General features: G+C 42.6%; 1 protein-coding gene across 1 annotated transcript; it reads left to right on the forward strand.

The window, feature by feature from the left end:
• Positions 1 to 10,047: 10,047 nt before the first annotated feature.
• Positions 10,048 to 38,248, forward strand: DPT (dermatopontin). The gene is made up of 4 exons (XM_068417428.1): positions 10,048 to 10,364; positions 20,133 to 20,258; positions 31,846 to 31,953; positions 36,850 to 38,248. The coding sequence occupies exons 1-4, from the start codon at positions 10,066 to 10,068 to the stop codon at positions 36,914 to 36,916; spliced, it is 600 nt and encodes a 199-aa protein (XP_068273529.1). The 5' UTR covers positions 10,048 to 10,065; the 3' UTR covers positions 36,917 to 38,248.
• The last annotated feature ends 33,841 nt before the right edge of the window (positions 38,249 to 72,089 follow it).

Here is a 72,089-nt window from a genome sequence, read left to right on the forward strand (position 1 = left end):
TTTCTAGTTAGCTTAAATCATGAGCTCCAGAACCAATGGGTGCTGACACTGCATTGCACTGCATGGACATAGCATTTACCCAGGCATTTAAGTAATGAGCAGAAAATTCTCTTAATCGTGTCATATTCCCTTGAAGGCAGTCACAAAATACAAGCACAAACTATTCCACTAGTGCCTGTCGTGCCTGCTTTCTAATGCCTCACCTTATCACAGAATCACACAGAATCAACCAGGTTGGAAGAGACCTCTGGGATCATCGAGTCCAACCGTTGCCCTGACACCACCATGGCAACTAGACCATGGCACTAAGTGCCATGTCCAGGCTTTTCTTAAACCCCTCCAGAGATGGGGACTCCACCACCTCCCTGGGCAGCCCCTTCCAACGGCTAATGACCCTTTCTGAAAAGAAATGCTTCCTAATGTCCAACCTGAACCTCCCCTGGCGAAGCTTGAGGCTGTGTCCTCTTGTCCTATCGCTAGTTGCCTGGGAGAAGAGGCCGACTCCCACTTCACTACAACCTCCCTTCAGGTAGTTGTAGACTGCACTAAGGTCACGTCTGAGCCTCCTCTTCTCCAGGCTAAACAATCCCAGCTCCCTCAGCCGTTCCTTGTAGGTCAGAGAACAACCCGAACACATAACTTTGTTTCCAAAGACTTTTTTACAGTTCTGCTGATTATTCTTCATTCTTTCCATGTCTATCTTTACATTTACTGGCAACTATTTTCTCTTCATTTCTCCATGCTGCCCTAATAAAGCTGTTGTATTTCTCAATGCAATAAAATAACCTAGAGCATAGCATAAAGAAAAGGATGCATTATTCTGTGGATATAGTTGACAAGCCATCAGAATTCGATGTGATTAGAAAAGCTAAATGCAGTAATAGCTATGTAGGCATTTTCCTTCTTCTTGGTGAACACAGTTACTGCTGGGATCTAGCACGGTGTCAGGCACACCGACAAAGTACAAGAGTGCTCTTACAAAAATGGCCTGCCACGTGGATGGGCACAAGGCATGATAAGCTGTGTGGTGCAAAGGCAAATCTGCATGTTTGAAAGCTGAGAGCAGGTTCAGGAACTTCATGACTTGAGCGTGTAAAGACCAGACACTGAAATCATGTTTCAGGGGCTCTAAGTCACACTTCCTGTGGTGATGAGGAGGAGCTGATCTGTCTCAGGCCCACAAAGAAGCTGAACTAAGAAATAGGCAATTTGCAGCAATAGTGATGGCTGTAATTGCTTGCAACAACAAGGGGAGGGGTGGGGGAAGCACATCAGATCAGAACTAATTATGGCAGTGTGGAACTACTGCAAAAAAGGGTCTGGTCTTATCCTAAAGGACAAGGGGTACCAGCTTTTATGAAATTGGGAGTAAAAAACCATGTACCTATACAGGAGGGTGCAGAATAGGTCAAGTAAATATATTTTTTGTTTTATGCAAATACTATCAGAATGGTATCTGAGCCTGGGCAGTGTCAAACCTGCCTGTCAAACACACTGAAATAGTTCATCACCCAGTTGAATTGCAGGATCTTTGTCACCTGACTGCGCTATTTGTTTGAACAGATAAAATGACTACAGAGACTGGCTGTCAGATATTGTTGCATCCTCCGTATTCCAATTTTTTATTTGAAACCCCAGGTATTTCCGGGGGGAAGGCAACCTTCCTTTGAGCTGTCACTGTGCTGTCACCTCCGCACAGCAGGCGAGCAGGAGCTGCTCCTAATTAGCCAAACAGAGTAACAACAAGGATGACCTCCAGCCACCCCCTGCTTACAAGATACTGAAGCAAGATTTGTAAATGCCCATGTAACAAGGGCCTTGACAACAGCAGTTGCCAGTCACACTTGGAGAAAGCCTACAATCCCTTTGCAAAGGTGAGGAACTGGTAGCATGAGGAGGCTGATCTGACCTAGCTTTCATCCACCTGGTTGAGGTATCCACAGCAGCAAAGATGGTGAGTCTTAGACAGCAGCATGAACCAACGGCCACGTAAATGGGCAGGGACCCAGGTGGTTTTGTACTCTGCAGTGCTCGCACAGGAGGAGGAGAAGTCCCAGGTAGAAGTGGAGGAGAAGAGAGACGTGCACAGAGCAGCAGGGTCTTTTCTGCGGCTGGGCAGACAGACTTCATTTGGCAAAGCCATGTTTATCACCCACCCACATGGACTTTGGGACTGTTGGCTTTAGTGCTCTCATTAGCAGCTTCACTTCTCATAGCCAGCAAAGAGGGGTGGCATGTGGGGAGGAAGGAGGGTGAAGCAGCCCTAGGAGCTGTGAGGGCACAAGGAGAACAAAGCAGGGTGAGATAAGGGAGCTGGATTGCAACAGCAGGATCATGGGATTGTCTCAGTGTGAATGCCAAGGAGCTACTTCTGGAGCAGGAAAATCTGTCCTGCAGTGACAGGGTTAATTTTAAATTGGCAGAGAGCTTCCCAGACTTTTTCACTTCCACCATCAAATCTCTGGGGCTGGCAGTTGCTAATTACAATAATGTGAGGTGACAGTCACATGAGAATGGTGGATGGCTGAGCGGGACTGAATCCAGAAGGTCAGATTGCAATGAATTATAGTGACAGGACACAGAAGCCCCTTCCCCAGATTTTCTCTTCCTCTCTCCCCCATTCTTCCCCTCACCATCTGAAGCACCACAAAAGCAAAAAAGTAAAGAAAAGATAAACAATTCTCATGACAAAAATGCCAATGGACAGAGGGCACAAGGAGCTGGGTTTCAATGGCTATGCTGTCACTCCAGCTATCCAAATTCACAAACCGTATGGCCAAAAGGGACCAACTAAGCATTACTTTTCATTTCCCACGTAACACGGGCTGCCAGACAGCACCCAGCTTTAGCGACTGTTAAAGCAAGATCACTCTGAGCTCTTAAGTTTTTATTTTGACACAAAGAAGCCCGCACAAATAAAGTACAAAACACCAGGAGCTCTTAGTGTTCCTACTCAGCATTCGCATTGCACTGGCCTGAATGATCAGGCATGAAAACTGAGACACTCCTAAATCACATTCTCACCCCTTCTCCCCCTTACCTAGCTCAGACAAAACTGTTTTTGGCTCAGTCTCATTCCCATGACCAGCAAGTGAATTACAGCTACTGCCATTCTCACATCAAAGATGGGTTCAGCCCTGACCTCAGACTTACCCCATGGGTCTGTGCAGAGTTATTATGAGTGATTAGTTCAGATTTTCCCCTCCAGCATTTCACAGCAACGTTATGATCTGTAGGTCACAGTCTATGCTAGAGAAAGCCATGTGAGAACTTTCTAATGATACCAAAGTTCTGTGAAGCAGAAACCTGCTCACCCTCCAGAAGCGCTGGTTTCCAATGACAAGGATCACTGCTGACTGACCTCTTAATGCTGTGCAGTCAGGCGGCCACAGTCACACCCCTGGAAAAGCCCAGATTAAGCCTCAGGTCAGTAGTCCATGGATTTTGAAAATGCTATAGCTGGCTGCTGTGGCCTTTTCTAAAAGGTTTCCCATAGATTAAACTGAAAGAAAATGTGACTGGAAACAAGCTTTGTGTGAGACTTACAAAGTAAACAAAATAGGACTTGCACCTTTTTCGTAACTGTTCTCAGATTATGAAGAATACCTCAAAAATACTTCGATTGCTTTTTCTAACTTCTTCTGCATTAGAATTTAACATTTTTCCTACCATTTTATCACAGCAGACTTTCTCAATGTTTCAAGAATCAGATAAAGCAACACATTTTGAGGCCAAACTTACAAGTTTAGAGAGGGAAAAGGTAATTTTTCAGAGATCTATTCAAAACTCCTTATGCATTAGGTTTAGTACCAATTTCACTCAAATGTCCAACAAGCCCACTGGAGAAGAAATCACTTTCTGAAGGAGTCATATAAAGTTTTAGAATATTTCTGCCTCTCATGATCTGGTGATGACTGCTGTTCCAAGAAAGCTCTTCAGCTATATCAAGTAGGAACCACCAACTTCTAGACATCACAGAGATTGCCAAGCTTGAATTTAGCCCAAATATTAAATATAAAGCCATTATATTACAAAAAGATGAGATCTTCAATTAAAAGGGAGATTCAGTTACTCAGCTTATGTATAAAAAAGTCCTGGTAAAATGCTGCATGTTAAATCTGTGAGGAGGTTCAGCACTCGGCCTGAAGCATTTGGCTCTCTCCTGAATCAATGCCACCTGAATTTCCTGTAGCCTTGAGGCTTTTTTCTTTTCTTTTGGCAGCTTCACCTTCAAACACCGCACCCTGCCTGACTAGGCATAATATGGGACTGTAGCTAAAGACCTGTTACAGATTGTAAGCATACATGCTAAAAGAAATAGTGATAACAACAACAGCTACAGCAATAAGACAAGACCTTTTTTAGCAAAGAGTCCAAGGAAAAAACACCTAGCTTTTAGTAGTGACATGTAATTGGAAAAATACCATGCCCTGTCGTGACATTTGAAACTGTAGTTGCAAACACTCATCAAATCAGCTTTTCCTCATTGTAACAATCCTGGAAGTGTCACTGTAATTGCAACAGCTCTGTAATTTGCAACAATTTTAGGGAATGAATTTATTAGAACAAATGGTAAGAGTTACTAGAACAGGGCAACTTTTACAGCCTGATGCGCAGAGTGGGGAGGACACTCTGACAAAAGCCTGTATTACTATGATTAAACCATGCAAGAGGTGAAAGAGCAGGAACCATCTAACTTCTTCACTACTAGTGGACCTGAACAAAAAATGCATCATTTTCTGTTCATAATCCATGCATGTCTTCTTACTATGTATACGTAACAGACAAGCTCAACAGTTCCTCATGCCCAGATTTGAGGAATGGCTGTATCAAAACTGGTTAAATATCCCCTAGTAAATCTATTTGAAATTATTTCTGGGAAGAGATCTGTGGAAGCCAGTAATGATGGCAATAGGCTCCTGGGTTATTTAACAGCAGAATATTCCATGTAGATATTCTAGGATGTCTGCACAAACCCTGCAGTTGATAAGGATGCCTCCCCTTTCACAATTTAGCTCTTTGGTTCTCTCTGACTTTTCCCTGCTCAAAGCTTTCTGTGAGCAGGGAAAGGTTTGCCACAAAGGTTTGTGACTGTCACTTTTGTACCCAGTTTTTGGGGGTAACCTGATCTAGGAATGGTGATCAATCTATGAAACAGTTGTTCACTGATTACTTGAAAACTACTCTTTCAAAATATTAGATTTCAGATTTGCAGATGGAAAAGATTTATCATGGCATCTAGCCGGTTCCCCAGACCAGGAAAATTTGTTTCAGTTGTTTCTTTACTAATGTTTCAGTGCAGCTTCCTTACCCTTTCCTCAGAGACTTTATGACTTTAAGTTTTGGAGTCTGATGCTGACAGTCTAGATGCTGAAGTTTAAAATCTCTTTCTAGCCCTGAGGTATTGGTGGACATTGGGCAGGTCACTGGACCTACCATGTAAAATAAGGGTTTTTTAACCTTTCCTACTTTTCAAGAAAGTGATTGAACTTAATCAAAGTACTTTGAGAACATCAAGTGACAGATGCTAGAAAAAAAATATCATTATCAGTAGGAAGCCTTGACAAATGAACTTCAGCCTTCACCATATACATTACTCTGAAAGAAGGTAATAACTTTGAGCTAAAAGGTTGACAAGGATAACCTTTGTCCTTTGTGAAGCAGAGCTTTCTAGCAGCTTCATCCTTCTCCACATTACCAAGGCTTCTATAACCTCATTTCAAAAACATAACAAAGGCACCCCAAATCCTCACACTTTTATAAAAACTGACAACACAGGAAGCTTATAAAAAAAATTATGCTGCAAAGACAGCATGGAATAGTAATCAGTAATTGAATTCAATTTACAGCTCCCACATCATGCAGCCTCCCTGACTCATCCAAGCAACTCTGCTTTATCAGAACTGCCAGCATCGCTCTGAGACAGTGCGTAATAAAATATGGAAAATGTGTTAAAAATGTGCAGCCTCACTGATGCAATGAGCTGACACGAAAAACACTTTATTCTCACTGTGAAATGCCATGATGTGGTTGCATTAGCTTTGAAGCAGACATATATTGCTGCTGCTTCTGTCAGTGCTTCTGCCATACCTATTTTGTGTACAGAGGACTTCAGGGCTCAGAGGATACGTGCTCAACCTCCTTCACCAGCACAAAGTTTCACTTCTGGCTGTAGTCCTGAGTAATATGGGATGGAATCACTCTTGTGCATCTCAAGGATGAAGTGCTGTGAGATTACCCCCTTATATGCTCCTTCTGCCCTCATAGCAGGGCAAAAAACTGGTTGCCCATGAGTCAGACCTTTGCAGACGCAGGAACTTCAGCAGCACAGCTACTCCAATAAAACCAGATGACTTTCATGCAACCCAGTTTTGTAGATACAGGTCCAGTTGTACCTGTCACTGATCAAGTCTGAACCCTCGCTGTTCTCATTGCAGGACTAGTGTCTCTGTGTTTGCCAAATAATAAAGAAAGCTTTTCTGTTCTTTCCCCTATTTTAGCACAGAGCTTGGGTGCTAAAATAAAACCCATTAACCTGGCTCCTGGTATTCATTTGAATAGTACTGCTGCACCTGTGAGTTTAGTTCAAGGCACTGCAATCTCTCTGCATTTCATTGCTGTAACATGGCATGGTAAGAGAATACTGCAGTATTTCTCCTAATGGCTTCAAAGCACTAATAATGCCTGCAGCACTAAGCAATGATGCATCTAGTACCTGCAGCAGGAGAGAAACACAGAATAATTCAGGCTGGAAGGGACATCTCTCCTAAGGCCTCTAGTCTAAACTGTGCTCAAAGCAGAACTAACTTCGAAGTTAGGCCAGGGAGGGGGGGTATCAAGAATAATCACTTTCATCTGCCATCATTGGGCAAGACAGAAATTAAATGCTTGTTTGTGTGGATTAAACGACGCATTTCTAAGAACTGATAGGGAATAAAATTACCAGCCAATGTAACAGATTCCACAGCAAGGAACTGATAATGAAAGGTTGGCAGCTCGTATTTACTACTTCACTGACACTTTCTGCTTTTCCAAAGATTGGATGTGCAAGGCACGCAGCTGACATTTTTAAAGTTAAATTAAAGGGTAAGTAATTTCAGAGAGGGACTGATTTTTAAATATCGTTGAGATTTCCCCTAGTGCAAACTCTAGCTGAAGCCAACCAAAGTCACCAAACTGCAGACCACTTTTCAGGTCTTCCAGCCACTGGATTTTAAACTGCTATGTTTGATTCACTGGCCAGAACAGGATAAGGCATAGTGGTTAACATGACAGTGAGTCAACGGAAACACAGCTAAAATTGCAACTCTCAGCACTGGCAACATCAGTGGAATTGTCTGGGTTGGAGCAACGGTGTGAAATGTTAACGAAACAAGTCGCATGTAGCCTCGGCTTTGCTCCGTGAGCCAAGCAGCTGTGAGCCGCAGAGCTGAATGAGCATTACTCAGAAACAAAATTCATGTATGCACACTATTCTCTTTTTTTAACCTCTACAGGAATTTTCAAACCACAGTTCCTCCCACTCACAAATACCACCCTTCTCCAAGGTGACTGAAAATGATCATGTCCCTCCTGTAAGAAATTCTGCTCTCTTCTGTTTTTATTCTTTATCAGAATGAAGAAAGAAATTTAATATTAAAAGTTCCCAGAAAGCACTGGATCCAGAAACAGAGAACTGTAGATTTTCAGGCAGTCCCTGGTCAGGACATGTCTGCACTGCCACGACTGCTACAGGGAGCTGTAGTTCCACATCTCTGGTGTTCACTGTCTTCCCTGCACAGCTTTTTCCCCCAGCCAAACCACTTCGTGGTCACAGCGCAGCATGGAAGTGCCATCCTAGCCACTAACTGGGATCAGGCAGGGTAGACTGTGTGTAGGAAGTGACAACAGACACCTCGAAGCTTCACCCGCACGTCAAAGGTAGGCAAAGGAAGCCTGTGCCCTACTCGTCATAGAGCCCTCCTCCCCCTTCTCATCCCCTCTTGCCCCTGATTTTGTGTGGGTTATGTGAGGACTTCTTTCCAAGGAATGGTGCTTATAAAGGGTTATGTGAGGTGAGGATCATATACATATGATAATGTGGTGCTTCCTGCTCAAACGTCTTCCAGAATGCCTCTCAGGCATATAACAGCAGTGTGCAGTGCTCCCAGATGTTGACTACGTGTCTAAGGAAGTGAGAGGAAAAAACATACACTATTGAGTTAGCTGAAAAACTCATATGAGATCGTGCAGTTCAGGTCTGCACTCTGGTGCCCATCAGATAACTATAGGTTTTTTAATCTTAAATTTCCTCTTTAGACTTTGGCTACCTGTGTCCCCTACTGTTACCTAAGATCTAGAGGAGGGCAGCTCCAAGGAAAGGGCTGTTCTATACTGTCTCCGTAGCTTCTTCCCCAGGTATGTGGGGCTGCTACAGCTGGAGGTGGGGCACTGAGCTAGATCAGCAGCTCTCAGCTGCCAGGTTCACATGGACCTGCACTGGCTGTGAGCAAGAACAACTGAGGTATTGCTGCACTGTGCTCCTGGCAAAGACCTCAACCCCCACTTGCAGTTTTGTCAAACAAGGCTCTGCTACAAAAAAAAGCTGTTAGCTAAAGGCACAAAAGCACTGGGCTGATGAAGCTGAAGGCAGCTTTTGAGATCTGGGGCTGGTTAGTAAAGGCACCCACCTCCTGAGATGCTTATGGTCCTGCAAAGCGATGACCAGGCATGATGGGCTTGGAGATCCCTAGAGAAGAGCAAGTCCACTGTTACCCATCACAGATCTTCTTTCTGATAATAGCAGCAACAGAATAAAAGCTCTTACGCATTTTTTTTTTTTCTGCATGGCGCAAATGGGAAAGAGGGGCAGTGAAAAGAGTGGAGGAGGAACCTGCAGCAAGAAACAGTCTCTGGATTCTTTGTGGTGATTTCCCTGGAAGAGACAGGATCTGAATCTGGAGCTGTTCCAAGGGTCACTCATTTCACTAGTAACACAGCATAGGCAACATATGCATATGTAGACTATGTTAGACTGACTTTGGACTGTCTTCCTTACTAAAACATGCTCAAGTCCCACAGTTTTCTACGGGCCAAGTACACAGTTAAGTAAAGCACACCGTTCCACGCTCTCCTGAATAGGGTGGTTTCCTTATGAAGAAATTATCTGAGAATGTGGCACATAAACACATTTCCAAGTGGCAAGCCAGGTTTTGAACTTGCAGCACAGCAGTTCCTCAGCAGTAGCCCCATGTTTCTAGCCCATGATAAATGCAAGGTAGCTTAAATGGCCTTGCTCAAAGGTTTCAATAGGCTATGGTGACGCATGAAGCTTATCTCACCATAACTTCCTTATGTGCTTTATCCTCACATTAAAACATCTGCTGAGTCCACACTTTTACAGTGCTCACACACAGTCGTAGCAAAATCAGTTCTGCACGGAAGAAGCCAATGCCCTGCTTCTCACGGTGGGCTGTTTCCATGCCAAGCCAGAATCTCAGTCATTCGGGCTCCACCTCCCCTCCAACCGAACCAAACCAAAAGGTCTAAAGGATTTTTTCACAACAGGAGCAGTGAATTCCTCCACTTTGCCCAATTCCCCTCTTTCTAGGGACTCGCAGAATCATGTCACACATATTTAGGGAAAAGAGAGTGGGGAGACACACACAGGATCGCATTTTGTTGCATGTTACTTATGATGGAAAATGGAAACTTCAAATAGAGCTTTATTTTCAAATAAAGTAGTTTTCACACGTAACTGCTGTCTTGAGGATAAAAGTGGGATGTCTGTGACAGTTGTACTACTACGTGTATCTTGCTCTATACAGTAGCTCTGCAGCAAGGGATTACAGATGGTTTGTGGTGGTGGGAAGACCCTGCTCTCAGAGCCTGCAGACTTACTGTACTTGCAGAATTCCACCTTAAAAGTAATTGGACGTGCCTGTAACTCAGAGAAGGTTTGCTAAGCAATGACACATTGCACTTGGATCTGGAAGCATAACATCTGGAAGCCAAATGTTAGAGGCGATATAAAAGGGCCAGCCCAACAAACCAGTGGGGCATTTCTAAGCCAGGAACATCCTCAGGATGGACCTTGTCCTTCTCTGTGTATTTCTGCCTCTGGTGACCGTGGCATGGGGCCAGTACGGTGACTATTACTATGGCCCCTATAACTACGGAGATAATGATGAATGGGCCAATGTGTATCGCCAGGGTTTCAACTTCCAGTGCCCACACGGGCAGGTGATTGTGGCTGTCAGGAGTGTTTTCAGCAAGAAGGAAGGCTCCGACAGACTGTGGAACTACGCCTGCATGCCGGCGGCCCAGAGCCTCGGTGAGCCGACAGAGTGCTGGTGGGAAGAGATCAACAGGGCAGGAACTGAATGGTAGGATACCCCAACCATCCCTGGAGGGCGCAGCCCTGATACCCCCCGTGCAATGCAAGGGTTAATAGTGCAGTCAGAGCAATGCAAACGCGTGTTAATGCCATCGTAACCAGCGGCTTCACTGCCCTGAACGACTGCCTGAGATTCATTAATCACGATGCATGCGTGTGAGGTGGTTAGTATCATATTTGCCTTCTCTGTAGCAATTTCTTGCTGCAAGGTCTCACCCTGCTTTAGAAATGCTGTCTTTTGGTCACTCACAACCTCAGCTGCAAAGTGGTTCGGTCTTGCTATTGTGGTTTCACAGATGAGGAAAACGAGGCATGAACCTTCAGTGAGGACAGGATAAAGTCTCTCTTTAAAGGCCACACATTGAATCAGTGACTAAACTGCAGAACAAATTTTAAAACTCCTCACTCCGACCTCCTGCTCTTATCACTAGAAAAAAAAAGTTCTTCTCTGTATTGCACTGGCTTTTCTCTTTGTGTTTTTGTTGCTAAGTTTTTGGCTTAGACCCAGTCAAAGGCTGTTTTCTATTCATGCTGGTATTACAGGAGCCAAAAATCCACACTAACGAGCAATGATAGTGGCATATATATGCATGATAATGATAGCAGAAGGTCATGTTAATTCCCTAATACAGTCATTTTTGGTTAACTAAATGTTACATTTTCCATCAACCTTAGAGGCAAAGGTGATCACGTTTTATGGCCACAATAATTTCTGGAAATATGTATGGTGTTTCATGTCTAGGCAGCACATACCCAGTATTTAATTATCTTCTGATTTTTTCATGAAATGTGAAACACAGTTTTGGAAAACTCTAAGTTTGAAATATTCTTTGGATAGAATGAAATGAATGCAATAATATTTTCAAATACTTTAAATGGTTTTGCTCCAGCAATTGCAACATGATTTTTGTAGATTTCACATTATAAAGGAACAGGTTAACAATGAAATGTGAAGCTTCTACTTTTTAAATGATTCAAAATTTTGTTCTGAATTATTCATACTCTTTCATTTACCACGTGATACATTCCTATGGCTGATGCAATTGCTAAGGAAAAAAGGTTGACCCTATACTTAATTTTGGAGTAAGAACTGAAAAGAAAGGGGGAGGGCTGCAAAACAGCAGAAAAAAGACACACTGATGACTTCTTCATTTTTCATACACTGATGCAATTTCTACTTATTGCATAGTAATTTTGAATTAGACTTTTCTGTTGTTCAAAATACAATTATTATTTTCTTTCTAAAAATCCCTGGCAGCAATTACTCAAGTACACTTCTCACAACCAGAATACTGTGTAAGTCTATACAGAACATTTTCTTCTGCTATCTAACCATGAAGCCACAGTCATCACCATGCTTCATATGCTTAGCATGACTACATCCACAGTGTATTATCTGACTCTCATTTCCTTCACCTCTTAAAAATATCTTCCCACTTTGTCCTCTTTCTTGCCTACATTTTTTCTTATTGACAACCCTATCTTTTCTCCAAATTCTTTTCTTTTCCAACCACTCTGTAATGTGTTTAACTCTCTTTCATTCTCTTTCCTAGCTTTTGGAGTTATTTTAGTTATTTCTTCCCTAGCTCACCTTTCCAGTCCAACTTTCTTACATCTATCTGTCTTCTCTCCATAGATCTCCTTCTTTCTTTATCTATTTTTGTGGGAGAGGGGAATACACCAAAGTGATTAAGGAATACATATCCCTTTGCAAAGGTGAACTGGTTCTCCTAATTACTTGGGCTATTTCCATACATCTTAGCTAGCTGCGCTTGCTTGTGTTCTGCAGTTTTCTGCACCCAGGACTGAGCTGGTTATGTCTACAGTCCTTCATGGAGAGAGGCTTCTTGTAAGCCAGCATGTCCCTCACTGTGCCCAGACGCTGCTGCCCAAGAAACCAGCAGGGTCATCCCAGACTGAAATGAAAGTGTGGGCGAGCAGGCAGAGAGCCTGGAGTGTCTGACTGCAGTCAAACCTCAAATTAATGTGACGGCACAGATGTAGCCTGTGGGGCCTTTGACAATCTCACATCTCTCTTGGCAGCCTTACATCTCATAGCTGCCTCTCTTTTCTCTCTCTCTTCCATGCCCATCTCAGTGCTATTTGGAGCCACCCCCAGTTCTGTAGAGATTCACTCAATAATCAAGTGGGACCACAAATATGAGTCACAATCTACCATTAGCTCCTGTTTGGCCACCTGTGTTTCCCTGCTGATCTCCTGACAAACCAACCTGTTGGTGAGCAATACATCATCCTCATGTCAGCTGACACAACACTCTGCTGGACTTACTGGTCCATTCCTCATCCTGGTAGGATGGATTGTAATACTCCTCCTTTGGCTCTGCCTCACAGGGTATTTTGTCTCACATCCAAGGAGATTCAATGGCTTGTACCACCAGTAACTACAGAGCTGCCTCGTTTTTCCTAAAATTTAACCTACGCTTCCTCTGCTGTAATTGAGACTTTTTATTCCTTGCTCTACCTTTTCTGAGGAACGAGAACAAGCACACTGCATCCTTTGTAAAATCTCTTTAACTTATTAATAGGTAGCAGCCATGCCTTTCCCTCACCCACGCTCCTTCACCCATGCTTTTCCTTACAGGCTGAGCATGTCTCTGTTCTTCTCGTTCTTCTTTGGAAGTTTTATATTCCAACACTCCTAAGCAAGTGCTGATCGGACATACAGCTCTCCTCTGAATTCCCCTGTCCCAGAAACTCTAAATCTGGCAGAAACACCAAAAAATGACCTCTGACAAATGACATCTGTGGCATGTCACAAATCACCATTCCTGACAGTTATGCAGCTGCACAACAGAGACAAACCCAAGAGAGGTTTATTTAGAAAAGACAACAAACCAAGAAAAGCTTTAGAAAGAAAATGAAGTGGGAATATAAAGGAGAGAGAAGAAAGAGTCTCCAACTCATTAATTTCTTTGACTGTTAGCACTGGGGGGGAAATGGCAGAAATGGATGTGGGGAGCATAGGGATGGGAGAGGTGGGGGGAACTGGAGGGCAGCAGGGAACCATTGGCAGAGTTAATTTAGGTAAGTTTGCTTCCACACTAACACTAGGTATTATATAGACTTCTAGGATTAAACCCGTAAGACTTTGCATCTTACATATATGAAAAAATATTCAAGAGAAAGAGGGCCATGCCACAGATACATGTTAGGCATCTAATCGCGATGTCTAATTTATGACCTCTGCCCCCTTCCAGAGTCAATGGAGAGAAACAGGTACTCTAAAAACTGCCCTCTGGGGCACCCCATCTCTCTCCAGAAGCAGACTCATGAAGACCAATCACCTCTGACAGTTGCCTAGAATTACCTACTGGCATTTCAGAATACATCTAACTATAAGTGCTTCACTTAATAAACGAATCCATGAAGTTAGGCATCTGTGTACACGCACTTCTGAAGAAAGCATGTTCTTTTACATTTTGTTGAATGGACACGGGAAACCTGTGAACGTGTTATAAGACTCATAGCAAAAATTTTGGCAAGAGATTGGATGAGATGATCAGTGATGCCTTCTCAGCTTCATTAATCAGTGTATATATTTAAAGTTAAGTATGTGTCCAAAGCCTTTGCTGAATCTGTCCCAACACCTCACTCCTGGCCCTACTGCCTCTGCAAAGGCTGTCTGCTAACCAAGACGCTATTCAATACTGGAAGCAGAATTTATTCCTGGATGATTTGGAAATACTCATGTCTGGAGCAGGGATAAGTCTTCAGGACATCCCCTGATTCTACACACTCCTAATCATTTATACGCTGTGACATCTCAAGGAATTGTGCCTTTTCAGACAGAATAAAGCTTATGGTTTTAGCTCCATTTGTACTGGAGGAAGTTTGACCGTGGGTAAATATTTTGCCACGTAAGAAAAGGTAAGATCTGAGTGATTGCAGGTGAGACTGTTCTTCACTGCTTTGCTGAATACTAGAGCTGTCTCTACAGACCAGTCTTTGAACAAGGTACTTAAGAAAAACTATTTTTCTTGCTTGAAATTACCAAAGGACAGGGATCAAACAAACAAACGAACAAAAGCTTGCAAGTGAAAGACAAGCAACTCTTCCTTCCAGGAGAAAATGTTTGTTTTACACCACGTAACACAGATGGAACTATGCCGTATCCCCAATATACTCCCAGTTACTCATAAGGCACAAAGCAGAAACATTTCCAGCCAAGTGGTATTTAATGCATGTTTATTGCCTCTTTTCCTTGTTTAGACTTCTGAGAAAGTGTTTGGATGGGACTTGGAAAAAACAGATATCTAGATTCTCCCTCGACACTCCCATTCTCACTCTCCTTTGCCCTCTCTTTAAGTGCATAAACACATGCACACAGATCCTTCAAGCAGGCACACAACCCTATTTCCTACAAACTGGGTGCAAAGACAGACCCATGAGCCAAGGAAGTATCTGCACGAGCCTCCTGTTCAGGCGCTGGCAGCCCACCCCGGTACATCTGCAAGGAAGTGTTTTTGTTCTCAGTCTCTGACCAATGCCAAGTCTGAAATCTGAGGCTGTATTACCCAAACCCGATAATCAAGCTGCCCTTTCAAAATGTTCCCATTTGTGCTATCTACACAAACAAGTTAATTTTCTTCAAAGCCCTAGGTTTATGTTAAAGGGATAGTGCTACAAGCTCTTAGCACAGCTGCAGTGGACTGAGTCCAGTGGGAGTGTCTGAGAAGAGGGGTGTTTCTGTAGATAGAGAGGCCTCGTCAGCATCTGTCAGGAAGCAATCAACAGGGTGATTAGGGCCTTGCCTTCCCTTTGGGTAAGGAGGAGAAAGTAAGTCATCAGTGACCCCTAAATGAAAGAAAAAGAGAGCTGAAGATGATAGTGAGGTTGCCTTTGGCATGTGGGAGTCACGACAACATGTCTCACCACCCCACAACAGATAGTGGAGACTCCTCACAGAAGTGGCCGTTGGAGACTGGCACAGCCTAATCAAACACGGAAACATCATTCCCTTCATCTGAGTGCCAGTGTTTCAAGTGCCCTGAGCCTGCCCTCAGCCACTTATCTCTCCCCACTCATCTGTAACAGACTGACCATTAAATTACCTTTCATCATGCAACTAACCAAACTACACAGAGGAGGACACTCCACAAAAATAACCCAGGAGAGCAGGACCGGGCCTCCCCTCCACAGCTGTACCAAAAGGAAATTAAGTTTTGGATACTGACAGTAACAGGTTTTGGTGAAACAACACTCCAGGAAAACAGTGTATCTAATGTCTTATTAAAAAACACCTCCCACACTCTAACTGTGGTCTTACTGCCTGCGGGAGGTTAGGCCATCTCTCTTGGTATGCACTCCATGGAGGACTGCAGATGAAAGCATTACTTCTGTTGGATCAGTTTGCCATGTCTGACATATGTCCACAATATATAGATCGATTCTGCTGTGACAGGCTCTAGAGAGACAGCTTTAAAGTAATTAATGATACAAGTTTTACAGGAGCCATCTGCTCTACGGTAAAACAGTAGGATTTTTTTGGAGTACATAGAAGGTTACCCTCTTATAAGGAACAAATTGCCCTTAATGCGGCATGACCCAGTGACTACTGAGCTGTGTGTTAGACTCTCCACGTTTCCACGCAGGAAACTTGGAGCACAGGTAGTGCTACCTGGTCAGTGCGGCAGGGGCTCAACGCAGGCTCTAACAGCACCACTTACTGCATCTTGACTTGGGCTTCCCTGAGTGGATTTGTAGTGAACAGGCTTCCTCTTCTGGTTGTTGTCCTCAGGACAACATGCTGCTCGGGCTAATTCCTGATGTATATGAGGGACAGAGGGCCTCTGAGAGAGGTTACAACACAGCACTAGCATTAGATTGGGCACAACACTCTGAGGCTTTGTCTAGCAAAGAGCAAAAATAAGCTGTAGGCATAATTATGAAGTGTCGCCACAGTTGGTGCCATTGCTCAAAACAATTATACTGTTGCAAGCAATATTTGTCTTCAGTCTGGCAGGCAACTGTTGAGTCAATGAAGTACACGCTTGGTCACTGAGGCTATATCAGTGTTTGCAACTAACATTGCACAATCTAAGTGGATCTGTAAGGTGAAACAGTGTGTGTGTGGACCGAAAATCCACATATGCACTTTGAGTGGGTTTTGTTTCAAACCAGCTCTAGTTTGGTCTCACAGATAAATGCTCACTGATCAATAAGGAAAGCAGTCCTGACCTGAACTAAACCGATAACATGGATGCACACTTTGGTTGCTTGCCATGACAGAACTCAGCTGTACAACACTCATTAACCAGATCAGAAGCACGTTCGGCAAAGGAGAGGCTTTCCACAGCAATTGCAGCAGGATGTGGAAAGTCTCAGCTAGCATATCCCTATTACTACATGAAACTCCACCTAAAATAAGGCTGTATAGTTTACTTACGTTCTAAGAAACACTGCAGTCATTTCCAACAGATGTAAATGAGGGAAGGGAAGGGCAACTTCCCGTTCAACAGCACCTGACCCTCACCACCACCAACCTTCCCACTCCTCCATCTACCAGCCAGCTCACCTCCTCTTCTCCCAGTACCGGATCCAAAAGGCAACTCTTCGGGCATCGCAACTTGAGCCAAATAGAAAAACAAAACAACTTATCCATTGCCAAGTTTAATCCCACACAATCCCAGATGGTTTCTCATGCTCTTCTGCATTCACCTAAGCAGTATCTTCCTCTCTTCTTAGCAATGTCAGGATTTCATGAGTGAGGAGAACCCAGTGACATTAATTCTGCATACTGAATTATCCTCTGTAACAAAAGTGCTACAGAGTGGGTCTAGTGAAAAAGGCAGGGTTTTTTACTTGGCCATAAATCAAAGATTTTATTCACTATACTGGTTTGCAGGATTTGCTGTGACAGGAATAGTGAATTCAACAGAGAAGAAAGAAATCCTCGCACATTAAGTGCTGTTTTCAGATTAATGCATAGAGCATCTGACTGAAAAGATGTGTGGGGAGGGCTTGTTTGTTTCCTTTGAAGAATTATTTTCTCCTTGTAGGAAAGAGGCCAACTGGGAAAAGGAAAGAGAAGAAAAGATTTTATACGAGCTCACAAATAAGCACTCCAATTTCTGAGAGCATCTCTTCACTTTTGGAGGAATATCTGGATTTGACTTGAAAATTAGGAAGAACAGGGAAAAAAATCTTGTGTTACCTCAAAGCTAAAGTACTTCAACTTCACTCTTATCTTTATTTTGCTGAACCAAATATTGAGCTTGAATAACAGATTGCAGGACTTTGTGTGCATGAGACAGAAGTAGAGAGGGAGAAGTGAACATGAGCTTAAAAGTATCATTCAAATTTTACTTTGAATGTTTTTAAAATAAAATGGCAATTTAATTATAAGATATGACTTATGTCCAGTTATACTCTCCATCTAAGAAATTTTTAAAGCAACTCCAAATAGTTTTTTTTTTAAACTAACTTTTCATGAGAAGATAGAATCAGAATCAAAAATAACCAAACCTTCCTAAGGTTTGGTGCCCAAATACATACACATGTAAATGTGAGAGTGTTATGTTAGATTTTTTTCAATCCACTATAGAGAGAAGGGTCCATCAGTGAAGTCTCTCTCAAGATGAATCTTTCCATCAAAACTGGAGTGTATTAGTATAGGTGTCAAGAAAATAAAAACTGTTGTAGGGGAAAGAAAGTGGGGAAGAGGGAAGGACTTCCCAGACTGAATATGAGCAGGTGGGGAGAGAAAAGAAGGAAAAACCTCCTGCAAAGACAAGTATGGGCAGGAATATCAGATGCTGATCGGTGGGGATGGGAAATTGCAAGGAAATTCTGAGCCCCTGAGAGGAAGTGCAAAAGAAAAGGAGGAACTAAATGCTCCCATTATTGCACCTACACAAAGAGGTAGAAAATCTCCCCGGGGGCACGAGGACTTGAGCAGTGGAAATGCATGTAACTGGGAAGGGGGAGAGACAGAAGATGAAGAGACACAGGTTTTGTTCTACTTTACACAGATTAATGCAGATAAGTGCTCATCTTACAACAGGTACAACCATTCCCTATATTTCTGTGTATCAACCTTTCTTCCATCAGGATAACACCAATCATCTGCAGCTATCCAATATGTTTACACAGAGCCTTAGCCATATGTTCCCATGGCCTATGTGCCAAAAAACAGAGCAACTTCCTATCAAAGTCCTGCTGAAATCCTCTGAGTGCAAGCCAAATTGTCTTACTTGATGTGATACCATAGCAACTCAGAGTCCCCACCACTGCTTAACTCTGAAGGTCTTCACAAGAGTCTCACAAAGCACAGCAAGTACATGTGGCCCCAGCAACGTGGGAGATGTGGGGATACAAACAAACGTAAATAATCTTGTCTGAACAACAGAACACAGTGGAAGGGGCATACAGAAGAGACCCCTGCTTCAAAGGAGGAAGCTGAAAGTTAGGCAGAGGAATTCATCCCTGCACTGGTCAAAATTGATTTGACCAGTTTTTCAGCTTTTGCATACGAACACTTGAGCCTCGAGTTTTGTGAGCACTAACACCTGTATGCACAAGTGAATGACTTTCCAAACACCAAACTCTGCTAGATGACGTGTTTTCCCTTCTGGGAACTCCAGGCTCAGTAAAATAAACTACGAGGTCATTGAATGAAACTAGGGGAAATTTTTGGTATTTGTTAATCGTAAAGTTAGTTCTGAACGTCTCTTTTGGATATATCAATGTATTTGTTTTTATGTTATTGCAAGTAAGGTTTGCTACAGCTCTAGGCTGACAGTTTTCCTTAATGAATGAAAAAGAAAGAAAAGGAAATAGAAGAAACTGAATTCCTGTAATTTTCTCCAATAGGGAAACAATGAGGCTGGGAGGGTGCTAGAGGGAATGAGCACTCAACAGCTGAGTTAATGAGGTGTCTGTTTTCACGCTCTCCTTGTCTTTAGTCTCCAAGAAGCAAGCTATTCAAACTGATTATCACTCGAATTACTTTGGGTATCAGTGTCCAGATGCCTGTAGGGTGTGCAGAAAGAAAAGCATATATCTCCATACTTAGAGACCATGTCTATTCTACTTGAAGGCAGTGATTTACGTGAATTCCCGAGTATACAGAAAGCATGAAGCAGCAGATTTTTCTTTTGAAAATCCCACCATAAAATTTATGTGAGTCTTACAATTTCCTAACAGATGAATCTCAGTTTTCCTCACATGACTGTTATCAAATCATGATTTCACCACAAGCCCGTAGTGTTTTGAATTGCCTTCTCCTGGAGACAGGTAATTGAGAAAGAAATAAAATAAAAGAAATTGCTGAACTTCTCATATAAAAGAGTTTCTAAGGCTTCTTTTTTTGTAGAGAAGTAGTTGAAAAAATTAATCCAGTGAACTCCAAATGCTCAAATAGCAACAGTCAAAGATAAAAGTATTAATGGCCTATTTTGAAGTCAGTCTCATGATTTGTAAACAGTTGAGAATGTCAACACCAGAGTAATCTTCTTGCCTGATTAGCATACTGGAATGATTAAATACTTAAAAACAGTTTAACTAGTTTTAAGTGCAACATAAATGTTAAGACATTATTAGTTAACTACTGCTGCTTTCTGATGCAAAATGGTTACTCAATACACAGCAAGTGCATACAGTGCTTCTCAATACAAAGCCAAACCCTTAGCTTCCACCCTGAATCAAAATTTTTAATGCTGTTTTCAGAAATGCTTGAAACTATCGGGGAATCTAATATCATGTTTTCCTTATGTGTTCTCTTTCTCCTCTTTCTTAGGTATCAAACCTGCTCAAACAATGGGCTGGTGGCTGGTTTCCAGAGTCAGTATTTTCCATCTGTGCTTGACCGTGAATGGCAATTTTACTGCTGCCGCTACAGCCGGAGATGCCCATATTCATGCTGGTGAGTTCAAGCAGAAAATAAACCTGTTTGTTAGCCTCTTTTCCCCAGCAGCCCCTATAAATGTCTTTGGCCACTCGGCCCATCAAAAACCCTGCCTGAGAAAAAGTTAACTGTGTTTTATGGGGCTAAGAAAGTTATTTCCAGTCTGGTAACAGGATTCTTGAGGATCCACGGCTAAGGGAAGAGAATGAAGGCGCAGCTATGCTGAAGAGCGCAACGTAGTAGCTAGCCCTAAATGAACAGGTCTGGGAACTGTTACTGGAAAATAGTAACCAAGAAAACTCTCTAAACCAAATGATAGTTTAGAAAGCCGACATTGGTTTATTACAGTTGGGTGCATGGGGGATATCTCCTCCTAGCATGCACACCTAAGAACAAAAGCTTGCTCATTATATACATCACAAATATGAATATTCATATAATTCCAAGAAAAGCCCACCCATTCCAAGAAACTTATGAATATGCTAATACATTATGTAATGCATTACGTAATGTCTTTACGCATGTGTACTAAATTGGGAAAGGGGTCTTGGGTGGTCTCTGGGGGTCGCTGGTGGTCCCAATCCCCCTTTAATCGTGCTTGTGTGCAAGCGTGGTCGAGGCCTTCTTGTTTACAAGTACATGTGTTCTCAAGAAGAAGATATCGTTTTGGACTTATCTCTCCTCTGACACAAGAGTTTATGAATCAAGTTAATTTAGACATCACAAAGTTGTTCTTTACAGTTTTGTTTTGTCTTTTGGCCCTTTTATAATTAGCAGAGAGCTTTGTTTTTCTAAGACTAAGCGTAAACAGCATGAATCATTGTCTACTAGAACCTTGTTATCAATCCCATAAACAAACTCTATCTACAAAACATGTAGTTTGCTTCAGAACCTATTGTTATTCTCTATTATTCTAGCTAAAAGGAAAATTATTGACAGGAAAGCTTGTTCTGTGTAAAGGTAACACAGAGCAGGCCTTTTAGAGCCTACTCTGAGGCCTACTCTTGCTAAACCGTTGCTAACTCTGAGGCCTACTCTTGCTAAACCATTGCTGAACTGAACCATCTGGTATCAGTATCAGCAGCAGCCTAGCTATGCTGGAAACCATGACAGAAGTCTCCAAAGTGGAACAGCATTTCAAAGGTGGTAATATAGCTCCCACCATAAATCCAGCACATTTACAGGAGTAGGTGCATCTCTGCACTATGCAGCTGTGCCACAAAGACTTACAGGAGTGAACTTACTGCCAGTTACCTCAGAAAAAATATCCTCTGGCTGACAACTTGGGATTTTTGTATTTGTAGCGCGTACAACTTGCTCTCTCTCTCAAGGCTGTTTGAAGACCAAAGTCAAAATGAGCTACTGATCATAGTCCAAACCTGATAAAAGGTGGCCTCACCTCAACACAGTATCACAACTGGTGCTGGCAATGCCACAGAGGCTATGGAAAAAATGAGCTACACATCCTGAGCTTCCCTGTGTCCCCAGGTGCAGTTTCTCTAAATTGAGACAGAAGCACAGTAGCAGATTGTGTAGAGAAAGCTCATATTGCTCCTGTCCATTCTGTGTAACAGAACTCATGATTTTATGCTCCAGGGCTATTAATCCAGCTATTCTCACTGATAGAAAGAATAACCCGCCTGCACTTTAAAAAAAAAAAAAGAAGAAAATAGGGAGGGGAAAAAAAAATGTGCTTGAATCTTTGTTTCCAGAACTTAGCTTTGAAGTAAACTTCCCATTGAGATGCTTACAAACTGTTTAAATGCCCATTGGTCTTACTTGTCTGGATGGCTACTGGCCAAACACAACAGCAGTGCCTTGCTTTTCATCCTTCAGTCTCCTTGCAGCCAGGAAGAAAATAAATGGGTTTTTATTATTATTTTTAAATATTTTAAATGACAGGAACTCTGTAACAAAGTCTTTGAAGATTCTTCTGCCCCCTTTCCAGCCTACACTGCCTACGGATGTTCTCTGCCTGGGGGTTTATTTACATACCTGCCCAGGCTCTTCCCTCTGAGACAAACTCTAACTTTTAAGCAGTTCTTCCCATCTCTCTTACTCCTCTAATATTGCATGTATTTTCAGAGAGACAACAGAAATCTTCTCTGACCTGTTTTGTTGTTGACACTTCTGCTTCCCTCAGACATCATCTTGACAACTGGGAACAGCGTTGTCTCTGCCTTGCAAATTGGCATTCAGAGTAATGCAAATCCTAATGTAAATGTCTGCGGTCACTGATGTCTTGTGTTTCCATCCCAGCTGCACATGGGCTCCTATATACTGCCCTTCTATTTCCAACAGTGACAACACTCCATTTTTTATGCTTGGAAAATAATGCCTTACGCAGTTCAGCTGCTACTGTGTCTTTACATGCAGAAAAGGCAACATTTCAAAGGCAGGTGAAGCATTTCTCCCTCTAAGCAGCGTAGAAATCCCATGTGCTTACATTCTTCTGGGTAGGGAGAGCTGCAAAACGTCTGGGAAGGCCTGTCACCTGGCTTGTGAAAAGCTTCTGGTGCTTCTGATTATGTGTTCATTAAAAAAACATTTTGTACCCTGTATTACCAGGCTCAGTCACTTCACTTGGAGCCCAGTTTGTTCTGTTCAAGCTACTGGCCTATCTTGACACTTCCGTATCCACTCTCACCCTGGACAGTCTCTCATACAGTTTCTTCTACTTGAGAGCCTTGTTTGACCTTACTCTTTGAAGTGCCTCCTTACAATATATTTCTTCCAATTTCTTTCAAACTTTCATTCTGCCTTTGGAGTTAGCAAGGTAGATACAAGCTCCTTCTACATAAAGTTAACCAAATCAGGATGTTATGGTCTGGATGGACAGACAGCTAGATGGGTAAAAAACTGGCGGTTTAACAGGTTCAGAGGGTAGTGGTTAATGAGTGATACTCTGCCCATTATGAGCAGAGCACTGTAACTAATGGTCTACCCTGGGACACACCCTGCTTAACATCTTTATCAATGACTTCGAGGAGGCAACAGAGCACTCTTTCACCGAGTTTGCATATGACACCAATCTGGGGGGAACAGCTGATATGCTTGAGGGCAGAACTGCTGTTCAGAGGGTTATAAAGAAAACCTTTTCCACTACAAGGACAGCGAGGCAGTAGAGCAGGTTGCTTGGTGAGGCTGTGCAGGCTCCATCCTTGGAGGTTTTCAAGACTTGACTGAATAAAGCACTGAACAGGCTGGTCTGACCTCATGGCTGACCCTGCTTTGAGCATGGGACTGTACCAGAGACCTCTTGAGGTCCCTTTCCACCAGAGTTATCCCACAATCCCAAATAGGAGGAGGACTCTGCTGCAGGGCCCACACCATGCAGCTAAACTCTTCTCTCCAGAACAGTGGTGTCCTACCTATTGTCTGCTGGAAATGGTTTCTTTTCTGTTTTATTCCCTTTACCCTGCCTAGACACTGTCTGGGAGAGTGCTAGCTGTTATCCTAAGATATAAACAACATGAACTGCAACGTGGTAGTGCAAAACCCCATGCCTTGGACCCACTTTTAACACTACAGATGTGACTTGTCTGAATTGTTAAACTTCAGTGTACAGCCACTAAAATTCCCATTCCCTAAACCCAGGAGATCTCACTCACAACTCCACTTCCATTGGCGTTTCCAAGTTATTGTCACAAAACCTTGTTTGCACACCATACTTCTGGTCTGTGTCTTGCACTCTGTTTAAGATGCATTTGACAGAGAGACTGTGTTTTCCAAACAATCTGCAAAGCAGTTCTGGGCCACCAAGGGTAGGACCTCAAAATGTATATGCGTATAAGACACAATAAAAATGTGTGTGCATATACAATATCATCATTTATTACAATTTCTGCCCCAACCTATAATGGTATTTATTCTGTTCAAGAAACTAGCTGTCAATAAACTACCTGTGGAGAAATGGCTATTAACATGCTGCTGACTCCTGTTTCTTGGTTGAAGCAGCACAATTTCATACAAAGTATATGACTATGTAGAAAAGTAATTCCAGGAAAATATGTAATGACTGGGGTACCTCATGGATCATGAGTGACACATAGGCAAATCCATATTCAAAGACAATCCACACTGCAGAATTTCTCAGCAACCCTGAATTTTAATGTGCAATGAATCCTTCATTATGAAACCAAATATGGGCAGAAAGGCATTTTTAAGAAAACTGACAATACTGAGGTGTAACAAAAACCTTTGTTTTAAATTAGCTCTCACCTTGGGTATATGATCCCTTCCTCTTCCAGTTGTCTCTCTACAGGGCTCTCTGGCAAATATAAAAGCAGTACGACAGCTGATCCTTATGCATGGTTTCTCTTGGCTCTTCTTCTTCAATACTACATTCCTCCTGAAGTGAGCTGGTCTTCCCTACAATGAATAAAGACAGGTTTTCCCCATGTATGTGAGCCATGCAAATGGCTTATTAGAATTTGATCTGTTTTTTACAGCTGTGTTTTTTGCGTCCTGCTAATACTTATTGGAATACTGATTTATGACACCATCATACTGACTGAAATCCACACTCAAACACTTTGCTTAACTTAAGAACATGGTTAAAGCCAAATACATGCTTAAAGACTTTACTTGGTAGCATCTATATCCTTTCTCTTAGAGCCCAGCAGTTCTGCTTCACAGCTCATCTTCTCACCATTAACTCCCCGTTTACCTGTACAGTAAGTCAATACTGCAAATAAACACACTAATCTTTTCCAGTCTCATAGCTTTGCACTTGTTATTTTATTTTTTTTTTAAATACTTTGTTTTCTTCCTCACCACGCCAAGTCTTGTCATGGATTCTGCACATTTTCACCATACTGAAAACAATTAACATTCTTTGCAGGAGGCAGAAAATCTCCCATTATTTTACCTGGCTAGGGAACGCTATCACAGTAAAATAAACTGTGTGCTGATTCGAACCATAAAGGAAGGAAATCCATCACAGATGCAGAGACAGTGTTATTAAGTCGTCCCATTAGAGCTCAGATTTTTCTCTTTGCCAGGAAATTGAAAGCTTGACTCCATACTCTCAAAAGCAAACACATGTCACAGAGCAGCCCCAAGTCTGCACAGACTGTTCACGACCGTTTCCCCTCTCCAAACAACCAGCAGTCCAAGTGCCAGAAGGTCTGTCTGGAGCTGTGGCTGCTCTCTGTCACAGTGACATTGTCCAGGCAACAATTCCATTTTCCAAGAGTTACGAGGCTTTAATAACTTATTTGTTTTCTTGACTCAACCTGCCACCAAAGCCATATTGAAACTGATGAGATCCTATGCAGGTTTCTCAGAGATTACCAACAGCAGATATAAATCCAGGAGGCGAACTCAGAATAGATGTGGTGGTAACATGCACTTCTGGGCAACCCAATTCACCTCCCACCCCTCCTTTTTTAAAAAAAAAGGTATTTAACTGTTTTTTTTTTTTATATCCCAGCAAATACAACTTTAAAGTTCAATCTCCAGGACCATCTTCCAGAGACATCTTAGGAGAAACACATTTGCTTAACATTGAGAAGCTGGCTAATGTTATTTCAGACATGTCTGTCTGGTGGAACAGGCATAAGGTACCCTGAGCTCTCTGCTGCTGCTTGTATCTGTATTGCACTAGCTCATGTAGGCCTCCAAGAACCGTGGTCCTGTTGTGTTGGCCTTGTGGCTCCTCAGCCCTGTGAGAGTTTGTGGTTTTCACTACAACAGGGTGGAAACAGAAGGGCAGTGATGTGTGTAGTTGAATCTATGACCTCAGAGCCTGAAGCCTGCCGAAATCTATGTGACATGGCCACATGAGAGAACTCCTCATCTCTAGAGCAGCTCCAGGACACCTCTGGTTCCCTGGCAGCCTAGCAATCTGGGATCTATACTGGAGGCATTGGCAGGAATTTCTGTAGATAGTTTACTAAGAATTTCTTTGGCTTTTCAACATAGTACGCTTTTTAAAAGGGGATGCCTGCTGTCTTCCAGCTGGAGGAAAAATTGAAATTGATTAAAGAGCATGTAATTCCCACGTTTACTGAATGTAACATGCAGGTTCATGGCTCTTGGAGGAGCCATTCATCTTGCTAGCACTGTAGTTGCACAAGAAGTGAAATGTGTAAGGCACTCCGAAACAACATACTTACTTACTAGCAGGGAGTAAGTACATTCAACAGTTGGAGCAGGAAACCATGAGCTCTACCATTGACTGTCTTTGATATTTTAAAAGACTAATTTCTTTTGTCTGCTTGGTATCTGAAGGCAAGGCTTCTCTAAGGGGCAGGCTGTACAATAGTAATAAGGCCATTGGTGTGACTCGGTCTTCTTATCCATCAAAAATAGACTCATGATAACTATTTCTGAAGTCGATTGTTAAGAGTGCTAGGGACCACTGTAGATTGGTACAAAACATTCTTCTCAGTGCTAAACGAGTAACTCTGTTTTCTATTAATCTCTAACATAGTAATTCTTCACCATAGAAAATAAACAACATTACTACTTTCAGACTAAAATAATAACAACAGTAATCCTGTTAAAGATTAAATGCCTTTTTTCAATATGTTTCCTGCCCCGAGCAAGATTTATAGGATTACAGTAAAGTACATTAGAAAAACGTGGGGATGGGTGGGGTGATGCAAACCAGTCAGAAGATAAACCATCCTACATCAACTCTATACCAGCTAAAAACCCCATTATGAAAATACCTTTTTCTGTCAGGTTTTCCTGCTCTCCCACACACATGCCAAACTACTTACACCCCTTCTCACAAGCTTTTCTTTCCCCGTCTTTAATGTAGAAGTACCTGCTTTCTCCTCTCTCGACAATGCCACTAGTACTACAAGTCTCTTGTGTCCAAACATCATAGACCTGATACTAACCTGAAGTGGATTTGTAAAGCCGAAGCAGAATTACTCTGTTTTCTGTATTAATTCTTGCAAAGAGATCGTACAAATTGAAAATACTACCACTTGCTAAAGGTTTCACACTGCTATTGTCTCCCCTATGAGTCCTTCTCCAAACTTAACACCTATGTGCATACCTGGCTTTAGTAAACAATCCCACTAAATGCACCCTGCTAGCCGCTACACCGATCTCCTGCCTTCTCAGGGTTCGTTTCGCATCAAATTACAGTACGGTGCCTAGGTCCCATGATCAGTATAACATCGGTCTTCTCACAGCTTCTTTGCAAGCCTGTCTTCTAGAGCTTTCCCTCATGTACCCTCTCAGGCACCACGAGCACCGCAGCTTGGTCCTAGGGGCCTTAGATCACACCAAACAGCAGCAGCAAGTTTGTCTCACCACTTGCCAATTCCCAAGCTTCTCACTGCTCCACTAGCCTCGTTTTCTTTTCTAAGAGATCAATGCCAGGAGTGCATACAGGGCCCTCGTGAAGATTAGTGTGGATGGCTCTTCCCAAATGGGTCTTGCCCTTGGGAGTCCAGACTCCTGTGGGCAGGCAAACCCTCACCAACTAGGGCAAAAAGTGTCTCTCACTTGTTTCATGACTCCTCTCAGGTATAAACCATAGACTGCCATACGTGGCTCACAAATGCTACCACATTTGTGAATAAATTACCTGTCTGTAGGGCCCTGGTAGGTGGTTCACAGTTGGTACGCAGCTGAAATACATTATAGAGTAAAACACTTAATGTTTTCAGTTAAGCACTTGATAATAAGGTTACACACCAACCCTCAACAAATGCTGAGGGAACCACTGTCCTGTGCTGGGCAGACCACTTTGAGAACAGCCTTAACGGCTGAGTTAAATGACCTTTCTCCCATCCACGACGAGAAAACCAAGTACTGAATATCCCTATGCATTAAACACTAGAGCATCTCTCAGTGCAGATATATTTTGCGCAACTTATCCCCAGGGATCCAAAAACGGGGATAATAGAGAAGGGCTGGGCAATACCCCAGAGCCCTGCTACATGGACAACCAATTGCCTTTCCTTCTAAAGGATACAGTGCAATCCAGATGACCTTGAGATGCATGGGCTTAAGGGAATAGTTTCATAAATGAGTACAGCAAACATCAAAGAGAACTGAATTAGACAGACAGACCACACAGACCCAAGTGAACTTGAATGTTGCTGTCAGAGCACTATTTATAATTTTTCTCTCCAGAACAAAAGGAGTCAGTAGGCATCTGTCTATGTAACAAGACAAACTTCAGAGCAGCTCAAGTCCCCATATTATTCTCTTTTAGTAATTGCATATCTTTGATTTTCGAACATTTCTTAGCGGAGGAGCCTGAAGAGGCTGAATGGTAATGTGAATAAGTTAGTAGAGAGGGAGGAGGAGACGACAGCAGGCAGAAAGAAAAGAGAGGGAAACTAAATGAAGGCTCCCCACTGCATCCATTCACTCCAGAATAACTCTGCCTGCTTCTGCGAAAGGTCTGTAAGACCCTTCACAGTAATTCAGGAGCTTGTCATCAGATTTACTTTTCAACGGAAAGGCTCATGAAACAAGTTCAAAGAACTGACTCTCAGTTCTGTCTCCGAGTAGAGCTGAAAGCAGGTTTTTAACCTTGTGTTTTGCACAGTCTCATCTGCCCAGCACATAGTATTGGTCAAGATTACAGAACATTTTCCTTGCTGAATGCCAAACAGATGTTATGAAACACTTTTGGTGGAACATATATAAACACACGCCTTAGTGTTTTCTCATAATAATAGCCCAAAAAAGCCCCAAAACATGGAATTGATGGGGGAATGCAAAATGAAATCCTGGTCAATAGCTGGTCATCATGCCACATCTTTTAAAAACTTGCTGTGACCTAGGAATCTTCGAAGATGCACTATCAGACACTCAGGCTACAAATTAGGAAACTAAATACAGTGACTCCCCTCTAGCAGAGGAAGCAGTCACACTATTAAACTTTCTTACCCTCCAAAACACGGTGACCACCTTCTGCCTGTTAGGAATGGTGCTTACCATGTGCTAACTCACAAACAGTGTCTTTAAGGTATCTGCAGAGACTGTGCTAGTTGGTCTGGGCTAAAACTGTCCCAGGGATTGTTCTAATAATTTACATGCCTAGGTAATCCAGTTATAGTGCCCAGAAATATTTACTAGCATAGATGTAGCCCCAGTTTCTCTTGGCCTCTGGCTATGGATCCAGAAATACTCTCAAGTGCCCAGATTCAGATCCATGGCTTCACTGATGGGAGACTCAGGCATGCAGAAAAGTCCTCCTCAAGGCCTTGATTTCTGTATAAAGGAAATGGATAAAATACAGACCAGGTAGCAGAGGTCAGGCTTTGTGAAGTACACTCTAGCTCTCATTACTGCTCTGGGCACAGAGTGCAGGGCCCCAAAAGCATCTCTTTGCAAACTGGAGGGCCTTCAGCAAGTTGGCTGTACTGAAGAACCAGCTTATGCTCAGGTTAAGGTTCTTTTATGGGGCCATAAAGGTGTATTAGAGATTCAAGTCATAGATTGTCTAGGTAAAAAAGTATTCAAATCTGAGCTGTAAACTGTCTGACACTGACAAATAAATATATACTGAGAGCACAAGGGGAGATGTCCTGAAAGTAAAAATGATAATATCAGCCTTCAATCGAAGTAACAGATAAATTAGGTTTGCCGTGGTTTGACAGAAACACATTCAGGTGATGATCTTTCGTCTAGGAAAAACCACCAGCTAACTGGTGAGAAGCCATGAGAAGCAGCTTTTTGTAGTATTTTTTTTTTATGCTCTTTGTCTGGGTCAGAGCCAGTTCCCTTAAAATCCATAGCGGTCTCATTTTAAACTTTCTTGGGGGCTGGACGGAAATCTGTGGCTCTGATTTTCCCTTGCACTTGCAGAGCATACTGATGACTCTCCCTATTTCACCATCCTAACAACTGCCAGTGTACATGATTTCTTCTATTTCTCCTAGCCTGCAGTAGCTGCCTGCATGACCTGTGAAATACTGCTGTTCATTTCTTGATCAACAGCACAGCACTGCGAAGACTCTACGGATCCATAGGCCCTTGGTCAGAGCTCTGACAATGGATGCTGTGACCAGGCCTGATCTTTTGCCTCCCAAAACCACTTGGGCACGGGTGTTCTTGTACTGCAACTAGCAATTGGTTTGATGATTGCCGTGGCCAAAGGACAGGAGGCACAAGAACAAGATAGGTTCAAAGAAGTTGACTGCTGAGACTTAGGGATCTTATAAGGCCATGCTTGAGTTTCACGCTCAGTCCCAGTTGTCGTCTGTCAAGGAATAATGATTTGTTAGGAATAAAGTTCCAACTGAAGGGTGGTTTTCTTTCATTTTCAAAAGCTGAAAATGACCTGGAATTAAGTCACATCTGCTTTACAAAGAAGATGTAAACAGCATAAGAATGGGGTAAATGAAGCGATCAAAAATACATTTAAAATATACAGACAGTGGTGACAATTTCAGAGGATTTTTTGTTATAGTAAGAAGCTCTAGGAGAAAGCTGCCTAATATTCCAGAGTCCCTCAGTTTTCAGGTAAACTTTCAGTTTCTGAGCATTCCAACAGTTACTGGTTTGGGCTCCAAATAACCTCAAAGCATCTAATTTTAAAAACTTAAAACCATGCCAATAATTATGTTCCTAGTGAGTAAAATACTTAAGCTTGTGCTGAAACCTCACTGATTTAACAAAAAGTAAACATGCACGTGAGTGCTTGGCTGGGATGTGCTGGGATCACCTTCAAGCATCATTCAAGTACTGCTGCTGGGCTGAATTAAGTCAGAAAAACGGTTGTCAGGAATTCTGTAAAGGCTTCTTAACCCTATTAGTCTCAATAGGAGTTGAGCCATTCATTTCCACAGGGACAGCACCTACCTTACGCGGAACCTGATTCTTCCCTGTGCCGTTTCGGAGACAAGCTGACGCAACCCCACTAGCAACTCCCACGTAAAATGGTGTAATACAGGGAAAGACTCAGTGCCAGGTTTCCATTCCTGACCTCTAACATGATGTTGACATAAAGCACCGGTCAAGGTTCCAGCCCCTTCCTGCATCTGTTCATTGTCTGTGAAATGTCTGTAAGGCCAAGTACAGTATTACTTGCCTATTTCCCAGGGAAGCAGTAACCATAATTTGATTAATAAATGAAGAAGCACTTTGAGCTTCTTAGATAAAATACACTGCACATATATTGTCCAGGCCAATATTTTTACATTATAAACTAGGCAGAAAGTGGAAAGAAGAATGGATTAATTGCTACATTCATTTAATATAATTCATAAATAGATAAATGCTTGTAGCTATTTGACTTGGCACCATTTACAGAACTCTACAGCAGCAAACCAAACAGACTGACAACAGGCCAGAGCAAATCCCTGCAATAAAGACATAAGTAGTAGACAAGCTTTACGTTCTTGTTCAGGCTGCTTTTATCCCAGAGCTGCACATGTGTATACATATAATACTCCAACTTGCTCTTAACAGTTCTAAACTTACTGAAATTTATTCAAATAGCTACACGAACTAGTCGCGTAGAAGATAAATGCAGTCTTATAGGTCAGACTGCGTCTTGTGGTGCTATTAAGAAACAAGAACTTTCAAAGAAACAGGAAAAATCTACTATTTGAGTTTCATTCAGTCAACTGGACTTTTCTATAAGATGGTAAATTATTTTATCTTCTTTTTCCTTAATGTAAAGGTTAACAACAGAATATCCGGGACACTATGGAGAAGATATGGACATGATGATGTACACTTATGACCATTACATCCGTGGAGCAACCACAACTTTCTCTGCTGTGCACAGGTTTGCTTTTCATGTGTTTCACTAGAAATTTAAAAAAAAAAACAACCTCAGCCCAGTACATTAAAGCATTTGTTACCAAACACAGCACAGACAGCAAAGCAAGGTGCACTGCACTGGTCTATCATTGCCAAGACCGGCTACAGGAGAAGGGGGGAAAGAAGAGAGAAGGAGGAGTTTAAACACACCAACATTCTAAGCTGTCTCTGATAGCACTCAAAGGAGTTGAAGTGCTTTCATCACTATGATACTCTCAGCTTGCCCGATTTCACTAGGGATCCCCTCAGCCAAAAAGATTACCTAAAATAAGAAGACCTTTCCAGAAATGATAACACACTGTCAGATTACTGCAGGTCCATAACTGTAATTTTCTGGCTAAAATTCATTAGCCTGTTTATTAACAAATGGAAGCCATGACTGCAAATTATTCCTACAAACAGAAGCATAACTTTCACAGTTAATTGACTCAAAGTTATCTATTTATCCATTTGGATAAAGAATTTACAAGGTTGCAAGGGACATCCCTCTTCTGTTTTTTTTCTGTTAAATATTCCCTAGTGTTATTCTTAATCCTTGTTCCTCACGGCCACGGCGGAGAGTAGGGGAGATAATGCAGACAGTGCACTCCCTTGCAGCTGGATCCCAGCCTCCATTAGACATGGACCAGGGTAAAGTCAGGAATTACAAGGACGAGCCTGGAAAACAGAGCAGTTGAGGTAACTGATGCCTCTGAGCAGTTTTCTGTCTGTGACTTCTGAAGGCTTAACGCAGCCATCAGAACGGGGTGGCAGTGGGGGGACTGTCCAGGAGTGGAGGCAGCATCACAGGGATGTACATCAGATCTTCACAGGTTATGGGACCACAGCACTTGGAAAGGGAAGAAGCCACCAACACTTTTGTCCTACCACTACTGTGACACCGTAGATGAACCTGCAATAGTAGCAGGTAAAAAACATAGAGAAAACATTTTGTGAATTGTAATCTAGGAAACTTTTCTGTGCCAATGAACTTTCTGGGCCCCAGCTTCCAGAACTACTAAAACCAACTTGTGTTGCCTTGTGTAAGAAGCGAAAAAAATTCCTGCTACGCCAGGTCATAATTCAGATCCATGCAGTAACTCTCCTGAGTGGTATACTTGCAAAAGTCAGCAAAGTTTGTCACCCTAAATGGTTCTTTGCAGCTGGTTGAGGCAGCATAGGAGCAAAAAAAGCTATTCCCAGTCCCAGCCTGCCAGCAGCATGCACACATGCAGCTTGTTTGTGTAAACATGCTGTAGATTTTGAGACTGCTCTTCATTTACAAGCACGTTAAACTTGCGTCCATGCCATTTAGCCCATGATGGGTAATGTTCTTGAGCTTACGAGAGGCACAAAAAAAAAAACCTTTGAAGGTATCTTAGTTTAAGCTTTCCTAATCACTTCAAAGAGTTAAGTATTTTTAGACTTTTTCAATAAATTTGCAGAAATCATATCTTCCCTTCCTACTCCCTAAGGTCACTGGGGTAGCTGCTGATGCACAGGTATTTGAGAGAGCATGCAATGCCTCTGCTGAAAGCTGCAGAAAGTTTAGAAAGGTGGTATCCCCACCTCCTCTTCTGTAATCACCCTCTGTGAGTTTTCTTGCCTGTGTATCAGGAACGAATGAAGGAGTTGCTGTTCATCACCAGAGGTTTTAAGTGCTCTTCTGTGGAGACCAGATTTTGGAAGTGGTTAACAGTTACATTTTTCAGTCCCATTTTAAATGGGTCAAAAGGAGAAAACAATTGTCTATAAAGCAAGACAAAAGCAGCTGGAAAGAATTAGCAGAGACTTAAGTATCTCTGGGAGCACATTTGGGAGTGTGGTGGTAGCACTGGTACAGGCAGGATGACCTACGGACATAAATAAGGAAACATTTGCAGGGGAAGGCAATACCTTTTGTTAGACAGACTGATACAGTCAAGTTTCAGAGATGTACACGGGGTATGTGAAGCAGGTTGTAAACAACTGAAACTGCACAGATAGACATGCACATTGTAAACACTTGGCAAAATAGCTTCCAAAATTAAAAAAAAAGGTCAAAATAGCTTCAAAATAGCTTCAGCCTGAGCTCTGAAACATGCTAGGTGATGATGGCATGGCTCCCTCGTGGAGCTTGTTACAGGGCTGTGGTCTGGTTGGATCAGTCTCTTGAGTCCAGAGAGCACCACTGGAGCATTCACAGCCCAACACACTGGACAGTAGCTTGGACAGGGAGGTGGGGATTACCAGACGTGTTTGGTAGGTGCCACAGCTTGCCCTTTGATGCATAGTATAAAAATAGCATGTGCAGACTGTCATAAGCTCATTTCTTTTACGGAACTCCTCTCTGCTCCATTTATTCAGGTGATCTGAATAGACAATAATTTCTTAACTGCACAGACATCATCACTGAAAGATAGATCAGCACCCAGATAGCCCAGCAGTAAGTACATTTGAAATGCCTGGACAAGCTGGATATCTACTGAGCTCAGCTGAGCTAAATTAGAGGGTATTTTAGGTCCCTAATAAGTTTCATATGACCAAAGAAAGAGGATTTTGTCAAACTCAATATGAATAGGAATTCACAGAATTTTTTAACTGAATTGGAAACAGATTATTCTGCAATATTTGGAGATAAGAGACATTTTCCCTATAGCATCAAAAATTCAAATCTGACAGCACATGACAGCCGGAGAATAAAAGTGGCAATTCAATATAGACTCCCCAAGCCAAGGAGAATGCATGAATTAGTAATTTGTGGGGGACCTATAAACTAGTGCTAAGGATCTGCTAAGGCAAGTTCATATATATTCTAGAGTACTCCACATAGGGCAATTTCTGATGGGATCTGCACCTCCAGTGGAAAACTTGTAAGGGATCTACAAATTGAAGCAGGCTGATAACTGTTGAATAAACACACAGCACCAATGGTACAAAGTAACTGCCTGCATCCAGGAAAGTTGGATGTATATGCTTAAGTTCAAACACAAGTAATGCAAAAAAAGATAAATTAAGACACTAAAGGCATAAACCCACAGGTCATCAACCATGTGCATATATGCTAAAGAGTCTGCAAGTTCAAGCTTAAATTACAACTTTAGAAAGAATTCTGTTCTAATATTTTAAAGCATGTTAATTATTCAGGTAACTAAAATACATTTATTTTAAAGAACTTGACTTTTAACTTTATAATGTCCCTTTTTAGAAAAATTACTTGACCTCAGCTTTTGAGCTAAAAGTCTCTCTGACAACGGGTACTAGTTTAGCAGACCTTAATTTTGACCCATATAATCTTGTTAATCCACATGAGTCATCATTTTTTTTGTCTCTCTGGATAGCTCAGTGACCAAGAGAGTAATAACTGGTTTAGAAGAGCAAGCACATAGTCTAAATGAGGACTTCTAAAATAAACCTAAAAATGAATATTGCATTTTATTAACTTTGATAAAAGTTTTATGAGGCAATTACAATTAAAAACCATCTAGGAAAGGCCTAAAGAAAACCAAAAATAAACACTATGTAACTAAATGCAGACTCACTGATGTGTGTAAGACAGATCCAGTTCCAAATGACACTCAGCATAAACTGATAAAGTACCATCGAAAATTTCCAATTTAAAAACCTCATTAAATGAAAGCTGAAATGAGACACTTTATACCTACACAGAGTTTAAGAGTCAAATTAATCTTATTCCAGGACAGAGTCACCCAGTCAATGAAACACTCTAAGAGCAGTTAATACAAAAATCTGGGCTCAGGTGTCTCAGCACATCCCTAAGAGGCAGCAGGTTCTGCACCAGTTTCCTCCCTGTTTGGAGCTGGCCACCAGAAAACCAGGACTGTGCAGGGGTCTTGTAAAGCAAACTCCTGTTGAACCACTCCAGCAGCATTACCTGTCCCATGCCTCAGGTTTGGGAGATAACTACTAGCAGAATCCAAACTTTCAGAAACCTCTCGGAGTACTACACATTACCAATGACGGCTGCCATGTGCAAGGACTGTGCTTTAGATCTAAACTCCTGTTAGCCAGTACCAAGCAGCCTAAATCGAACATTTGCTCCACAGCAGGACAGTGTTTGATCCTCTGAACTCATGCCTTTTTGTCAAGGGAGAATTTAACGCACAATAGCTAAGGTGGAAATGTGCAGCCTGTTGCAGCTATGGGACACTAAATCACTGGCCTCCACTGTTGAATCCTGCTGCTCCAGCCATGCTTCCTACAAAAAATTGTTAGTAGGCATCTTATCACTCTCCTGAGAGAGAATACAGTGTCCAATTACTCACAAACAAGAACAGCATAAACCCTCCTTACACTCATAAACGTTACTCTGCCTCACATGTGACTTGTGGAGATCAAGGATGAGAAGTGAATTTAATTTCTCTCACTATTGATTCCTTCACATCTCTAATAAAGGACACTAGCTAGAAGACCTCGTAATGGAAAGAAAAAAAAATAGTTAATTTGGCTGTGGGGATAACTCCCAACTTAGAAATAGCTTGAAAATCACCCACGTATTTTACTTTGTACACATTCCTGAGCTACATACCACATGACAATAACTTTTGACAGAACCATCCTTTTCCTCTTGGTCACTGATTTAAAGTCAATTTAGGATTGATCACCATCAAGAGTCACTGTCTTCTAAAGGATACTCAGAGACCTAATTATTCAGAGAGCTGATTTTCTTACCTTGTAAGGGAGCGTGAAAGAATTACAAATATCAGACATATTTAATCTCCTTCCAGCCCATAAAAACACACAGCACTCAGAGGAAAATCACCTAACGGCAGACAGATGTTTTTGTTGCCACAATACCTGGTGTAAAGTTATTCTTACTTGTATAGTCCTATCCTCTGCGGTTTTGTTTCAGTAATATCTCTCTCATCTCTCTTCCATGCAGGGATCGTCAGTGGAAATTCGTTGTCTGCAGGATGACAGAGTACAACTGCCCATTTCAAAACGTTTAAAAAGATTGAGTGTTCCCAACTTGGAAAGCTTGGGGACGGACAGGGTGGGATGAGGATCAGTGATTACAGGAGAAGGGCAATTAGGCTCACAAAAAAAGTACTAAGACTCATCAGCTGTCTGCTGAAGATACAATTCTTTCCCTCTGGAGCTATTAAATAAATTGCCAGCCCATGTGCTTGCAACAGCGACTTTGGAGGATTCCTTCAAGCTGCACTGGCAGTTGTATCCCCCAATTAAAATTGCTTATGACACACACGTTTATGATACACAGGTCTATGGCATATGCAGTTACCTTTTTTATATATACATATAGCCATTCTGAACACATAGAACTTTTTTTCACATAGCAACTTGTATAAATTGCTTCCCAGCACAGTCACTCTGAATGAGGTGGAAACATACTATAAGCTTTCCAACATCCACTAGACTTTCCTGTCTCTACTTTGTACTTGGAACCAACCCAGTGATCCCTACCAGCTTCTCAGTGTTTAGTAGCTGAAAGTGTGCTGAAAGCGGCATCAGGAGGTCTTTGACGTTCTGCATCCAGCATTACCTCTACAGCCCTCAGCATAATTCCATTGCAACAAAGGTCTGCCTGCACAGGGGAGTTCCAGGTATTTACAATACTGAAAGGCATCAATACCTGATTAAAATGAGAGTAGATCCATCAATAAAAACAGAAGCCTAACCCATCTTTACTGATAGTCTCCTTTATATTGTCTTAAAAGTCTCTAATGACGTAACTAGCCAGAAGCTCTACTCTGGGCAAAGCCAGGAGTAGGTCAGGCCACTTGCACTCTCAGTAAATATGTATACTGCACTTGTCAGGAGTCTACTTTTCAGGTGGATTGTGTTTCCACTATGGGTGCCTGTACAACACCCATCTGGCCTTGGTAATATATTCTTGGCTTAGAATAGACAACTAAAGCCAATGACTTAGGTGACCGCAGCTCCTCCAGCTTGCAGATCTCATTCCCTGTAAAGGATAAGCTGACCATGTTTTGAGACTGCACTTGTGCAGCTGTAATTCAACAAGAAAGACTTCCAGGAACATCTGAGGTAGGATTTTTGATCTTGAACAAACCAGAATTTAGGGCTCAGTTTTCCTAGCTGATATAGTCAATGCTAAACTTAGCAGTGGCCTCGGCAGTCCTGGCTCAAGGGCCATGATGACCCTGTGCACCAATTTAACATTGTAAAGCTTCATAGGAAACAGTGGTGTCAGCCAGTCAGTTTCCATGTTCCAAGTATTTTTAACATATTTACTAGCATACCCTCAAGTGTGAGCATTAGAACTACACTTGTCCAATAAAAGAATAATAGGTTTTGCATTGCTGTAGCCTTGTTCTTTCTTGATTTTACTTACACTAGCTTATTAAATTGCACACAAAGAAACCCTCTGTCATTCTCAGAGACCATGATGGTGATTAAGGAGTTTCTGTGACAGCCAGTTGCTGAGACATGTAAGTAACAGTGAGAAAGAGAAATCAAGAGGCCTAGGGAAGCTGGAGAAGCTTGTTAGCTGACACTGGTAGACAGGCAGAGGAAGCCAAGAGAGCTCCAAACAGGAGAGCACCAGAGGAGAAGGCACTCACGCCAGGGAGCTGATGGAAAAGGCCAGGAACTGTAATTAGGCATAGGAGGATCATCTCTGGGAACACCTGCTCTAGATGGACACCTATCTCCCACACAACTTTATCTTGAGTACTTAGGCTGCTCTCAATTCTGTGTGCATACCATGAGCTCATGAAGGCCTCTGAAGGGACAGTGCAAGATCAGCTTAAGCTGATTTAGATCCACAGCACCACGGAAAGGAGCAGTTCTGCTCTCTTGTCCACTGGAGCTGCAGTGACATATTGTCCCATATGCCACCCTTCTCCCTCATCCCTGTCCCAGTCACTTCCTTCCACCCGTTCTCTATTCCCAGCTCCACCCTAGCAGTGCATCTGTGTAGGATACATTTCACAGGACTCCTCTTCAGAAAGTTAAGTAATTCTCAGATGAGGAAAGGCGTGGGTGGGAAACAGAATGTATCTTGGGGGAAGGCAGAAATGGGATGTGGACCAAAAACAACCCAAAAAGCAGAACTGAGGCAGAGAAAGAGTGGTTCCTGTGAAGTCCTAGGACAGCTAGTTAATAAAGCTAGGAACTGAACTTAGTTTTTATCTAAGTTGCAGCATCCACTTCTAATGTTTAGGTAATCTTTGCGTGTGTGAAGACGTTGCTCCGAAGCTGATAAGGTTCCAGCCCAAATTCCTCAGCACAGAGCAAGGCGATGACAAGCCTGCCTTGCAAAAGTTCACTGGCTTCAAAACCCGAGAGAGCCTGCTTTGACTTTCCTAAAGCCATTCTGGAAAAGAAAGCCTTTCAACCTGCTTAGGACACCTTACCAAACCTGACCCACCTTTCCCTCGTGCTAACACAAACCAGATGCCATTGCAGGGAAACGAACAGAGTTCTGCCTATTCAGACCAAGTGCAACTGAGTGCAGATGCCCAGTATGGGGAGCCCACAGCACTTCTTCATTCTCATGTGTTCCGTGGCACAGAAGCACCCCATCTACCCTTGTATGACATGGAGTAAAAGTCACCCCTGATCTGAGAGCCAACACAGAGCCTGTGCATTACTGAAGTTCCATATAGGCCTAACATTTTAAATAAACCCTTCTTTTTTAATAAATAAAACATCAGGAAATAAAGTCTTATTTATTTAATAAATAACAACAGTATGGACTGAATTAAAACATCTGAGAGAACAGCACTCTTTCATAAATGCTGAGCCTTGCCCCAGTCATGCTACAAGGGCTGCAGATGGCATACTGTCAGCGCCGCCAGTGATTGTTTTAGATAAACTAGGGCAGGGTAATCTTTGCATTCACAAAGGGAAATGCAGCAAACTTCAGAAAACAAGGAGAACCTTTTGAGCTTTTCTAACTCTAAATGAAAAAGGTGAAGATGAAAAAGTGGGGTGGGCTGGCTGGGGAAGGGAAATACCAACACTGACTCCCTTTTTGGGTCTCCTTTAACCTGAAACTCAGTGAAGGCTGGTGCTAAGCCAAACCCACATCCTCCGTTTGATCCACTTCTCTTGAAGAGAGATTTGAGTAAGAGAACAGTGTAAGTAATTGGGGAAAACACAGACAATTCTATCAACCCCAAACAGTCAAAGAGGAGGACTTGAATGCTCTTCCTCCCAAACCTCAAGATTAACTTGAAAACCATGGGACTTTTGTAGAAAACAGAGCTCTGATTTTTTCATATATTCTGATTTCTCAGTTTGCAGAGCATGTAAGCACTTCCAAAATTTTTCAACATTTTTCACTTTCAGTTTTTTTCAAGTGCTTCAAACAGTACTTTTCAACTACTTCGCAACAACGCTGAGCCTAGAAATGTGATTTTTAAGTGAAGGCTGAGATTCTCATTTAATCACTTGACAATGAGAGCTGGGATTAGTTTTACAGGACATCAAACACCATGAGACTAATGATAAATATATCAGACTTAGCAATACAGCACTGACTAAAAAGAGAAATAGCAAACCCAGAACCATGTTGAAATAAGGCATATTTCCTGTAAAATCCAGAGAGACCTTTCAGCCTCTTCCAGTCCAGTGTTCGGGATTTTGTAATATGAGATAAACCTGGCAGAAAGTCATGGCATCACCTAAGGAGAGAGATGCCAACATAGCCGAAGGGAAACCAGTCTGTGGATGAAGCAGAAGACCTGGCAGAAGACCAGTTGGAAAACCTACTTAGACTTGACACTTGAGTCACAGCCACTGAATCCTTTTCTGGTTTTAAACTTTATTTCAAGCCCATGTTTGTTGTACCAGCAACATGTTACTGTACCGGCCTGCATCTTTAAGGCTACAGTACTGTTTGCAAACAGAGAGTATGAACATCACTGGTAGTGGCACTTTGCGCCAGAGTTGTTGGCGTGAACCGTAGGCAGGAGGAGTTCTGCTAATAACACTTTATCAAACATAAAACACTGCTTGTGCCTAGATTTACTTTTCAAGACACAGTAGTTACAGAGGGGACTGCTACCTTATTCCTCACTATTTCAGGGTACTGGTACGTGTATAGCTGATGTTCTGCATAGTAATCTGGACCTGTGCATCGAGAAGTTTAGAAAAGGCAGTAGGGCTGCCCACATGCTGAAAATGAAAGTCATGCACAAGGGCCTGTGGGTCAGAGCCAGCAGGCTTGGGTCTGTCTTTCTGAGCTCCATACCTGAACAGCATTGATTTCAGCCTTATCCAGCTTGTGAACTTTGGCCAAAATCAAAGCAGTTTGGCCTTAAGCAAGAGTCAGGCATCTAAATACTTTTCAGGATCTTAGCTTAGCTGGTGTATGTCTACAAGGAAGACTGGAAAAATTGAACCTTGAGTTAGAGGGAATCAATCAAAGAGTGAGCCAAGATACACAGGGCTGACAAGGCACTGCATATTTTGTTCATACCTTCTCAGACATAAAGCCCTGAATTGATCAGGGAGTTGGACTAGATGATCGTTGTAGGTCCCTTCCAACTGAAAACGTCTGTTCTATTCTATTCTACTTGAAAAACTTAACTGACTTAACCTCATGAAGACCAGGACACACTCTGCCTTAGGTTATCTTAAATCCATTTAAGAAGAATAAAGAAAAGTTTTGCTGAGCTTAGTATTAAAGCCATGTCAATAGGATAAATCCCAGTACGTAAAAAAAAAAAGTCACAGCTACATTTTTTCAGGATGTGAGTTTTAGTTTATATGCAGGATCAAATTCTCCAGGCCTTGCCTGAACCAGACAAGTCACCACACTGCAGAACCTGGACCTCAAAAGATCAGCCCAAATTGTGGAGAACACAAAAGATGACACAGGTGCACAAGAGAGTTCTATCTGAGAGAAAACAGGGGAATGACAATAACTGAAGCGAAAACAGTGAAAGAGAGCGTTGAAGCCACCTGAAGAATATGTCATTATGTAATTTCTTAAAATAAATGCATGCTCCTCTATCTTAGGAGATGAGATGACTAGGATAATTTAATACCAGCAAAATTTCAAGAATTTGGAGAAAGCTCCCCAAATAACTTTGCAAAGAAAAAAGCCAGCACAGTATATCAAATGCCATCCTTAAAAAGCAGAGGATTTGCCAAGTGAAACAGAACCAGCTGATAATGTTGATACAATTCTTTTAATCTGTGTTGGGAGCTCTTAACCCTTGACCAAAGAAAACAGAGAGATGAGAACAGAAGGAATAAGCTAACAATAGAGCGTGAGTAGAAGGAGGAGGTGTGATCACAGATGAAGAAAGAGGCAAGAAAAAACCAAAAGCAAATAAATGCTCAACAAACTAAAGAAAATGGGCGTTCAGCACAACATGTGGCCCCAGAACTGAACTTCTAGGTTTTCATGGTTGTGTGAGGCTGCATACAAGGTTTTGCTTCAGCTAACATAAAAACATTGCTCAAGATACTTTAAAGTGTGAAGTTACTTAAGACTCTGTTTTGGGCTCAGACCCATTTTAAAGTGAACAAGCTCTGACTTGGAAATGGATATATTCATCAGCAAAAACACTGCCATAATTACACAAGTCATCCAAAATTAAGTGTTTTTGTCTTCCACTGAAATCTAACAGATGCCACAGCTATGTCCAGGGGTGAATGTGAATCCTGACCACTGGTTTCCATCCAGACAATCTCACAGGTTTTTTTTTCCTCCTCAACCCTTACTTCTGTTTTCATCTGGGAGGCAGGGAACATGGCCTTCTAAAGCATCTAAGGTGGCCTTTTGTGGCTCTCATCTTGGTAGCCCCAGGCCAGGACACTATAACCTGGGAGGCAAGCAACTCGCTTCTCCTCTGTCATTTTCACGGTCAAGCTTCTCTTCCTCTAGTTTCACATGATTTTGCACTGAAGCTGTCTGTTCCCATGCTTTCACTCTCTCTTTCCTGTGTTCACGTTATTCTTACAGTTACTGAAAGGTTTTGGGGCAACAATCTCTCTGCCTGCCTGGCCTGTCGAGTCACATACAAACTAACTGCATGAAGTACCATAAAAATGATAAAAGACAACAGCTTAAGACAGCATATCATAGTGTCATTTCAGATACACATCCCCACTGCCCAAAGTCCTGGTCCAAAGCCCACTGATAATGGTAGAAGTCTCTCCATCGATTTTTATAAGGTTTGCACTATTCCTTGTGTGAGGAAATAGAGCCATCTCACCTGGAGAAAGCTCACATTTCTTCCTCAGTCCTAAGCTAGCAGCAGGCAGGGGATCCTGCTATAAGAAATAAATAAACTCTGATCACGATCTTACACAGAAAGTTCCTTTCTTTCTTCATTAGAAAGGGTCATTAGCCATTGGAATGGGCTGCCCAGGGAGGTGGTGGAGTCACCATCTCTGGAGGTCTTTAAGAAAAGACTGGACACGGCACTTAGTGCCATGGTCTAGTTGACAGGGTGGTGTCAGGGCAACGGTTGGACTCGATGATCCCAGAGGTCTCTTCCAACCTGGTTGATTCTGTGATTCTGTGTATCTTCATTTTACTTATTCACAGTGAGTTTGGCACTGGTGGAAAATTTGAGGTGGCCTTGGAGAAACTCTTACCCACATAACAGAGCACTTTTCTGTCACGTATTTCTGGCTTTCTTTGGGGTCTAGGAGAACAGCTGAGTGTCTCTGGCTTACTCACCAAGAGATGTACTGCTGAGACAAGCAACAAAGGGCATAAGTAATGCCAGTTGCTGTCGCTTCTCTGCTAGAAACTGCCTCGTGACCATAAACTTAATTCAAGATCAGCAATCAAATAGTTATTAAATTGTAACAGGCTTGCACTTGTTACAGCTCACAGGCTGGACTGTAGCATCAAGAAGAGATTTTTTCCAAGGATTTTATTTGCTGAATGTGTTGCACTGGGTTGGAAAAAGTCACCTACTCCAACTTAACTACAGTCCAGGGAGAGAACCAGACGAGACAAGACTGATGCAAACATCCTTCTCTACCACTTAGAAGTGCTATATCTGAACCTTTTAGCAGCACAACCTGCAGTTTGCTCTTTTGCTGGTTCAACATTACCTGCTTTCCAGATGCTTCTGTCTGCCATCTGCCTTTGCTGCAGCTGGGAACTGCAGCACACACATCACAGACTCTGCACTTAACACTTCAGCACAGCAAACACTGAATTCACAGGCCAATAACCTGAGCTATCATTTGCAGTTACTCTCTGCGTTATTTAACAAAGCAGACAAGAGAAAAAGGGCTTTGAGTAATTAAGTGCTGTTCAGCAGATAAAGTAAACGCATATATCACCATAGCATTAATCTGAAACGGTGACTTGACAGAGTGTCACTGCTCTGCACTGATTTCATACAGATACTGCACATTCGCAGGATTGCTAGCAAGAAATGTATGTCATGATTTCAGGTCGTTACTTTCCTCTGTTAAACTGAATTTGTCTCCTGGTCCCCCGGCTAGTACAAATGGGCTGGATCCCTCAGCAATAGTGGAACCTCTTCTGCTTGGTGTGAGCTGAGCATGTGGCCGCATTACAGAATCACAGAATCAACCAGGTTGGAAGAGCCCTCTGGGATCATCAAGTCCAACCGTTGCCCTGACACCACCATGTCAACTAGACCAGGGCACTAAGTGCCATGTCCAGTCTTTTCTTAAACACCTCCAGAGATGGTGACTCCCCCACCTCCCTGGGCAGCCCATTCCAATGCCTAATAACCCTTTCTGAAAAGAAATTCTTCCTAATGTCCAACCTGAACCTCCCCTGGTGAAGCTTGAGTCTGTGTCCTCTTGTCCTATTGCTAGTTGCCCGGGAGAAGAGGCCGACTCCCATTGCTTGCTCAGAGCCAAGGAATCTCACTGCCAACATCTCCACCCAGCCTCTGTGCTCTGCCCAAACAGTGCTGCATGCCACAAGCCGCTCCACAGCGTAACTAGTTTGACCTGGCTCCTGTCAAGCCCTTTGAGATGCCCATTTCACCCTCTTCCCCTCACACCATAGTAACAATTGCAATGACTAAACAACAAAAATTATTAACATAAACAGTGAAATCATCAACACCATATGGAATTTCAGATATTTAAACACAACCAGTGGTACTCCATATGTTGTTGAAAAACAAAATAACCCTAACACATCAGGAACCACTATTCTGGTGCCTTTGAACAAACCTTGCTCTAATGCCAAGGGTTCTCTCTAAATTGACGCTTGGGTTGACTCTACTTTTATCATATCTTCCTTATACTAGCAGCCATCTACACCCAACGGCCAGCTTAACAGGTTGGCAGAGATTTCTCAGACTTAGCTGCATCTATTCAGGGATGGGGGAAACGAAAAGGGAAAGGGAAAGGGAAAGAACAGAATATTTCCAGTTGGAAGGGACTGCTTCAGGGCTGAACAAAACTTAAAGCAAATTATTAACGGCATTGTCCAAATGCCTCTTAAACACTGACAGGCTTGGTGCATCAACCACCTCTCTAGGAAGCCTGTTCCAGTGGCTGACCACCCTCTCGGTAAAAAAATGCTTCCTCATGTCCAGTTTGAACCTCCCCTGGTGCAGTCTTGAACTATTCCCATGCGTCCTTTTGCTGGATCCCAGGGAGAAGAGATCAGCACCTCACTCTCCACGTGCCCTCCTCAGGGAGCTGTAGAGAGTGATAAGGTCTCCCTTCAGCCTCCTTTTCTCCACACTAGAGAAGCCCGAAGTCCTTAGCTGATCCTCATAGGATATGCCTGCCAGCCCTGTCACCAGCCTTGTTGCCCTCCTCTGGATGCATTCATCCTTCTTAAATTGTGGGGCCCAGAACTGCACACAGTACTCAAGGTGAGGCCGCCCCAACACTGAATACAGCAGGAAAATCACCTCTTTTGACCGGCTGGTCATGCTGTGTTTGATGCACCCCAGGATGCTGTCTGCCCTCTTGGCTACCAGGGCACACTGCTGACTCGTATTGAGCCAGCTGTCGACCTGCACCCCCAGATCCCTTTCTGCAGGGCTGCTCTCTAGCCACTCCTCTCCCAATTTGTGCCCAGCATTACTCTGTCCTAGGTGCAGAATCTGGCATTTCGACTTGTTAAATTTCATGCCGTTAACCATAGCACAATGCTCCAGTCTATCTAGATCCCTCTGCAAGGCCTCTTGTCCCTCAAGAGAGTCAACAGCACCTCCCAGTTTGGTATCGTCAGCAAACTTGCTAATGGTGCATTCAACTCTTGCATCCAGATCATTGATAAATATATTGAACAGAACTGGCCCTAGAATTGAACCCTAATAAACACCTCTGATGCCTGGTCGCCAGCCAGATGTAGCCCCATTCACTACAACATTTTGAACTCTGCCCTTCAGCCAGTTCTTCACCCAGCGCACCATGAACCTGCTCATCCCACAGCTGGACAACTTGTCCAGAAGGATGCTGTGAGGGACAGTATCAAAACACCTTACTAAAATCCAGAAAAAGTACAGCCACCACCCTCCCTTCATCCACTAGGCAGGTGACCTTATCGTAGAAGGATACCAAATTACTTAAACAGTATATGTGTGCCTTTGTTCTCCATTTGTTGTGCCTGTTGATCTAATTTTTTGAGTGACATTTAAACAACTCTGGTTCTGCAAAGTCAGCTACATTCACTTGTACCACAACACTCAAATTCTATATACATATTCAATAAAGCTAATGACATATTTCCATAATGTGCTGTGTGAATACCTGCAAAGATAATGAGCTGTTGTTACATCTTTGTGAGCTGAAAGTTTACAGCAGCAATGAATTAACTCTTTTGATCAAGCAAAAAGAAAGAGCAAGCAAGTGACTAATATATATTATTCTCCTGCCTGCTCTATTAAAAATTTGACTCAGCCTTCAGCCTGTTGCTTGGAGGACCATGCCAAATAAGCAAAGAGGCTAATGATGTGGTGTGGGATGAGCAGAACTAAAGAAAATCAAGATATTATGTAGGTTTCACAGAATCACAGAATCAACCAGGTTGGAAGAGACCTCTTCAGAGCCAAACACCCTGAGTGAAAAGGATGGGCCATGGAAGACATGCCTCAGTTCCCATGTTGGTTCTGAATTTTCCTTTGTCTCCCCTTGTCACCAAGGGCCTTAGCCACAACAGAGAGTAGACTGCAGTGTGCTGCTGACACACTGGAGCATCTTGAAATGAACTTGCTAGAGCAGTCTAATTCCAGTTGGCCAGAGCTTGGCACTAAGAATTCTATCATGCATCTCCTGTTGAGCTAATTAAAAACTATAAAAAATTGCTAGTGCTTCAGAGATAGCTGTCATCAGAATATAGACTGTTTCTACTATTGGGCCTTCCTTTCTGCTGAGACCTAGATCTCCCTGATACAAAGCCTAGTGCTGTTTGACATTCTTCTAGAGGAGGAAGGTAAAATAGCCCAGCGTGGCCCATTCTGTCATGATTAGATATATTTCTGTATCCCAGCTCATTTGCTTAGCATTTGCTTGGGTGTTGCTATGTGGTACTCCATGCAGTGTACAACGCAGACAAACCCCCAGTGTTCTTCACTCCTCACCTGTGATGACATACTGTATTTTCCTGATTTCTGCATAGACAATGAAAAAAACTCTATTAGAAATTGAGGTTGATAGGGGATGCAAAAGGACAAGAAGGTGAGATCTGCTTCATTACAAGCATCAGCTTGGTACAATGGACACGGTCCCCCATACCTCACGCCAAGCTCAGACATAGATTTGAATGCCAGAGCCAGGCACGTGCCTAAATAGCATAAGCTCTGACAGGGAGAAGTACAGAAGAAATATATACCCTAAAACCACGTGCAGCCAACCTGACAAGTAGGAAGAGAGCTAATGTTTTCTTTAAATGTTACACTGATGAAGTGTGAAAACTCCAATTAAAAACAAATTAAGAAGGAATATTTGTCATGAGGCTTTGCTCATGAAGCAGTCAATTGTCTGAAATCTTAAAAACTGAAGAGTGCTTGTGTGGGCACAGGATAATAAACCTGAAGATAATTCCAGCAAAAATAATTACAACTGCCTGTTTCTTAGGGGGCTTTCAGGTTGAAAGTGCAGTGCAGAAACAGAATCACAGAATGTGATCACCTGCGTCATCTTCCAGGCTTCACCTGGGCAAAGCCTTTTAACTATTTCTTGCTAAGTCCTTCAACTGAGGGAACAAATCCATCATTCTGTTTAGAGAACCATGTTCCAACAAGCTGCTCAAGCTGCAATTTGTGTCTTGAATGCTGTGCAAGGCAAAAAGATGCCTGAGTCATGCCAGAGACTGTTTCACAGTGAAAAGAAAGATGAGAAGGAATGGATGTAAGAAAGAAACTTCCACAAAATAAGGGAGTCCTGAGGAATAAGCATCCACAGCAGGACTGAGATGTGATTAGTCCCATGAAAAACTCTCTTATAAGCCACTGTGAACAGTCCCACTGTGAATAGTCTCCGTGGAAAGAGTGCCCAGTGGTTAAAGTGCTAGCCAGGGACTTGAGAGGCTCTTGCTTGGCCATCCACTCTCCATGTGAGCGGAGCAGGTCACCTGGGTTTTTCTCCCATGTCACACTGCAGAAGAAGGCTAAAGATAATTCTGTAAGCTCTGAGCAGGATGATACTCCTAAAAGCCCCACACAGAGATGCCAACACACATTTTCAAAGCAATACTTTCTTTGTGCCCAGGTTGCTAATTAATCCAAGCACTTACTTCAGCTAACACTGCTTGCCTGATTCCAGGACAGCTCGGTTAACAGTAAGACTGTGCTTTGTTTCATGTGTAACTTAGATATATGAAACATGCCCTGTGTCTCTCTGCATCTCATCTCTCTTTCCATAAATCAGGGATAGTAATCATCACTGGCATTGTGCACAAATAAATGCAATGACAACAGTGAGACTTTAAGATACTATGGTGAGGAGAAGGCAAGGAGATACCTCTAAACATGACAGATCAGATGAATCACAATGTGATAGTGCTGGCTCCACACTCTGGCATTTTGTGCTTGCCTGGAGTACCAATGCCAAGAGTATCACGCTCAGCTCCTCAGGGCTCTGCTTCCCTGTAGGTCCCTCGGGAGCTAACACAGCAGCATGGCAGCTTCCCAGTCAGCACAGTCATCACAATGCACCAAACAGCGCTAAGTTCCCCATTCAGGTGACCATTTCTAGCCCATCAAATACGGCTACTTGTTCTGGAAGTGGCAGCGTGTAACAACTCACATGGCCAGCAACCAACACCCTACCTACTTTGCCTTTTGCTGCTAGGCAAGCTACCACATGCAGATGGTGTCAATGAGCCAGTCGTGAATGGGACTTGGCTGTCTAAACCCTTCAGGAATCACTTGCTGAAGAGGTAAGGTGCACCAGTGGTCTAGGCAAGCGCCATCTTTTTCAGCCATGCCAGTTACCTATTTTCTGGGCTAGGGTCTTTCAGGACAGAGCTGTGGAGCTACTTTGCTGCCCCTAAATTACCAGAGCTGCACTTCTCATCCATGGGATACTGACCATTAAACTGCTGCAGGCAACACGCGTGGTACAAAGGACACCTTCCCCAGCCATCACCACACACCTCCAGTGCAGCAAGGAGGGAAAATGTTTTTAAAGGAATGAAGTGAGACTTGGATTAAAATGCTTTACAGACACTGATCTAAGGAGCTGCCAGGCACATCCCCCCTGACCAGATCTACCAGTTTTATACTAGAATAAAAGACATATACTTCGTATTTAGGAAGAGTGCAAGCTGTGATTCACTTGCATTGCTGTGTTATTACCAACCCAAGTAATTCATTTTACACTCTTCACAGGGTGTAAGAATAGATTTCTCTAACTCAAACCCACCAGAATAAATCATTGTTATTTTCCTTTGTTCTTCTCTTCTGTCTTACCTTGCAACTCTCATTCCAGGCAGTAAGAGTAGCTGAAGTTGGCATATGCATGCTTTAAACAGTCCACAACATATTGTTTTTACTCAGAAGGGGAGAACCAAGGCCTTCCATCAGGGAAAGATGCCATGGTATGCAGTTGCTTAATTACAGTTTCTTACTAGTGGTGATTTGGTGGAAAAAACCCTGTTTCTTACACACTCATACACAGTCCCTCAAACTATGTGGCTCTTCCTATAAAGGAAGAAAAGTCTCCCAGGTGGGTAAGGTTGTCAGGAAGTAGCGAACTTCACATGCGTGTGTGTGTGTGTGTGTGTAAGTGGTTTTGCCCCGTTCAATACACGGAGACTTCCATGGTTATGATACTGGGCGACGTTAACCACCCCTTAACCTCCTCCAAGACCTAGGACTGTTTTACTTATTGCCTCTACTAATCTCAGAAGAAAATAAGTTCTTGTGCAAGCCCACAACAGCATATACACTGTTACCATTCACTGAGCCCCCAAAAAAGGAGAGAGTAACTTGATCAGCTCACATTTTCAACTATAAAAAGCAATTTGCTTTAACAAATATTATGTTTTCATGCAGAGGAGAAGGGCTTCAGCAAAACAAGCAATGCAGACCAGAAGATAAGGCAGCCTAATAGCTTCCAGCAAGTGGAAAACCCAAAGGCAAATTCTTACTCTAAATCAGGCAATGGAGGGACCTTAAACTGGTTCACCTACACCTTAGGTAAGCTTAACCACTGCTGCTTGTGTACAGCCTGAAGCAGACCGCTAGACCTGGGAATGCCTACAAAATTGGGTTCTGCAGGTGAAAGATGCCCAAGAACCCTGTTGGATTTTAAGGTTGGAGCCAACTGAAACTGAGCAGCTGAGTTTGTGCCCAGCAGCATAAATTAGTCAGGATTTTCCTGGAAGATTCATACACATACAGAAATCAGGTATGTCTGACTGAAACAGCTGCTCGGTGGGGTTTGAAAGGAAGTGCCGAGGCACCTAACAGGGCACTTAACGCTTCTCTGTGGAACTGGCTCTTTAAAAACATAGTGCGACTGTATGTGCATCTCCTGTGGTAGCCCATGCAAAAGAGACCAGACTCTGGGCTCCAAGCTCTTGGTACTGCTCATTTAAAGAATTTCACTCTGGAAAGTCCCAAGCCAGACCCTGAAGGTCAAAGCTAGATGTAACTTGAAGATGTTGATATAAAGCAGCTTGATACAGTAGCCAAGAAAATGTGAACCCTTTTTTAGATCCGTGTTCTCGAAACTTGCCTCCATAGATTGCTAGTGACATGTGGGCATAGTCACTGTTCTAGTTAGCACAGCTTTTCACAGAGCTTAAAGAAACTTTGAGTGTGGAGTAATGTGAACTAAGACCCACCTGCTGGAACTGGCATTGGCTGGTGGATTAGGGTAAATGCTCGTGAACCAAGTCACAATGCCCCACAGCTAATGACTTGACATTAAATCATATTCTTCTATGGAGGAGGTTGCTATGTTTTTGTAATGGAAGGATTTTCACTTTTAAACCACAGAGTAGTTAAAAGGGGTAACTCGATAATGATAATAATAAAGGCATGAGGACATGGTAAAGGCACTGCATCTTTATAAGGCCAAACTATAAAGATATTTATAACAGTCAGTACCCTTATAACCTCCAAAACATAACCCACAAACAACCATGAAATCAATATGCTTAAGCGACCGCTGGGCTTAATCCAGTGCAAGTCGAAATCAATGGAGGGACTTCAGGGACACTGGACTGCGTCCAGAAGTGAGCGGATGAAAAGCACAGCACCGAGAGTGGTGATTCAGGCAGCCTTCATACCATAAGGTAAGCACATCAGACACTGGGAGACCTTGCACAGGAATTCTCAACGGAAAATCCTCAGTAAGGCAGAAATTGCCTCATTTTTGAGCTATTACGGGCATATTTTTCAACACCAAAGCTAAGGTCCCAAAGCCATAACTAAGGCTTTCCATAGGGCTTAGTGGGTTTACTGTGAGTCAGGTTTAGTACAGCATCATTCCCTTCTTTGCAAATCCTGTTAAATTGTTTCCACTCTCTCACCACTGTGTTTCCAGTAAAGATGGGTTAACACAAACTAAAGGAAGCAAAAATTAAAATCTCAGTTGCTTAGCAGTAAAACATATGGACAGCTTCTGCAAACAGCTTGGATGTTTTGAGTGCTTGAGTGCTGAAGGCCTGTACCTGGGGTGTTTCAAACACCCGGACTGGACAATCACAATTCTCTATGTTTGTCACTGATTCTCGGTGGAGTAACTCTCCGTCTGGGATTTCTGTACTTCCATGGACGTTTTCAGTAAGTGTTACATAAAGAAGATCCACCTCTGGATCTCCTAAAGAGGTCCAACAGAATTCTCTCTCCCTCTGCCTTGGTCCTGTGTGGCCTCCAGGAGTACTGCCTGCTGATGACTAGCTGGGAGAAACTCCTCCTACACATCTACTTGCTTCTGATACTCTCCTTCTCCTGACTCTCTCCTAGATAATAAAGACTATCTCCGCTGACAAACCAACTCCCCAGGAATTCAGCAGGCTTTAGACTGGTGTCCGCACGGGCTCAGAACACGAAGATGTGTTAATTTAAGGGAGTTGCTGTGATTCTGGTGTATACATGTATGGAGCGTAAGATGAGTTCTTGCTTGACTTATGGACGCAGTGTGAGGATGCACTGGCAGACACACACACACAGAGCAAGACCTCCTGCTTACTGTGACTCAGCATCAGAGCACTGCTGCTTCTTTTGTTCTTTATCTTCCCCTAATATAAAAATAGCACTCACATAGACAAGACATGAGATAGTCACTGCACAGGGAAAACGCAAGCAACACGAAGATCCGTTAAAGGATGCTGATTTAATGGACACATTAATGATGAATACTATATGTACAGAGGGGAACAGCCCAGCGAGTGGTGAAGTGCTATGCAGATACAAGACAATTTGGTCGCCAACTAGGAAATGTGGCAAATATATTAGCTATGCGAGTTATATGCCTTCTGAGATCAGCTTAACCTAAGCTATTAATTCTCTATTCTTTCCCTTTAACCTGACTAATAATGCTAAAAACATATTTACTATGTACCATAAAATATGTACAATGCTGCCTTTAACTGTGTGCTTGCCAAAGAAAGCACGTGCAAAAAAAATCAAGTAGCTTATGAAAGTTGCCTGAAAAATATTCAGCTGGCATCAAGCACTGCTTCTCCATACACATATATACTTCCCTCAATAAAATGCAAGTAGTTATTAAATATTCTTATTGATGATAACTACAGTAGAGCCCTGGTAAACCTGGAGAAACGTCTGTCTTTTTTAAAGATCAGGTTGAGCTTTCTATGTATAACAGTACGCTGCACTTAAATGGAGAGAAAGCTGCAAAAAATGTAAAATGCATGCCAGAATCTATGGTGTGTCCCAGAGGAGTAAATGATGGTCTTGAACAATTAAGAGGTGCCCATTATAAATGTTCTTTTTTGATGATGGGAAGTAGATGCAGGAGCTCTTCTTTTGCACAAATTCATGGGGGAAGAAAACCTGTTGGTTATCAGCTGCTGTCAGGCACCTTTCCACCATCTGCAGCCAGTGCTTAGCTGGCCCTGCTCAGTCAGACCTTCTACATATGGTAGAAGGGGATAAAGTCCCCGTGGTGCATGAAAGGAATTTGTTGAGGAAAACTGTCTGGGTTCTTGCTACTTCAGGCAAAGGCAAACCCATTCGTGGGATTGCTTTCACTCAAGGGCCTGGATGTACTTGGTGGGTGACGCTGCAGGATGGTGAAGTCTGATGTGTGCCTGAAGGTGACCTAATTCTGGGTGAGAATACTCAGTTCTAAACTGTATGATATTAATTGCTACATAATACTAACAGTGTTCAATAAGTGCCTTTCAGGTTAGTGCAGCGGTGATGAAACTGGAGCTAGGTTCATCAAGTGGTATCCAGTAGCCTCCTCAAGACGGACATCTTTAACCCGCAACCTGTGGGCACGAACCATGACAAATTTCATACCATCTCTCCTGCCCTGAGAGACTGCTATGCCAGATGGAAACGCACAATCATGAACTAAATGAACTTAACGAATTTTTGTATAGAGAGATTAATCATAAACTAGTGATATCTGTATATATTTGAAAATGAAAAAGCAGTAGTGACCTGAGCATGATGTAAATGGTATGGAATAAGGGGTAGCATGTCCTGGCTTGGACTAGAACAGAATCAATTTTCCTTTCAGAGATTTTTCCTTTCAGTTAAGCTTCTTCTAAGTAACTGCACTGTCTGAAACTAACTACATGTTTTTCAGACAGTGCCCACTTCTAGGGCTGATAATACTCGAAGTCTATAGTTATTACTAAGGTATCAGTAGGAACAGTATGCAGAAAGGCTCTTGCTTATACTTATTCCTATAGAAACCAAAGTCACTGCTAAATTCCTCATGATCCACAAGCGAAGGGCTGTAGAAGAGTTGCACCTCTGGGAAGGAGCAGACAGGAAGGTGACTCAAAAGTGACCAACGAGATATTCCATCCCATACACGTCATTCTCAGTATAAAGTGGGGGATCACGGGGGTCTTGCTCCCTTTTTGCTATGGCCAGTGTCTGAAGAGGACTCTGTCCATCTTTCTCCTGCCTCCAATCTCAATCCGTGCATCCCTGAATCCAGTTCCCGTCCATCGCTGAACCCAGCCTCGGCCTTCCCGGAGCCTGCTCTGCAGTGCCAGTGGTGACGTGACCGACATCGGGGGATCTCGACCTTGGTTTTGTATATATTTGTATATATTTAATTATTTCCATTATTATTATACTCTTTTTCATTGTTATTGTTTATTAAAACTGTTTTAACTTTCCAACCCATAGGTGTCTCTCCCTTTTCTCTTTTCCTTCCCCTTCTGGGGGGAAGAAAGGGTTAATAGGAAGCATCTGGCATCCGTTTAATAGCCAGCCCAGCTTCAAACCCTGACACCAGGTAAGGAGAACTTTGTGGCAGAGGCAATGAAGACACCCAGCTCCTCCTTCAGGAAGCACCAAATGAACACAGCCTCTTCTAGAACGCATCGCTCACAGATGAGAAACCAAGACACGGTAACTTGATCAGGGACCACATAACGATTTGCATGCAGACCACAGCTCCTGGCACCAAGCCACCTGCTGCGAAGTCAACCACCCTCTCTCCTCCTCAGAGCACAAGCATCTCTGGCACCCAGCCGAGGTGGCACAGAAGTGAACTAACAAATGAGAGAGCAGAGGCGGGGGAAATATTTTAGTCTTCACTTGAAACACGCCGGAAAGTGCCCTCACTGAAGCACTTCCTCTGGAAGCTCCGAGCAGGCTCCAAGCCTTGATTCCCTGGCTTCAGCTTCGTGTGTTTGCCTCATCAGAATTAGCCTGACAATGCAGGGAAAAATGGCAAAGGGATTTGTTTACACTGTACACAAGCTCCCTGCTCACCTGTTACACGATTAGGTGGTTACATAAATGGCCCAAGACGTCACATTCCTCACCCGGTCACTGACCCTTGCAATAATCCAGGCAACATGACTCTGAGTAGCTGGAGGGTCTATTTGTGAGAGGATTTGCCGAGTGGGGCTGCAGAATAGAGAGTTCTTTTCATTTTTATGAGTGCGTTCATCAGTGAATCATCATTTGCAGACAGAGAAATAGAGACAAAGAAATTCAGACAGTGTCGATGCAGAGAGTTTCCATGATCCTTTCCAAAACTGGCTGCACATCAATGGGATCTCAATAACGTCTCCTTCACCTTCCTTTTTTTCTGAGAACCAGCGTAAAGGGCAATCAATCACAAGTTCACCAGCTTGCTTCCTTGTTTAAAAACAAGTAGATGATGACTTTGCATAAGAGTTTTTTCCCTCCCACCCTCCCTCCACACTTATTATCTGATCCAGAGCCCACAGAAAGCTGTGAAAACGTTAACATCGACTTCAAAGGGCTCTATAATCTGCCCTTTTTCATCTATCCCTTTCAAACACACCCAGTTTTTATGCAGCACATTGTATTCAATAAATCTGGTGCCATTCGCCTACAGACCTCAAAGCATTTCCCAGTCATTTACAGCTCATGGTAACAGAAGCAAATATTATTCTGTGGCTGATACTATGGCTCCTGAAAATGAGTCTAAGCGAGGGGAAAAGATTAATCCAGGATCATACTGAGTTAGTGCCACGACTGCGACAGGAATCCCGGACGCTCTCCCCTAAAGCTCTCTTTGTATACTGGATTTATTTCAAAAAGACTGTGAAGGCAACATGCAGTGAACATCATCCCTGTTTCTCCCAGCAGGTCCCTGAAGGTGGTTCTCACTTGTTGCCCTGTAATGCAGTATCAGAGCATGTTGTCCAATTTTCAGAAAAAGCAAAGCACCCAGGCAAGCTTGATGGTAACGCCTGCAGGCCACCAGCTGATCCCCCAAGAGGCACTTGCCTCCCAGCTATAGGTCTTTCAACCATAATCGTCCATCAATTCCCACAGAAAAAGGAGATGTGGCTGTGAACAGAGTACAGAGCTTCACTTGTGCTGTATTCACACAACCAGGAATAGTGCTTGCTTAGAGATTATGTACTCCCCAAACTGACACACTGTTATCTTGTGCACCATAGGCTGGCAGTTCTTCCAGAGAAGAACTCACCATTTGTAGCAGCACATACCACAGCAAGACAGCAGGACTGCTGCTAGTCCTTCGTGTCACAGGCCGATAGGCTGAGGCCTAAAAAAACCTCCCTCTTCTTCCACAGCAGTGCTACAGAACAAGCTCACCCACAATACGAAGTTCATACCTTCCTCTCCAGCATTCAAACACCCTCCCTGGCTACAGCACGTAAGAGTATGCTTATGTCCTCAGACACAGCAGTGCCTTTGTTCTTAGAAAAAAAGGATCCAATCTTTCATGAAACAGAACAACTTCTTGGCCACCAAAGGAAGAAGTTTTTCTTCCTTTTTTTTTTTGTCATTTTCAATAAACATCAAGAAATTATGACACATGTAGATCAAAATGAAAACTAATGTCACCTATTACAAATATTCATTGGGATAAAAAAAACACCTTTCAAAAAAAAGGCTGATATTTCCCAATCAATTATAAAGCTCTGGCCTGCAATTACAATTAATTCCCCGTCTCTACTAAGGGTGAGTTTATACAAAAAGAAATCTCAATACTCATCAATTTGCAATGTGCTCCAGTTTCTCATGAGATATTGGATCTAACTGATCTAGTATATTATTTCCCAGAAGAGGAGTGGCAAAAAGGGGAGGGCAGGCATTGGATTGTCTGTGGGGGATCTCTTAGAGAAGCTATGTGACATGATATCTCGCAGCTGTTTCAATGGATGGTCTCTCCTGCACTTTCAAAGACAAATGATCCATCAGTCAAACTGCTGCTAACTCTATTCTAGTTTACAGGAAGTCTGGGATTTAGAGAAAGGCAGCACATGGGTGATTTGAAAGTTGGCTACAATTCCTGAATTTAAATTTAAGTTACAAGCTCATCTAGCACCTGATGCAAAGTTCTGGGAAAGAACAGCTCTCATTCTGCAGAACCTAACAGGCCCATGTGTCTAAACTGTACCAGAGTCTCTATCTTTTTGCATTAGTTCACATGCTACAAGCTGTCCAACACAGGAACTACCTTTTCGTATTCTTGTCTTTCATTCATTTACTTGTGCCTAGTCCATGACTAATTCCTCTTGGGTCTGCAAGGGGTGACCACAGTCCGTTTAGGCAGAACCAGCATATAGTTTTGCTTAGCACATTTGGTGGCATCATATTCAATTGCAAGGATGACTAATTTCCAAAATATAACATTTAACATTGATGATACTTGTTTCTTGAAAGGTTGCAAGAATAACACTTTAAAGTGTGTAGAAGGCAATATCACAGAATCACACAGAATCAACCAGGTTGGAAGAGCCCTCTGGGATCATCGAGTCCAACCGTTGCCCTGACACCACCCTGTCAACTAGACCATGGCACTAAGTGTCATGTCCAGTCTCAGTGTAAGCTCCTATAAACTCAACTACCCCACCTCATTACACATTTCCAGCCCATGAGGCTTTCAGAAGGCGTAAATCAGTGCTCCCTAATTTTCACAGGCCTGAATAAAATAAATAAGCAAGATGACATTAATTTAAAAGAAACCTACCATATAGGTGAAAACTGTTAACACTTCCCTGGTTTCACTAACATTGAATGACAAAATCTTGCTCACTACTGCACCTGACCTTGCAGATCAGCAGATCGGCTGATAATGACATTACTGCTATCTGGTTAAATTATCAACAGCCAGAGCAGATCATGCAGCTAGCAACAGGAAGAATCATTGTCTTCTTATCACGTATCCTCTTCCTAATCTAATCACCCACAGAGCAGTTAACCTACTTACTTCAGATCAAAGTAGCTTTACTAAACAAAGTTGACACCTTACAAGGTAGCAGTTTCAGATAACTTTCTTCAACGAAGCAATACCTGGAACAGATGAACTGCAGATTTAGGTTTATAAAGACATGGGAGTGTTACCAGGGCCAGCGTCAAGGCAGTCTTTTCAATATGTGTCTGCATGCAAACACACACACTCCACAGGCTGCCACCAGAAACACTTTCCTTCATAATCAAAAGAAAAGAGAACACGAAAAGCAAGATCCTTAGAATACAGAAATTATGAGCTACTTTTGACCTGTTACCTTCTTTTCTGAGCCTTGCAGGATTTTTACTTCAGTTGCAAAAGGTAGCCAACAGAGAAGGCATTTGTACAGATTTTTCATCAGCAGGGATCTCCCAGATAGTAGGTCAGTCACCTGGCAGTGAAGACCACTGAGATCTGCTCTTCTTCCTTTCTTGGGTGGCCAGGAAAGCTATCTAGCTACAGGTGTTGATAATGAAGGTAGAGAATGTGTAGCTTTAAGATATTTTCTTATTTTCACAGGTTGAACTCCCATGTTTTGATATGCCCACATTTTGGGAGCCAAACCTGCAATCTAGTTTGTGAAAACACCTTCCCATAATGCTTCCTGAGGAGGGCAGGCTTCAGCCTAATCACACTGGGAAAATCACTGTCTGGAAAAGTTATGTTGCAATCACATGGCCTCTCAAAACCATATGGACTTTCAAAATACCTTGTTCTATGGGGTCTTGCCAGGGGAAGCCGTCCCTAGCCTTCTGCTGTGGGGAAAAGCAATTACTCTTACCTCAGGTACCATTACAGGCCAAACAGGTCATTAAAAATAGCTAATGGCTTAGTCAGCCACTAAACCTTGTCACTTGCCCATGCCTCCTATTACATTCTCTCAGCACACTGGAAATAAATTTATCTAGTTTATGACAATCAGTCACATCCTTTCATCAAGGAAGAAAATTAAGGAAGTAATTGGGTAAAAGTTGATGATTTATATGGCCCTTTTTGACACAGGTGCAAAGAACAGTTTTTACATCATAACAACATCAAATCCTTTCAACATAAACTAATCTAAATATCTTCCAAGCCATAATTTTCACTTGGGCTTTTCTGTCATTATTATAGGTTAAAAAAAGGAAGAAGAAATAAATTATAAAAGTGTGTAGGTGTGTGTGGATATACAAGGAAATAGTCACCCAGTTTGTTCCCTATTCATAATAAATCTTTGTATAGAATGATAGGTCAGAATGATTTTCAGGTTAAGAACTGTTCTAATGAAACAGGAAACTGCCAACTGTTAGCAAAATTACCCTTGGATCAAAATTTTGGTATTACCTGTGCACTCATTTATTCCCATGTATCTTCTAGTTTACTGTAAAAGTGTTAACCTGCTTGATCATTTTATAATGACAAAACGGCAGCTAAAGTAGAGATGAAGAAATAAAACAAAGGTGGCATGAAAAATAAATAAAACAGGCATTATTTAGCAGCTACTATTAGTATACAAACTAAAATTAAATGGAGGGAAAGCACTTGCAAGGATGAGGAGAAAACTGGGTAAACCTATCTGTGGCAATGAGTGATTCATGGGGGTTGTACAACTGATAACATTTCAGGTTATTTGACCATTTCATGGTCAACATGACCAACCTAAATCTGGTCCAGTTTCACAGTGGTCAAAAGCTGGTACAATCTGATGTGACGTTTGGTGGCTGTAGAAATCAGCTGATGATTTAAATCTAATTCCTCTCAGAGGGCAGAAGTCTGTACTGTAAGGATGCTGCCCAGGAAGCTCAGAAGCCCAAGGGTTATTTGCCCAAGCAAAACCTTTCCTGCTCATTTGTGCTCATCATCTAGCTTAAGGGGAAGCCTGACCAAACTTCTGAATACTGTACAGCCACACCTGCCTATTTATTTACGTCCTGAATCTGTAGTAAACCCCTCCGCTAGGCAGTAAGAATACAACCACTGAGAGTACACACACAACATTTCTAATCAACTCAGAAGCCATTATTTCTGTCCCTCAGAAGAGATTCACTAAATATGGTATTTTCTCATTCAATATTTATTGCCTTTCATTAACTCCAGATGAAACATGAAGTCTCTAAAAACAAAAATAATGTTCCCTTCATTCCCCAAATGCTGGCTTTGCAAACCTAAGCACACATTTACAGAAAATTAAGTCTTTCTACCAGCACCAATCAGTGCAGTCTGCAGTCCTGCATTACGTGACACAGTCATAGCTCTGCAGCTCTCTCTTTGGATGAAGGTCATGTCATGGCTGTCCGTAAACCTCTGAATCTGATGGGCTTAATGATCACAGGGTCAAAACCCAGTTCATATCCTGCTGCTTGTGTGGGAAGCACATAACATCCAGTTCTCTCTCTCATGAAGAAGTCCGTTTGGAGAGTTAAAAGGAAGCACCATCTGTAAATATTTATACTGTTTGTCAAAACTGCGATGCACACAGGACTCAGAATGCATCCTGCAAGCCAGTCTGCAAACTACAATAGCACCACATTCACTTGCCATAGAATGGCTCCTTCACACCCTTCTCCACCCAGCTGAAGAAGCCATTCAGGGAACCAGCCTTACTATCCAGCAAATGTAGGTCAGTAAAGGTTGTCTCAGGCCTGAGGTAGGCAGGTATCTTCATGTGAAAATTACCTGCCCCAACAATCATATCTAGGACCTTGTAACAATGTTCTGATTTGTCCTATCTTGGCTAATATACAAAGCGTAGGCAGCCAGTTCAGTTTCATAATTGTACCTCCCTGCACAATGAAACTGAAATGAAGAGCAACCATGTCTCTTCATACTTTAGTACCCATCCTGCCTCAAATATGAGAGCGCCAAGGGAAAAAAGACAGAAGTGAAACATACTTTGCTCATTTGCTCATCATACTTTGAGCATTACACAGCTCAATCAGCTATGAAAACCTCAGCCCACAGAAAGCTAGAATGGCAAAAAAATGTCTTCTGTAGATATCAATTTGGGAGAATGATATATTGGAATTTTAGAGGGGAACGCACACAAAAGCAGCTGATAACAAAGCACTGACAATGTGCTGCAAGACACAGGTCAGCCACAGCCACTACTGTGGACTGCTGTTTCTAGGATATTCCTTTTACAGTACTGTGAGGCTACACAAACAGCAGTCTGGAAAAGCATAAAAGCATATGCAACACAGCATAAAAGTAAAGACCTTTCCAAGTGGAAATTTGCATCGAGGCCTCAAAGAAAGCTTCCTACAGCCTGCTGACATACCACCACCATCCTCCATTCAGGCTGATCTTCCGCTGAGAAAATAATGTTAAAACTTGTTGCTGTAACTGATTTGCATCAGAAATGGAGAGTAAAAAGCTGAATTCTTCAAACACTTAACAACAAGTAAAATCCAGCCCATGTCATTCAGCAACCTTCTTTCCTTCTCAGACCTTTCATATATCTCCTTATGAGCCATTTTATATGATTCTGATCAAAAGATACCTTCAGGAAGTTTTTATGGAATAAGCACAGGAGCACTGTTTGTATATCATAGGTTTCCAAGCTTCTCAACAAGCTCACATTCTTAGGTTGGCTGTTTCCCCTCATCTATTTGTAGGTGCCTTCCCCTGGAAAAGCAGTGGACTGTGCCAGCTCTGTGCTCTGCTAGAGAGGAAGCTGGTCAGAGCAGCGAGCACCATCCCTGTGGCAGGAAGGGGAAGCCTACAGCCTCCATACAGAGCTCAGCACCTGGTGCCTACCACTCTCTGCCTTCACTCAGATTTCTGTCCCCTCCACCCGTGGTTTTTCCATGTTTCTCCTCCAAGAACTGAAGCAGCAGTAACACACGAAGGTACTGCTGTGCCCTATCTGGAATGCAGCTGGCTTAATTTGCATCTTTTTGCCAGCTAGCCAGAGAGCATTTGCATTTTCAAGCCATCAACTGCAGTGACTTCACAGAAAGAACAACTATTATCCAGCACTATTCAATAGCATTAATTATAACACAAATCTTGTTCTCAGGCTCATTCGCCTCCGCCCAGGCTCGTACTGGCGCCTGACTCACACTTCACCACAAATTCCCACTCTCTTTCGCCACTGAGAGCCAAGTAGTAATTTGATGGACACTGGGGGTACCACCAGCAGGACAGTCTTTCAAGCCTGTTGGCATGTCAAGGGCTATTGATTTTATTAGTGCCTCTGGCAACTTTGAAAGGACAATCTCTAGGGGTTTGTAGCAGGAATGCAGCTCCCAGATTGGCTAACCTGGCTGCCTTGCTGTGCTCTTGGAACCAACTCTGTGGATAGAGGACAACAAAGTGACGCCAGGCACAGCTCCAGCACAAGAAGTGGCTGCAGGGGTTTGTCTCCCCACTGCAGGCAGGCTGATGAACCAGAGTTACCTACAGAACTTACCGCCCTGTGTCCCACAGGGAAAGTAAGTGGCTTGCTTGGTTTCCTGGCAATTTTCCTTTGTTTCTCTTTGAAATTATTAAATCTGAACACTGTTTTTAAGATCAGATGAAAGAGCTAATTCTATAGGGTAAGACATAGTTCAAACTAACAGCCAAATGCATCCAACAAGAAAAACAAAATTCTACTTGTGATTTTGGCATTTTCTTGTGGCAGCAGCTTGTTTGCTGCTTTTTGAGTTACGGCTGCACACAGCTGTTAGTGCTCAAGTGCTGCAGACCACTTAGCAGCCACCATGACTCTTCAGATCCCTATTCTGCAGTTTTTATTTATTTTGTTCCCTGTTAGGCTCTTATGGCCTAGCTGTTACTATAATATGAGTAATCCACTCTGGAGACTTGGTGGAAGTTGCATAACTCAATACGAGATGGTTTTGCACTGGGGGAAAGTTTCCATTGCAAGAAAGAAAAAGAGAGCAGAGAGGAAGAAAGCAAAGAGAAAGCAGAAGAAATATAAAGGAGAAGGAAGGAAGGAAATAGAAAAAACAAAGGAAACAGCAATGAGAAAAGAACATAAAAACAACATTTTGGTTAACAATTTTGGTTAATAATTTGAGATGTATTTCAATCTGTGCATTCTGCAACACGTACTTGGCTTATTTGATTTCTCACCTCTGTTAAAGGTGAGGTTTCATTTCCATGCCTAGTCTAACCCAATGTTTATAATAAGAATCATGATTAAGTAATCACTGGGAAATCAAAGCTCTCTGGAAGAGATGGATAATTCTTTAGAAAGGAAATCACAGTAGGCCCCATGAGAGAAATCATTCCAGATTCAGATCAATTAAACCCTTTACATATCACCATCACAATACCCCATATTGTTTATGCCTTTTATATGAGAACTGGAAAGTAGGGAGGAAATAATCTCTATAAATCCTTAAGAAAACATATAGTCAATTTTAAAATAATCCTGTGGCATGCATGCTGTATGATGGCTATAAATATGGTGAAAGTGTTTAAATAATACTTGTGACCACAGGTACACATTAATCGGGACAAAACATAAGCTGTGACGTACCTGTCCTTCCAGCATTGGCTTTTTAAAAAATTTTAAGCATCCAAAATGCAAGCAAGGAAATGAAAGTTACTTCACTTATTGCCCTTCTTTAGGATGTGTAAACACTTTTGCAAATGCTGTGAGGCTCCTCTATGCATCTTTAGGGATCTAATTGTGTTTGAAAACGTGACATCCTTTACTTAGAAGAGGCAGGTTCTGTAATCAGGCTGCTGGGAATGTGAAGTTGCAAATGTATCAGTCTCTTTGTTCCCCTTCTATCTTGACACCGGCTTGTGATGTTTTGCTCTCAATAAATCACTTTCTTTTTTTTAAAACACAGGCTCTCTCTGTAACGTATCGCAGCATCAGTGGCTGATTACTAGGGGAAGATTAACCGTTGAGCTCATCTAGATTGCTAAAGTAAACTAGATAGATACCTTGGTGCCAATCCGTAAGAGCTCATCAAAACAAAATTGCACAAGCATATTCTTTTTTTACAATCTTTGCCTGGTAAACCTTTGTCCTCCATCCTTCAAATTTATCCTCCTACTACCTGCTCTCTTTGACCCAGATGATACCCCCCTCCTCCTCTCTTCACAAAATGCTTGTTTCTTTCTACCCAATTCTGCCACATTGCCATTCATCATGCTCAGCCTGCCCAAGCAAACTCTTTGGGTGCAACTCTAGTTTTCTTTTTTTGATTACTAAAATGTAGGGTGCCCATTCCAAAATCTTGGGACTCCACGGAGTTGTTCCATGGGCTCTACCTGGATCTGGGTAGGGTCTTAGCATAAGCAACCACTTCACTGAAGGAGCAAGGATTTTACATGCCATAAAAAGCTCAGACTGCAATCAGGAAGAGGTCTGCAGTGTCTTGCTGGTTCTCTGTTATGTTGGACACATTCCCAGCCAGACAGCTTGACCCCGTAGGGTGGTAATCTAATTCCCCTCACTCTCCACTTCTTTGCACTTCTCTCATTATCACAAATTCTGTTACTGCTTTGAAAAGCACAGTGCCCTGAGAAGTGCAGTTTTCCGAGTGACTAACTGTCCAAGGCAACTTTTGAGGGAAGCCACCTAGATTGCTCAGAAGCCTGCATCTCTCCAGAAAGCCAGGAGCCCAAGAAAAACTGAGTATTATTTAAACCACTGAAAAAACTGTGGCACCTCTGGTATAACAACAGCTGCAAGTTCCAGAACACAGAAAAAGCTGTGTTTAGATAGCCGTACTGTCCTGATGCAAGGGCATTAGGTTGTCCTTCCTCTGAAGGTCTCGGCTGCCAAGCTGACTTAATATTCAGAAAACAAACTGAAAACATGTCTTTCTCATTCTGTGTAATAGACAGTCTTACCTATCAGTCTGCAAGTAGAATAAAAGAAGTATAACCACAGAGATGGGCAAAGGGCATTATTTCAATATTTTGGGTCGATCACAGAATCACAGAATCAACCAGGTTGGAAGAGACCTCTGGGATCATCAAGTCCAACCGTTGCCCTGACACCACCATGGCAACTAGACCATGGCACTAAGTGCCATGTCCAGTCTTTTCTTAAACACATCCAGAGATGGTGACTCCACCACCTCCCTGGGCAGCCCCTTCCAATGGCTAATAACCCTTTCTGAAAAGAAATTCTTCCTAATGTCCAACGTGAACCTCCCCTGGCAAAGCTTGAGGCTGTGTCCTCTTGTCCTATCGCTAGTTGCCCGGGAGAAGAGGCCGACTCCCACTTCACTACAGCCTCCCTTCAGGTAGTTGTAGACTGCAATAAGGTCACCTCTGAGCCTCCTCTTCTCCAGGCTAAAAAACCTGAAGGGAGTATTCACTTACACAGCCATGTCACTACCTGACAAACACATAAGATACAGTTTCCCACTCATTAGCCCCTCTTCAGCCTCACAAACTCTCAGTTTCTCAACTGGGATGAAGATGCTAACAGCAGTTTTGGGGTGGAAGAATGAGCCCCAGACACAGCCCGGCAGCAGTCTACACTTCTAGATTGTAACATTTCGTCTCGAAACGCAACCTCTTAGGATCATGGGGAAAACCTTCCCAATGGAAGCCCCTTGCCCCTGGGTGCAGTGCTGAGGCCCTGCAGACTGCTGGGGCGCCTCCTCCCGCCCTCACCTCAGGGCTCACGGGGCTGTTTCTCACGCTTTTTCCCCTTGTTCCTTGTCTGTACCCAGTACAGACAGTAACGCATTTTTCACTGGGGACTGATCCATGACTGAGAGCTAAAAAGCACGAGTCAGTGTATTGGAAGGAAAATGACCAATTCCCACAATAAATAGTTATAAAAGAAGTGACAGGCGGCATGCACACACTAACAAGGAATATATATAAACAACCTACATACATCGACAACACTCACTATTTACTTACATGGCTGCATCTCTGCTGGCCTCCATCACCATCAAACAGGTATATCCATCTGCTCAGCCCTCTCAGGGGCAAGGCAGGGCAATTATCCTCTGTTTCACAGGTAGGAGGGCTTTTTTTTGGCTCCCAATCCCAAGTGAAGTGGGAGATGGCTTTACCCTGCTCTTACAAGATGCTCAGGACAAAATCACACCACTTTCAGTTGCCATCATATTCCCTGGGAGTTGAGGTCAGTCTTCAACCTGCAGTTATTTGTTCAGGAAATCATCACCAAAACCTTCAAGCTTGGGGAAAAAAAAACAAACAAACAAACAAAAAACTCCACAAAAAAACAAAACCAAAAAACAAACCACCATTAGCAAATGAGACATTTTTACAATCTCGCCCTATACCTATGACGCAGGTTGACAACTGTAGAGCTGTGCTGCTACAGCAACACTATTAAGGAGATTTTTAGATTTCTACTGATAGCTGAATGCTCTGTGTTGTAGTACTAGACCTAGGAAATGAAATTGCTTTAGAAACAAAAGATAAGGTGGAGAAAACAGCAGATATCAAATATATACTTAATTGAGCATTTTATGTTACAAACATAAGAACCTCTGGCAAAACCATCATCCACTGTCAACTGGTGTACTTCCACAAAGGTCAACACACTGAGCAAATTTATACCCACTCAAGATCTGATCAATGTGCGTATGCACATATCCACTTCTACTGATAACACATCATCCCATACAGTTTTCCCTGCAGTTGTACTAAAAGTGCAAAATGCAGCCAAATCTCATTTTTATATGTGTCTGCATTTTCATGACAGTCACTTAGCGACTCATTATGTGAGAAGAAAAAGAAAGTATCCTCCTTTAAGAAGAGCAGCAGTGTCATGGAGATGGTAGCCCTCTCTTTTTCCACACCTCAGATATGTTTCCATCACACCACAATGAGCTTTTAGCCTAACCCCACACTTAGGGAACAGCTTTGTCTCCCCACTGCCTTGATACTTTCCTTGTTATGACAATAAAAAAAAACCCCAGGGCATCAGCTACCCTAATACAGAAACACTTCACCAGGAGTGTAATTGAAGCCATCCTAATGCCCAGCACAGAGGACATTAGGAAGCTGTTAGAAGTAGGAACTTTGGGGATAAAATGGATAAAAATCATTAGGCAACAGGTGAGAAGTGTCCTCCATTATGTGTCCCTGAGGCAGCTTTCTCTCAGCCACCTCCACTCTCAGCAGGTAACTCAGCAGAACATCGTTCTGGCACCGCTCTAATCTACTGCAACTTGTACCAGTATTTGCTGTAAGCACGAGCTGAAATTTCATACTAGAAATGGTTATTACTTAGTAATGTAAATCATATGCAAAATAGCCAAAGCAATTTCAGCAGGGTGTTTATGTGCATTTGAACAGCTGTTCTGAAGTAACAGCTCTTTCATCCGCAGAGTTATTTCTTGTGTCTTGAAGCGATGAAGATTTGGGAACAAAATATTCTTCCATGGAAGAACACTGCTCCTTGGTAGTTAAGCATGTTGTAATTCACAGCACCAGAGGAATGACAGCAAGGCAGGATTTTATTCTGATTAGGATAACGAAAAAGGATTCAGAAAATAAACCGGGTTTTGCCATGGTTTCCTTGTCAGTCTCTTCAAGGCCCTGTTCTCTGTCTATAAAAGAGGAAGAACAGTGCTCCCTTGTGAACCAGAGAAACTGATCTCTTTTGTAGTGTCCAGACTCTGCTGTGTACGTTATTAAACATTATTACATACTACTAGTAAAGTTGAGTTTATTGTGGTGACAGGTGCAATCAATGAACAGTGTCGTGACGTTTCCAAGAACGCCGTGAAAAAGATAAGAAAAAGCAAAATCTATAAAAGACTGGAGATCTCTGAGGAAAACACGCTTTGCACATACAGTTGAATACTCCTGGACCATTTGTGACTGATAAACAGGCTGTGGATTCTGGAAAAAGCAGTTGGGTAAATGTGACTGGCCAGACAGAGGAAGGAGTATCCTCTCAAACAGCAGAACAGAAAGTGCCACTGCGAACATTTTGGTGGCCCATAGAACTAATCCTTCTCTCCTACATCAAGTCTAGACCCAAAAAGAAAAAAAAAAGAGTATAAAAATTGATCATCTGCTACTTAACTTTACAAAGATGGAAGTAGAAAATTGCTGAAACAATGACTCTAAAGAACAGGATTTGAAACATATTAACAAAGAAAGCTAACAAATAGTGCTTGTAGCCAGAGCTCCCCTGTAAAGTGCTGAAAACTTCAAAGGGTCACTTCAGTGAACTAGAAAAGCATGCAAAAAGCAGCCAAAAGGCTTAACAAACTGAAGTACTTTGAGCAATTTGGGGAATTAGGCGTTGGTTTATGTTTTCTCTGGAGTTCACAACCTTGCCTGCAGGAAGGAATAATTGAAAAGTTATTCTAGTGGTTATGAGCTGGTGAGGTGTGAAACGCACCACGTGCAGCTGCCTACTCGGCTCCAGTTTTCACTGACACACAATACCACCTGGGTAGCCACTGCCTTCAGTTGTGCTCCTGGTGTACTCTACAATCCTTTTTTCTAAAGGAACTAAAATGCCACTGACATAAAACTGCGGCTGGAAAAGTCCTCAGTTATCTTCTTGGATTACGTTTCTCTTCAGATACATGAACGTGTAGACCTGGCGCTTACGATCTTTTCCAACCTAAACGACTCTATGATTCTATGAAATTACACAACCACCTCTGCAAAATAATGTAGCTAAATTTACAGTTAAGAAGAAACTAAAACACTTTAAAATGAGACCCCTACTCTTTAAATAATGCAAACCTGGCAAAAGACAGCTTAACATATGGCTTTGCTTCTCTGAGTAGACCACGTTGCTCTCTCCTAACCGGATCAGAAGTGGTTAAAACCATACCATCGATAGGATCTGCGGCCCGCTGAGTGGAGTGTGCAGAGCTCATGGGAGTGGGAAATATAGCTGGCATTTCAACAGGACTAGAGAACAGCAAAGACATCTAATATCTCTTACAAATTCATGTAATAGACGCCAAACACATGGTGGTCCTGGACAGGGGTAGGATGTGAACTCTGTCACCACTCGTACTGTAGTGAATTGCCATTTACTTAACTTAGCACTGTGTTCCACGGCCTAATATCTTTATTCATTGCTCTGATTTCCCCTAAAAATAATCCTGCCTGACCTCTTCAAAGGCTAGATTAAGAAGAGGAACTGCACAGCAGGACTTGTATTGTTAAGGCAGCCGCTCTGGACAATCTGTAATCAAAACATTATTAAAGCAAAAGTGTGAGCATGGGGCTTCTGATCACACCAGGATTCATCCCAGTTTGGGATTTGGCCCTCAGGAAAGAGCAGTCCCAGACTGTGCTCATGCACTGTCTGTGTTTACAAAAAAAAACAGAGGGGAAGCTGACCTTGCCTGCAGAGAGGACCAAAGGGCAGGCTCCTGAAGTCCCCTGGCATACTTAAAATCAGCACGCCCGTTGTTTACAGCTTTCTTTTCAAATTTAGAAACAGAGCCTTTTCTCTTCTCACTTGTTCCTGGCTGCAGAAAGGTCTCCAGCTATTTACGTATGTTGCAGAGGTGCCAAAAGACACACAACACGGCTGGCAGCTTCCAGGGGACTTGGCTCCACTAACACTACAACTATCCAGAGTTTTTTGGAAGCTCCTTTATTCCAGCAAATCTTTTTTTTCTGGGGACATACTGATCTGAGAAGTACTATGTATATACGCTTCCTAGCCTGATACTCTTTTTCAGACTTCATAATTAGACAAGGGTGCAGAATGGCTTCACATCCTTGATAATCTGTTAACAGCTCATTTATTTATTATCCATACACGAGCTGGCTCAGATGAAATATAAGTTTTTTAACCTATCACACAAAATGTGAGATGCACTACAGTTTGGTAAATGGTGTAGTTATTATGTCTTCTTTATGCATACCGCATCTTTAAATATACTGAAGCAAAGATGTATGCAGAGAGCAGGAGCCATTTCTTCATTCTGTCAGCCACAGAGTGGTTTAAAGTTTCAATTCATATGGGTTTGGTTTCCTTCTCCAATAAACACAAAAACTTTGGCTTGCTTAAAAAATGAAAATTATGAAGAACATTTGTAGTGAGATTAAAAATTTAACTTTTGTTTCAATTAAGAGCCCCAAACTGAATTATTTTTCACTTCCCTCTCTCCTTTCTCTCTTTTTCTCTTCAATTTGGGAAAAGGAGAGAAATCAGAGAAAAAATATGATCATAACTTGTTCGCATCACTTCCTTCTTACTTTTTACTTAAAAAGTCTACAAATAAAGGAGAAACTGAAAAGACTGAGAAAACATAATTTGGCTTTCCATTCTTCTCCATGATATATTTTGGTTTTCCTACAAACTCTCCCATGGTTAGAACTCATAGTGAAACACTTTTGTCCCTTACTGTTTCTAGGTAACCTCAATTAAAAGCCGTACAGAGTGACAATGAACCATTACCAACACATCAGTCATGCACTGTATGATAAAAATAAGGGGGGGGGTTGTGTGTTCATGTTTTGGTGCTTTTGAATGTCAGAATATTCCTCAGTTCAAAGAGGCTGGGAAGGGTTACTTCAATGACTTTCTTGCTACCCTCCAATGCTGTCCTCTTTTCCAGTTTCCCCAGCCTATTGCACCTCTCACACACCCTTCTCCTTCAGATTCCCTTCTAATATTACCACTGGCTTACATGTCAAGCAGCATTCTTTCTGCAACGTCCCACCAACCATCTCAAGATTGTCTCTCATCACCCTGTTTTGGAGCAGACCCCCCTCAGGTGTGGACAACCTCCTAGCTGCTGTTGCTCCCCGAGATCCCACGTGTGCTACTTCTTAATACTGTAGCCTGATGTGAAGGTGAACCTCAAAAAAGAGGAGACAAGAAGTAACGCTTGGGCCTAGCAGCTGCTTCAGCCAGTCACCATGGATGATATGCAAACCTCAACTGGGGACTGGATGGGTATTTTAAGAACCACAGATGCACAGTTGGAAAGTAACATGTTTAACCCACGGTGATGCCAGCTGTGAGGGATGAGATATAGCAGCATGTACACTTCTGAGCGCTCAGAAGAACGTGGTACTCCCTAGCACAGCCTAAAGCACACCCACACAGGCTGTTCAAGCCATGATGGAGTGGCATCTCATACAGACAGTAAATACTAGTGGGCTCTCTCCAAGCAGCAGCAGAGTACGGGATGTTAGAGGAAAATGTTAACATATATGGAAAACAGGCAGAATCAGTCTGGAACTGGAAAGCACAGAGGTGGATCGTGGGGGAGGAAAAGCTGCTGTCAAGGGAGGAAACAATGAAATCCGGAGAAAAGACAACTGGGGGCTAGAAATCACAGTGAGGAACACCCATGCGCATACCCCCGATGGAGAAAGCCCCCTCCTTCTGCTGAGCTTCCGGGCACGAAAGCTTGGGCAGAGCTTCAAGAAACCCTCAGCACGCCGACAGCTCGGGCTGAAAATCTGAGTCATCAGCCCCCAGGATGACTCATGGCCACACTCCCCCACCCCGAGCAGCAAACAAAAATATCGATGAGGAAGGTCGGGCTGAGGACAGTACTACAAGCCAGGGAATTTCTCAGCCTCTCACTATGTCGACACTCATGTCATGAATCTTTTCGCATTCAGCAGTTGGTGGCTGAGGAGGAGACGGCAGTGACCATCTGGGGAAGGAGAGAGGGGCACCATCCTCCCTCACGTTGTCTGCCAGGGAGGGAGATGTTTTGCCCACAGAAGTAAGTACCTGAGAGACAGAAAAAGGGCAACTGGTACTCAGTAACTAGTTAGCAGATGAACTGGGAACATGAAGGGAAAATCACAAACGGTTTTGCATCTCTTGGCTAATTGGGCTGTGGCTGTGAGGATGGCACTACTGAATAGCTTGCCAGGCTGAAATCCTGGCCTCGTTAGACTCACTGGGTAGTTGGCAACAGACCTGAGCAGAGCTGGGTTTCACCATGGATTTAGCGCCACGTGATACAGAGAAACAGCAGAGACTTGAGGTTC

The sequence above is a fragment of the Nyctibius grandis genome, chromosome 23 (genome assembly GCF_013368605.1).
Source record: "Nyctibius grandis isolate bNycGra1 chromosome 23, bNycGra1.pri, whole genome shotgun sequence".
NCBI lineage: Eukaryota > Metazoa > Chordata > Aves > Nyctibiiformes > Nyctibiidae > Nyctibius > Nyctibius grandis.

What these genes read in the sequence shown, in the direction of transcription:
- DPT (XM_068417428.1), top strand. Translation starts at nt 10,066, where the DNA reads ATGGACCTTGTCCTTCTCTGTGTATTTCTGCCTCTGGTGACCGTGGCA. An exon ending in AACAGGGCAGGAACTGAATG is followed by an intron (nt 10,365 to 20,132) that starts GTAGGATACCCC and finishes CCTCTTTCTTAG; the next exon opens with GTATCAAACCTGCTCAAACA. An exon ending in ACTTTCTCTGCTGTGCACAG is followed by an intron (nt 31,954 to 36,849) that starts GTTTGCTTTTCA and finishes TCTTCCATGCAG; the next exon opens with GGATCGTCAGTGGAAATTCG.